Here is a 72,089-nt window from a genome sequence, read left to right as displayed (position 1 = left end):
AATTGAAGATGCCCAAAAGGGACACTAGGAGATGCCCAAAAGGGACACTAGGAGATGCCCAAAAGGGACACTATGAGATGCCCAAAAGGGATATGTGGAGATGCCCTGAAAGGACACCTGAAGATGCCCAAAAAATGATATGTGGAGACGCACAAAAAAAGACCCTTAGAGACGTCCAAAAAGACAAATTGGAGATGGCCCAAAGGGACACTTGGAGATGCCCAAAGGGACATATGAAGATACCCAAAATTAAGACTTAGAGATGCCCAAAATTAAGACTTGGAGATGCCCAAAAGTGAAAATTGAAGATGCCCATAAACAACATTGGGAGGTGCCCAAAAATGACAATTGGAGATGCCCACAGGGGAAACTAGGAAACACCCAAAAGGAAGACTTGGAGACGCTTTAAAGGACACAAGATGCCAAAAATGGACACTAAGAGATGCCCAAAGGGGACTCTTGGAAATGTCAATAAACTACATTTAGAGGTGCCCAAAAATGACACTTGGAGATGCCCAAAATAGACACTAGCAAATGCCCAAAAGGGACACTAGGAAATGCCTATAGGTGACACCTTGAGATGCCCAAAAGGGACACCTAAAAATGCCCAAAAGGACACTAGGAGATACCCCAAAAAGACACATGGAGATGTCCAAAATGGACACTAGGAAATGCCCAAAAGGGACACTACGAAATGCCTATATGGGACACTTGGAGATGCCCAATAGGGACACTAAGAGATGCCTAAAAGGGACACTAGAAGATGTACAGAAGGGAGACTTGAAGATGCCAAAAAATGAAGGTTTAGAGACACGCAAAAAAGGACACTTGGAGATGCCCAAAAGGACACTAGAAGTTGAGCAAAAGGGACAGTTGGAGATGCCCAATAGGGACACTAGGAGATGCCCAAAAGGGACACATGGAGATGCCCAAAAGGGACAGATGAAAATTCCCAAGAAAGGACACCTTGAGATGCCCAAAAAAGACAGTTGGAGATGTCCAAAATGACATTTGAAAAAACCTAAAGGACTCTTGGAGGAACCCAAAAGGAACACTAGGAGATGCCCAAAAACGACAGTTGGTGATGCCAAAAAATGACAATTGGAGATGCCCAATGGGGCGTATAAAGATGGCCAATAGGACACTTGAATATGCCCCAAAGAGATACTTGGAGATGCCCAAAAGAGACACATGAAAATACCCAAGAAATGACATCTTGAGATGACCAAAGTGACATTTGGGGTTGCCCAAAAACGACAACTGGAAAAGCTTAAAGGGACAATTGGAGATGTCCAAAAGCAACACTTGGAGATGCCCAAAAGGGGCAAATGGAAATGCCCAAAAAGGGACACGTGGAGATGCCCAAAATGGACCAATGGAGATGCCCAAAAGGACACTTGAAGATGCCCAAAGTGCCCAAATACGACAACTGGAAATGCTTAAAGGGACTCTAGGAGGTGCCCAAAAAGGGACGCTAGGGGATGCCCACACTCAAAAAAAGACATTTGGAGATGCCAAAAAAATGGATACTTGGAGATTGCCCATAAGTATCCCTAAGGGACACTTGTAGATGGACACCCGTTATAATTCAGAGAATTAGTACATGCCTTTTGTGTGTTTTGTGCAGCGCAAAGCCGGTGTACCTTTCCTGTAATTGTGATAGCAAAGATAAATCTATATAAACCTATATAAAAACCAAGTCAAGCAAAGATTAATCAAACAAGCAGCACTAATGTAATGACTCACATGTTCATGATCATTTTATTACACTTATTTCAGAATCAGTTGATTTTTTATGATAGAATTGGTGATTTTAAGGTGCATTAGTGATTCAGTAAACAGCTCAGGCCACACACATCCTGATAATCAGAAAGAGCAACAGGGCTGATTAAGCGTTTATCCAGTGTGAGCACGTTCGGACAGCAGGGAAAGCTCATTACCCCGAGCCGCTCAGGTCTGACTGGAACCCTGACCTTCTCACTAACTCTTATCAAAGACATTAAACATCAATTATTCACAGCCGTGACTTCACTTCTGCTCTAAATGTTACTCATTTGGACAACTTCATGAAAGTTGCAGGATTTGTACGCATGAAATATGAATGCTGAAGCCATCAGTCTCTCCATAATGAATAAGACACACCTACGAATCGACACATTTACTCTGCAGAGAAACGTGATTACAGATAGAGGACTTCTCTAACAGGACACCACACATCTCCTCACGTCCTCCACTGTATCTAACAAACACTCATACAGCACCAGTCTAACATCTGGACTACTTTTGTAACAAATACTCTATGAAAATACACATTAAATATACTTTCTCTGTATTTCCATAAAATGTATTTTTAAGCAATGTGCTTTAAATTTAAATACAGCTCTGGAAAAAATCGTGAGACAAAATTTCTCCCAAACTCCAAATTAAAATACTGTAATTTAGATCATTTATTCGCAGAAAATGAGAAAACAAGTTCATATTCATAAAGTTTTTATTTCAAGAGTTCAGAAATCAATATTTGGTGGAATAACCCTGGTTTGTTTTTAATCACAGTTTTTTTTTTCATGCATCTTGGCATCATGTTCTCCTCCTCCACCAGTCTTACACACTGCTTTTGGATAACTTTATGCTGCTTTACTCCTGGTGCAAAAATTCAAGCAGTTCAGTTTGGTGGTTTGATGGCTTGTGATCATCCATCTTCCTCTTGATTATATTATAGATGTTTATAATTTGGTAAAATTTTGGTAAAAGTAGTCAATTATTTTTTCCAGAGCTGTATTTGTTTGGTTATTTTACAATCATGATTAGTTCATATTAGCTTTTATAACAAATTAACTACGCCACCAAGTTTAAGCCAGTCTTAGTGAGCTTTGTGGCAGGAGAAACACTAAGCACATGGAGCAGATAGGACTCTCTGACTCGCTCTGGTGGTATTCCACTTTCTTATTTATTAGTTCATACATGAGCTAATGCAGAATCAAAGCACTATTTTAGTGTTACTCACAGAAATAAAATTAATAATAAAAAGTAGCTTGATCCAGTGATCTCGGTGGTACACTTTGTGGTTCTCTAGGCTCTGTTAGAGCACTTAGCTTAAGAGTCTCTTAAAGAAACAGTGTAGACATTCTTGAATACTGGCCGTTACATATTTTCCCCCCGGACATTTAAATGCTCATCCCCCCCATTGTGAGCATATGTGCAAAACATACCAAACACTTCAGAAATCCTTACAACCAAGCTGAGATGTTTACAGTAAAGTAAACAAAAAGTTTCCTCTATTCAAGTTATCATACATTCTATATTCTTTATACCACCGCCTCACGTTACGGCTGTGTATATTTTACTATATTAGAGTTTAGAGTGTGTGTGTGTATTTTACTATATTAGAGTTTAGAGTGTGTGTGTGTATTTTACTATATTAGAGTTTAGTGTGTGTGTGTATATTTTACTATATTAGAGTTTAGAGTGTGTGTGTGTGTATTTTACTATATTAGAGTTTAGAGTGTGTGTGGATATTTTACTATATTAGAGTTTAGAGTGTGTGTTTTTATTTTACTATATTAGAGTTTAGAGTGTGTGTGTATTTTACTATATTAGAGTTTAGAGTGTGTGTGTATATATTTTACTATATTAGAGTTTAGAGTGTGTGTGGATATTTTTCTATATTAGAGTTTAGAGTGTGTGTATTTTACTATATTAGAGTTTAGAGTGTGTGTATTTTACTATATTAGAGTTTAGAGTGTGTGTGGATATTTTACTATATTAGAGTTTAGAGTGTGTGTGTATATATTTTACTATATTAGAGTTTAGAGTGTGTGTGGATATTTTTCTATATTAGAGTTTAGAGTGTGTGTATTTTACTATATTAGAGTTTAGAGTGTGTGTATTTTACTATATTAGAGTTTAGAGTGTGTGTATTTTACTATATTAGAGTTTAGAGTGTGTGTATTTTACTATATTAGAGTTTAGAGTGTGTGTGTATATTTTACTATATTAGAGTTTAGAGTGTGTGTGTATATTTTACTATATTAGAGTTTAGAGTGTGTGTGTGTATTTTACTATATTAGAGTTTAGAGTGTGTGTATTTTACTATATTAGAGTTTAGAGTGTGTGTGTATTTTACTATATTAGAGTTTAGAGTGTGTGTGTATATTTTACTATATTAGAGTTTAGAGTGTGTGTGTATTTTACTATATTAGAGTTTAGAGTGTGTGTATTTTACTATATTAGAGTTTAGAGTGTGTGTGTGTATTTTACTATATTAGAGTTTAGTGTGTGTGTGTATATTTTACTATATTAGAGTTTAGAGTGTGTGTGTGTGTATTTTACTATATTAGAGTTTAGAGTGTGTGTGGATATTTTACTATATTAGAGTTTAGAGTGTGTGTTTTTATTTTACTATATTAGAGTTTAGAGTGTGTGTGGATATTTTACTATATTAGAGTTTAGAGTGTGTGTGTATATATTTTACTATATTAGAGTTTAGAGTGTGTGTGTATATTTTACTATATTAGAGTTTAGAGTGTGTGTATTTTACTATATTAGAGTTTAGAGTGTGTGTATTTTACTATATTAGAGTTTAGAGTGTGTGTATTTTACTATATTAGAGTTTAGAGTGTGTGTATTTTACTATATTAGAGTTTAGAGTGTGTGTGGATATTTTACTATATTAGAGTTTAGAGTGTGTGTGTATATATTTTACTATATTAGAGTTTAGAGTGTGTGTGGATATTTTTCTATATTAGAGTTTAGAGTGTGTGTATTTTACTATATTAGAGTTTAGAGTGTGTGTATTTTACTATATTAGAGTTTAGAGTGTGTGTATTTTACTATATTAGAGTTTAGAGTGTGTGTATTTTACTATATTAGAGTTTAGAGTGTGTGTGTATATTTTACTATATTAGAGTTTAGAGTGTGTGTGTATATTTTACTATATTAGAGTTTAGAGTGTGTGTGTGTATTTTACTATATTAGAGTTTAGAGTGTGTGTATTTTACTATATTAGAGTTTAGAGTGTGTGTGTATTTTACTATATTAGAGTTTAGAGTGTGTGTGTATATTTTACTATATTAGAGTTTAGAGTGTGTGTGTATTTTACTATATTAGAGTTTAGAGTGTGTGTGTATATTTTACTATATTAGAGTTTAGAGTGTGTGTGTATATTTTACTATATTAGAGTTTAGAGTGTGTGTGTATTTTACTATATTAGAGTTTAGAGTGTGTGTGGATATTTTACTATATTAGAGTTTAGAGTGTGTGTGTATATTTTACTATATTAGAGTTTAGAGTGTGTGTGTATATTTTACTATATTAGAGTTTAGAGTGTGTGTGGATATTTTACTATATTAGAGTTTAGAGTGTGTGTATATTTTACTATATTAGAGTTTAGAGTGTGTGTGTATATTTTACTATATTAGAGTTTAGAGTGTGTGTATTTTACTATATTAGAGTTTAGAGTGTGTGTAGATATTTTACTATATTAGAGTTTAGAGTGTGTGTGTGTATTTTACTATATTAGAGTTTAGAGTGTGTGTGTATATTTTACTATATTAGAGTTTAGAGTGTGTGTGTATATTTTACTATATTAGAGTTTAGAGTGTGTGTGTGTATTTTACTATATTAGAGTTTAGAGTGTGTGTGTGTATTTTACTATATTAGAGTTTAGAGTGTGTGTGTATATTTTACTATATTAGAGTTTAGAGTGTGTGTGTATTTTACTATATTAGAGTTTAGAGTGTGTGTGTATTTTACTATATTAGAGTTTAGAGTGTGTGTGTATATTTTACTATATTAGAGTTTAGAGTGTGTGTGTGTATTTTACTATATTAGAGTTTAGAGTGTGTGTGTATTTTACTATATTAGAGTTTAGAGTGTGTGTGTATTTTACTATATTAGAGTTTAGAGTGTGTGTGTATATTTTACTATATTAGAGTTTAGAGTGTGTGTGGATATTTTACTATATTAGAGTTTAGAGTGTGTGTGTATTTTACTATATTAGAGTTTAGAGTGTGTGTGTATTTTACTATATTAGAGTTTAGAGTGTGTGTGTATTTTACTATATTAGAGTTTAGAGTGTGTGTGTATATTTTACTATATTAGAGTTTAGAGTGTGTGTATATTTTACTATATTAGAGTTTAGAGTGTGTGTGTATTTTACTATATTAGAGTTTAGAGTGTGTGTGTATATTTTACTATATTAGAGTTTAGAGTGTGTGTGTATATTTTACTATATTAGAGTTTAGAGTGTGTGTGGATATTTTACTATATTAGAGTTTAGAGTGTGTGTGTATTTTACTATATTAGAGTTTAGAGTGTGTGTGTATATTTTACTATATTAGAGTTTAGAGTGTGTGTGTATTTTACTATATTAGAGTTTAGAGTGTGTGTGTATTTTACTATATTAGAGTTTAGAGTGTGTGTGTATATTTTACTATATTAGAGTTTAGAGTGTGTGTATATTTTACTATATTAGAGTTTAGAGTGTGTGTGTATATTTTACTATATTAGAGTTTAGAGTGTGTGTGGATATTTTACTATATTAGAGTTTAGAGTGTGTGTGTATTTTACTATATTAGAGTTTAGAGTGTGTGTGTATATTTTACTATATTAGAGTTTAGAGTGTGTGTGTATATTTTACTATATTAGAGTTTAGAGTGTGTGTGTGTATATTTTACTATATTAGAGTTTAGAGTGTGTGTATTTTACTATATTAGAGTTTAGAGTGTGTGTAGATATTTTACTATATTAGAGTTTAGAGTGTGTGTGTATATTTTACTATATTAGAGTTTAGAGTGTGTGTGTATATTTTACTATATTAGAGTTTAGAGTGTGTGTGTGTATTTTACTATATTAGAGTTTAGAGTGTGTGTGTGTATTTTACTATATTAGAGTTTAGAGTGTGTGTGTATATTTTACTATATTAGAGTTTAGAGTGTGTGTGTATTTTACTATATTAGAGTTTAGAGTGTGTGTGTATTTTACTATATTAGAGTTTAGAGTGTGTGTGTATATTTTACTATATTAGAGTTTAGAGTGTGTGTGTGTATTTTACTATATTAGAGTTTAGAGTGTGTGTGTATATTTTACTATATTAGAGTTTAGAGTGTGTGTGGATATTTTACTATATTAGAGTTTAGAGTGTGTGTGTGTGGATATTTTACTATATTAGAGTTTAGAGTGTGTGTGTGTATATTTTACTATATTAGAGTTTAGAGTGTGTGTGTGTATATTTTACTATATTAGAGTTTAGAGTGTGTGTGGATATTTTACTATATTAGAGTTTAGAGTGTGTGTTTTTATTTTACTATATTAGAGTTTAGAGTGTGTGTGGATATTTTACTATATTAGAGTTTAGAGTGTGTGTGTGTATATTTTACTATATTAGAGTTTAGAGTGTGTGTGTATATTTTACTATATTAGAGTTTAGAGTGTGTGTGTATATTTTACTATATTAGAGTTTAGAGTGTGTGTGTATTTTACTATATTAGAGTTTAGAGTGTGTGTGGATATTTTACTATATTAGAGTTTAGAGTGTGTGTGGATATTTTACTATATTAGAGTTTAGAGTGTGTGTATTTTACTATATTAGAGTTTAGAGTGTGTGTATTTTACTATATTAGAGTTTAGAGTGTGTGTGGATATTTTACTATATTAGAGTTTAGAGTGTGTGTGTGTATATTTTACTATATTAGAGTTTAGAGTGTGTGTGGATATTTTACTATATTAGAGTTTAGAGTGTGTGTGGATATTTTACTATATTAGAGTTTAGAGTGTGTGTGTGTATTTTACTATATTAGAGTTTAGAGTGTGTGTGTATTTTACTATATTAGAGTTTAGAGTGTGTGTGTGTATTTTACTATATTAGAGTTTAGAGTGTGTGTGGATATTTTACTATATTAGAGTTTAGAGTGTGTGTGTGTATTTTACTATATTAGAGTTTAGAGTGTGTGTGGATATTTTACTATATTAGAGTTTAGAGTGTGTGTGGATATTTTACTATATTAGAGTTTAGAGTGTGTGTGTGTATTTTACTATATTAGAGTTTAGAGTGTGTGTGGATATTTTACTATATTAGAGTTTAGAGTGTGTGTGGATATTTTACTATATTAGAGTTTAGAGTGTGTGTGGATATTTTACTATATTAGAGTTTAGAGTGTGTGTGTGTATTTTACTATATTAGAGTTTAGAGTGTGTGTGGATATTTTACTATATTAGAGTTTAGAGTGTGTGTGGATATTTTACTATATTAGAGTTTAGAGTGTGTGTATATTTTACTATATTAGAGTTTAGAGTGTGTGTGTATTTTACTATATTAGAGTTTAGAGTGTGTGTGTGTATTTTACTATATTAGAGTTTAGAGTGTGTGTGGATATTTTACTATATTAGAGTTTAGAGTGTGTGTGTGTATTTTACTATATTAGAGTTTAGAGTGTGTGTGGATATTTTACTATATTAGAGTTTAGAGTGTGTGTGGATATTTTACTATATTAGAGTTTAGAGTGTGTGTGGATATTTTACTATATTAGAGTTTAGAGTGTGTGTGGATATTTTACTATATTAGAGTTTAGAGTGTGTGTGTGTGTATTTTACTATATTAGAGTTTAGAGTGTGTGTGTGTATTTTACTATATTAGAGTTTAGAGTGTGTGTGTATATTTTACTATATTAGAGTTTAGAGTGTGTGTGTATATTTTACTATATTAGAGTTTAGAGTGTGTGTGGATATTTTACTATATTAGAGTTTAGAGTGTGTGTGTGTATTTTACTATATTAGAGTTTAGAGTGTGTGTGGATATTTTACTATATTAGAGTTTAGAGTGTGTGTGGATATTTTACTATATTAGAGTTTAGAGTGTGTGTGGATATTTTACTATATTAGAGTTTAGAGTGTGTGTGGATATTTTACTATATTAGAGTTTAGAGTGTGTGTGTGTGTATTTTACTATATTAGAGTTTAGAGTGTGTGTGTGTATTTTACTATATTAGAGTTTAGAGTGTGTGTATTTTACTATATTAGAGTTTAGAGTGTGTGTGTATTTTACTATATTAGAGTTTAGAGTGTGTGTATTTTACTATATTAGAGTTTAGAGTGTGTGTGTATTTTACTATATTAGAGTTTAGAGTGTGTGTGTATATTTTACTATATTAGAGTTTAGAGTGTGTGTGGATATTTTACTATATTAGAGTTTAGAGTGTGTGTGGATATTTTACTATATTAGAGTTTAGAGTGTGTGTGTATTTTACTATATTAGAGTTTAGAGTGTGTGTGTATATTTTACTATATTAGAGTTTAGAGTGTGTGTATATTTTACTATATTAGAGTTTAGAGTGTGTGTATTTTACTATATTAGAGTTTAGAGTGTGTGTGTATATTTTACTATATTAGAGTTTAGAGTGTGTGTGTGTATTTTACTATATTAGAGTTTAGAGTGTGTGTGTATTTTACTATATTAGAGTTTAGAGTGTGTGTGTATATTTTACTATATTAGAGTTTAGAGTGTGTGTGTATATTTTACTATATTAGAGTTTAGAGTGTGTGTGTATATTTTACTATATTAGAGTTTAGAGTGTGTGTGGATATTTTACTATATTAGAGTTTAGAGTGTGTGTATTTTACTATATTAGAGTTTAGAGTGTGTGTATTTTACTATATTAGAGTTTAGAGTGTGTGTGTATTTTACTATATTAGAGTTTAGAGTGTGTGTGTGTGTATTTTACTATATTAGAGTTTAGAGTGTGTGTGTATTTTACTATATTAGAGTTTAGAGTGTGTGTGTGTGTATTTTACTATATTAGAGTTTAGAGTGTGTGTGTGTGTATTTTACTATATTAGAGTTTAGAGTGTGTGTATTTTACTATATTAGAGTTTAGAGTGTGTGTGTATTTTACTATATTAGAGTTTAGAGTGTGTGTGTGGATATTTTACTATATTAGAGTTTAGAGTGTGTGTGTATTTTACTATATTAGAGTTTAGAGTGTGTGTGTATTTTACTATATTAGAGTTTAGAGTGTGTGTGTATTTTACTATATTAGAGTTTAGAGTGTGTGTGTATATTTTACTATATTAGAGTTTAGAGTGTGTGTGTATATTTTACTATATTAGAGTTTAGAGTGTGTGTGTATATTTTACTATATTAGAGTTTAGAGTGTGTGTGGATATTTTACTATATTAGAGTTTAGAGTGTGTGTATTTTACTATATTAGAGTTTAGAGTGTGTGTATTTTACTATATTAGAGTTTAGAGTGTGTGTGTATTTTACTATATTAGAGTTTAGAGTGTGTGTGTGTGTATTTTACTATATTAGAGTTTAGAGTGTGTGTGTATATTTTACTATATTAGAGTTTAGAGTGTGTGTGTATGGCGACGAGAGGATCCTGATCTGTGCTGCTGATGATGAAGTGAGCTCTTCCTCTGTTGTCCACAGTGATCTGCTTCCCAGTACACTTCCCATCTCTCTTCTGTCCAGATATGACATCACAGTACGTCCCAGCAGCCAGACCAGTGCTCAGACTGACATCTAAACAACTGAAGAGGTGATTTTATTATTCACTGATTCAGAGAAATGTAAAACTCATATATTATATAGATGTATTAAACACAGAGTGATATATTTTAAGAGTTTATTTATTTTATTGTTGATGATTATGAAGCTTACAGACAATGAAAACCCAAAAATCAGTGTCTCAGAAAATTAGAATATTATATAAGACCAATTGGTACTTTTGGGGCAGTGTGGGCAGTGTGCCAAATCCTGCTGGAAAATGAAGGGGAATCATGAAGTGCTGTAAGATTTTGTGGGAAAACAAAACTGCGCTGACTTTAGACTTGATAATAAAACACAGTGGACCAACACCAGCAGATGACAGACATGTCTCTCCAAACCATCACTGATTGGTGGAAACTTCACACTAGACCTCGAGCAGTTTGGACTGTGTGTCTCTCCACTCTTCCTCCAGACTCTGATCCCTTGATTTACTTTAAATTAAATGTAAAATTTACTGATGATCAGTGATGGTTTGGAGAGACATGTCATCTGCTGGTGTTGGTCAGACTCTGCCTCTTTTCGAACATTGGCGAGTAACATCACTTGGAGCGCAGCACACAGTTCTGATACATCAGCTCACAGACGCAGCCTTGTGCTGATCCACATCACCCTAGGAGTGATGAGGGGAAAGAGAGAGCGCCATCTACTGTACCCACCCAGAGAGAGCAAGGCCAATTGTGCTCTCTCAGGGCTCTGGCAGCTGATGGCAAAGCTACATGACCAGGATTCGGAGCAGCGATCTCCTGATCATAGTGGCAGCGCTTTCTAAAGAGTTTGGACTCCAAAGATTCACAGGATAACTTCTAAGCAACTGAAGTATCATGATTTGCACCTATTTTGCCGCATCTGGGCCAGTACAGAATTCTGCATCCTTACCAATCATCATTATTGATGACTATAAATCCACGATCTCCACGTCCAAACGCAATCTGGTTGCTTCTATTGTCCCACCAGTTACATAACGGCTGCCCGCTCACTATCCTGCGAAAAGTGACCATGTTCCTGTAAAATAAACAACACAGCACACACAAAAAACACACTTTCAGTCAAAAGTCTGGAATTAGTGTATTAATCTGCCTGCAGTTTAATACAGTCTTATACTGAAAATAAAATAAAATAATCCTAACATATACAGTACCAGTCAAAAAATTTGGACAGTTAAATTCTGTTAAAATCAGTGAGATTAAGGGCCCTATTTTACACCCTGTTGCTCGTTGCTATCTTACACCCCGTCAACAGTCTATTTTCACACCTTGGCTCGCACTGTTAAAATAGTGTGTAGAGTAGAGTAGAGTTTGGTCTGGAAGTGAGGTGTGTTCAGGTACATTTCTGCTGTGTTTCTATATATTTTGGTTGTGGAAAACACAGGAGCTCCACTGACTGATTAAAACCCTGACAACAGTCAACAATCAATCAGAGTCCATTTCTATAGGTTCTCCCAGCGTGTTAAACAAACCAGGATATGTTTTATATTTTAGATTCTTCTAAGTAGCTATTCTTGCTAAGATTACACGGTTTGCACTATTTGTCTACATTTTCTCATTCATTTTTATGAGGTAGAGTCTCCTGGAATTCAGGCTTTCAGTTAACAGCTGTGCTGAACTCATCAAGAGTTAATAACTTGAATTTCTTGTCTCTTAATAAAGTGTTTGAGAGCATCAGTTAAAGTAAAGTAGTGAAGAGGTAGAGTTACAGGTATACAGTGAATAGTGAATATTTGAGTAATGTTCTAATCCAGATTATGAGAGGCAACAACTACTCAACTAAATAAAGAAAAAATTAAAATGACTTTAAGATAAAAATGAAGGTCAGTCAATCCGAAAAGAAGAATTTCAAGAACTTTGAAAGTATCCTCAAGTGCAGTTGCAAAAAAGACAGTCAAAAACATTATAATGATGGAACCCCAGATAAGAGCATCTAAATGCTTCTTCACATGATGATTCCTTATGTGTTCCTTCATAGTCTCACACTTACGACAGTCAGTTTAGTTGAGGTATTTATTATAAAATAAATAAATCTCTGACCTGATCTGAGGCCAGCGGTGTTCGCAGACCCATCTATCTCCACAGCTCCCATCTGGATTAATGGGAACTGGTTTAGTGGAGCCATCAGGATAACTGGGAGGTCCGACCCAGTCGTTCTCATCCTGATAAATACAAACCCAGACATGCTTTTACTGATCTCATTCAATTACAAATTAATTTTTTTTTCATAGTCATAAATGTTGAGAGGTCTGAGTTTTACAGAGTGTAGTTTTTTGCCAAATAAGTGAACAGACTTATAGATAAGAGATACATTAAATATTCACCATCTGAAAACATTCAGCCAAAAAAGAATAGAGAAAAATACAGAATAATTTCTACTGAACAATTAATAATTTATTTTAAATCAAATGTACTCTTAACAACCCGTTTCCATCAAAATGACCCTTGTAAAAGAAAAGTGTATTTTAGTATATTTTTTAAAAGTATATTTAACATTAAAAAAGTACATACTTTTAGCATTATAATTAATATGCGCTTAAATACATACAAAATGTACTATTTTTAAACAACTTATGGCAACTTCAGCATATTTTAATTGTAATTACACTATATTTAAATACAACATAAAAGCATCAGGTTGTAATTTTGAGAGCTTTTTTCGTATATCTTCTGTGAACTTATGTAGATTTAAGAATTTGTTTTATTTTTAACATTATTTTTAATACACTTAAAGTATTAAATTGTAAATGTGCTACTTTGCGTATTGATGCACATATTGTGTACACCTTAATGACTGTGGCAAAAAAAAAAAAGCAATATTTAATGCCACTATATACACAATTTAAAGCATAATGCTTAAAAACACATTGTATTGAAAGAGAGAGAAGGTATATTTAATGTGTATTTTTATAAAGTATATTAAAAAAGAAAATGCACTCTTTTATTTGAACATACTTCAAACATACTTCACTTATTTCGTAGGTGTACATCCTTTTCACAAGCGGAGAAAGCTGACAAACGGCAGGTTTAAGTTCATTTTTAAATCTCCAAATCACCTGGCTGCTCTCCAAAAAAAAAACACATTTTATCACAAGAAAATGGCAGAACTAAACATGCACAAGAAATAGAGATGTCATGTCAGAGAATCTCTATAGAGGAGAATACGCACTTAAAGTGAGTCCGACAGGAACAGGTTCATATGAAGCAATTGAGAAAAATCTGATTTTATGAATGTCTGATCAATTTTATACTGAATTATTTCCTTTATTCTTAAAAAAAAGAACAACATCAATGTTTTAGCAATGCAGACATATATATTTTTTTGTTTTAAACTCCAATTATAAACCTTTTAAACTCTATAGTGCTCTGCCTGTATCTCTAGTATCAGCTTATCAACCAATTAGAAAAACAGAAAACTAAATATATGGGTACGCATTCTTATTCTTCTCATTGCTTTTTTTTTTAAGTAAAATGAATTATAATACATTCAGAAATTAAAGGAATACGAAATCTGACTCTGGAGCCCATTCTTTTAGATGGTAAGACTGGAAAAGACAGGTAAAACTGTCCCCTACAGACCCCTACCTGTCCATTCACAACATGCCGATCCCAGCGGTAGCTGGACATCACTCTGCTCATTCCGTAGGGATGGGCCAGCATGAACGCCACAGCCGCTCTGTACGGTCTGAAGAGCAGAGCGGTCATTATTCATTCAGTCGAGTGGATTTAGCCCGCGCTGGCTGTAGCTGTGCACGTGACGCGTTCACGGAGAGGACAGCTCCTACCTGGGCTCCCAGAAGGTGAGGATGGACGCCCCACCTGCTCCATGACCTCTCTGATTGTCATGGTTATCCACAAACACCAGGGCTCTGTCAGAAGGCATCAATCCCCAGCCCTCGCCCCAGGTTCTGAAAAAACACCGGAAATCAGATTCTACAAATAAAAGAAATTCTCAAAAAAACACAGATAAAGAGAGATAAAGATCAAGAGCTCAACAACAAAAATATACAGTAGAGTTCTAGGAGAGCAGCACATTTTATATAGAACCACACTGTGACCTAAAATTTCTCTCTGAATACAACTTTAAAAGACCAAATTGTGTCTAACTCTATTTCTAGCAGAAGAAATTCTGTCTAAATCTGACTCTAGCAGATATAATGTTGTCTAAATCTAACCCTAACAGAGCAAATTCTGTCTTAATATGATTTTAAATTCAATTCTAACAGACACAATTCTGTTTAAATGTGACTCTAGCAAATACAATTCTGTCTAAATCTGACTTTAACACATAAAATTCTGTCTAAATCTGACTTTAACAGATAAAATTCTGTCTAAATCTGACTCTAACAGATAAAATTCTGTCTAAATCTGACTTTAACAGATAAAATTTTGTCTAAATTCAATTCTAGCAGACCAAATTCTGTCTAAATCTAACTTGACCAAAGAAACTCTGACTAAATCTAGTTTTAGCAGATCAAACGTTGACTAAATCTCACTCTAGCAGATAAAATTAGTTCTAAATCCAGTACTAGTAGACCAATTTCTGTCTAAATCTGATTCTATCATACACAATTCTGTCTAAATCTGACTTGAGCAAAGAAAATCTGACTAAATCCTGTTCTAGCAGATCAAATGTTGTCTAAATACAACTTTAAAAGACAAAATTGTGTCTAAATCTGACTCTTAACAGACTAAATTCTGTATATTTCTGTCTAAATCGGACTCTAGCAGATACGATTCTGTCTAAATCTGACTCTTAGACTAAATTATGTCTAAATCCACTACAATTTTTCTAAATTTGACTCTAAGCTGATGAAATTATATCTAAATATGACTCTAATAGACCAAATTCTATCTGAAACCAACTTTAGCCTAATAACATGTTCTAAATTGTATTCAAATCTTACTATAGCCCACCTAAAATTCTGCCTAAATCCGGTTCTACTAGACACAATTCTCTTTAAATCTGACTCTTGCAGACAAAATTCGGTCTCAATATGACCCAAACATAGCCCAATCTAATTTTGTCTGAACCAGACTGAAACTCAACAAATTTCTGTCTAACTCTAGCAGAAATAATCCTGAGACTGACAAAGTTTAGACTGAACACAACTCTGATTTAACAAAGTTCGGTTAGATTCAGATCGTAGCTTCAGACTGAACATAAATTGCTGCCTGAGCCCGAGTCTAGCAGACAATATTGCGTCTTAGCCAGGCCAAGTTTTGTGTAAACCTGACTGTAGCTCAACAAAATTGTGACAAGCCCAAATGTAGTCCAACATAATTTGTCTAAACCCATTTTTATTTAACTAAATTCTTTCTAAAACCGACTGTAGCAGGTAAAATTCTGTCTGAGTCATTTTTTTCAATAATTATATCATACCTGAGGTCAGAAAGCTTGTATCCGTTCCATTTGCGGAAAACCGAACCCAACATGGCGCCATATTTGAATTCGGTGACGAGGCCGAGTGTGTAGTACTCACTGGCCTTAATGGGCTCATCTCCCAGATCAATGACCTTAGACAAGAATCCATATTTAAACATATATAAATATGTAGAGAAAGATCAGTGCACTCTGAATGAGAACTGAACCCTACCTCTTGGTAAACCAGTGGTCTAGATCCTTCAGGGAACCACTTTGGATTAAGGTTGTGAAGTCTTCCATAAATGACCTTCAGATCCTTCGGCCACATGTGTTTACAAGCGTCCACGTGAAATCCAGCCACGCCCATGTCCACCAGAGCGTTCAAGTAGTCTACAATTTTCCCACGGACATGCTCCTTCTCCTGCGCCAGGTCAAGGAGCCCGAGCAGGCGGCAGTTACGCACCTGCAGGAGACTTTTGGGTTAAAAATTATAGATTTATAAAGGTTAAAAGACATTTTATAGAGGTGACTTTTAACTCTGATGTTGGTATTGCCTTGTAAATCTACTGTTTCACTGGCTAAAATTTGAGGATTCCATGGATTAAGTGTAGGGGGTGCTCTATAATGCTCTACAATGTTTATATAATCCACACGCCCATTCTAACAGACTCTAATACACTACAGACAAGGAGAGGGCGCTCTATAATGCTTATATGAGTCTTAAGCATTCTTAGAGAGTGTTATACACTAAAGAATCATAGGGAGCGCTCCATAATATTTTATAACTGTTATAAGATTCAATAAGGCATTCTGATAGACTGTGATACACTACAGGAAACATAGGGGGCGCTCAATAATATTTTATAACTGTTATATTATTCAATAAGTCCCTCTGAAAGACTTTAATACACTACAGGAAACATAGGGGGCGCTCTATAATATTTTATAACTGTTATAAGATTCAATAAGTCATTTTGACAGACTGTAATACATTACAGAAAGCATTGAGGCCGCTCTATAATACATTATAACTGTTATATGATTCAATAAGTCATTTTGACAGACTCTAATACATTACAGAAAGCATAGAGGCCACTCTATAATACATTATAACTGTTATATTATTCAGTAAAGTCATTCTGACAGACTGTAATACATTACAGAAAGCATAGGGGGTGCTCTATAATACATTATAACTGTTATATGATTCAATAAGTCATTCTGACAGACTGTAATACACTACAGGAAGTGTAGGGGGCGCTTTATAATGCCCTATACTGTTCAAATGATCCACAACACGCTCATTTTGACAGACTGCAATACACTACAGGAAGTGTAGGGGGTGCTCTATAATGCCCTATAATGTTCATATTATCCACACGCTCATTCTGACAGACTGCAATACACTAACGGAAGCATAGGAGGCACTTTATAATGTTTACATAATCCAAATGCTCATTCTGACAGACTGTAATACACAACAGAATAATACAACGGAAGCGTAGGGGGTGCCCTATAAGGCTCTATAATGTTCATATGATCCACAACATGCTCATTCTGGTTCAACACTATGAATAAGAAAGAATGTGCAAATAAGCAGAATGGCAAAAGATGAACAAGCCAGTTTATTCTTAACTGCGATAGGAGCACAAAACTCATTATTTAAAAGTTCTTACATCTCCCTTATCTGCTGTTTTGTCATGGACAGTAGTTACAGATCCCTCCCTCAGACAAAGTCTGAAAAAAAAAAGACTATAATACATTTAAAGAAGCGTAGGGGGCACTCTATAATTCTCTTTGGTGTTAATAAGATCCACGTGCTCACTTTAACAGACTGTAATACATTAAAAGAAGAGTAGGGGGAGATCTATAATGCTCTACAATGTTGATATGATCCACAAGACTGTAATACACTAACTAACTCTATAGTGCTCTATAATGTTTATATAATCCTCACTCTCATTCTGACAGACTGTAATACACTACAGGAAGCAGAGGGGGGTGCTGAATGGCAAAACGCAAACAATGCTTAACTGCGATAGGAGCACAAAACTCATCATTTGAAAGTTCTTCGACTCCCTTACATCTTGCCACGGACAGTAGTTACAGATACCTCCCTCAGACAAAGTCTGAAAAAAAAGACTATAATGCATTAAAAAAGCGTATAGGAGGGCGCTCTATAATGCTCTATAATTCTCTATAATGTTTAATATGCCTTATACTTTGAGTTAGACTATAAATATACTGATATACTTTGAATGATGGTGGTGGTTTAAGTAGGCAAAGTGGAAAGAGGAAACTGTGCAATAATCACGTTAATCAAATATTAATCGATTATGATGAATTAACTACAAAAACAGAACAGGACCCTGGTTTCGAACTTCAGAGCCGCAGTTTTGCATAGGGAGGCAAACCTATTTATTCCTCTGTCCAGTGGCATTCCCAACCTAGCGATCTTTCATCGTTCCCAAAATTATACCTGATAAATGTCTTGGTAATTCTCAATATTTCCGCTGCCGCTGGTGCATTTGTCATCGTTGAAGTCGGCGGCGGAATAGGGCACAGATGGGAACTCCTCTCGGCTGGCATTGAAGTATGAGCCGCGGGTCGAGCGGCCGCCCTCCCCTGCGTCCGCCGCGCACATGTGATTGATGACGACGTCCGCGTAGATCTTCACCTGCAGGAAACGCGCAAAGGTTCATTTCCATAACGACACAAGTGCCTCGCCGTCCATCATCAGAGATCACCGGCTGCCTGCGCGGCCCCGTCAGACGCTCCCGAGACCCAAACGCCTGGTTCTGGAGCCGCCTGACGGAAACTCGCTCTTCTGAACGATTGTGTCAGAAACGCTGAAAGCTTCCTACCCCAACATCATTGCATCTGCTGATCATGTCCCGGAGCTCGCCTTCCGTCCCGGATCTGGAGCACAGATTGTAGCTGACAGGCTGGTACCGCTCCCACCACGGCCTGTGCGGTTTGGAAACCACAATATGCTCACTGGGAGGAGAAATCTGTTGGTGGGAACCAATGTATGTATGTATTTCAGAACCAGGCGCCGCAACTCAGGCGACAAACAGCTCGCTATCGGAGCAGGAGATCGGCTGTACTTAATTGTTCCAAATTGTTCTCACTAGTGTAGTAGTCAACACGAGTGTAGTCACTAGTAGTATAAATAATTTACTAAATAAATGGTACAGATGATTCTGTATCTAAATGATTCAGCTATTTCTACAATTATTCAGTAACTGCTATATATACATACAGGGGTTGGACAATAAAAAACAGAAACACCTGGTTTTAGAGCACAATAATTGATTGTGGTGACGGACAGTTCTGGTGGAAACAGGAGAGTTGAGGTGCACATTGAATTCTGCGTGATTTGATCAGCCGTGGTTTTATGTTTTTTGGATACAATCCGGGTTAGCACCCGAACATCCCTTTCAGACAGCTTCCTCTTACAGCGTCCACAGTTAATCCTGTTGGATGTGGTTGGTCCTTCTTGGTGGTATGCTGACATTACCCTGGATACTGTGGCTCTTGATGCATCACAAAGACTTGCTGTCTTGGTCACAGATGCTCCAGCAAGACGTGCACCAACAATTTGTCCTCTTTTGAACTCTGGTATGTCACCCATAATGTTGTGTGCATTGCAATATTTAGAGCAGAACTGTGCTCTTACCCTGCTAACTGAACCTTCACACTCTGCTCTTACTGGTGCAATGTGCAATTAATGAAGATTAGCCACCAGGCTGCTCCAATTTAGCCATGAAACCTAAAATCCCACACTAAAATGATGACAGGTGTTTCAGTTTCATTGTCCAACCCCTGTGGTAGATCTATCAGATTATGAAGGAACAAATATGGAATCATGTAGTAACTTAAAAGTGTTAAACTAACCAAAATACCCTGTGTAGAAACTTTTATGTGCTCTTATCTGGGGTGCTGTTAACTTATCCTGAGCAACAGAGAAAACTCTTGCTCTTCCTTTTCTGGGGCAAACCTGATGCGTGCCAGTTTCATCATCATCAATGTTTTTGATGGTCTTTTTTTTTGCAACTGCACTTGAGGATACTTTCAAAGTTATTAAAATGTTTCAGATTGACTGACCTTCATTTTTTCCTCAAAGCATTTTGTTTCTTTACTTAGTTGATTCAGTTCTTGTTTCTTAGCTTGTAAAAAAATCATTGTAAAAATTATATTTCATTTTATTTTAATATTTGAACTTATATACATGTAGTTCACATCTTTCTCCTCAGTTTCTTGCAAGTTATTGCACTTAAATTAACTTTACATGCATATGTATGTTTCAATGTAATTGTTGAAGACTATTTATCAAATAATTGCACTTGAGGATACTTTCAAAGTTCTTAAATGTTTCAGATTGACTGACCTTCATTTTTTCTTAAAGTATTTTGTTTCTTAACTTAGTTGATTCAGTTCTTGCTTCTCATAATAGGGATTACATAATGTGGAACAGCGATTCTCAACTGGTGGGTCAGGACACAACAGTGGGTTGTGGACAAAAAATAAATATATTTAAAAATAATTAAAAATAATAAATGAATAATAAATGGTCTTCTGATTATGTACTAATCTTTTATATTGGGAAAAAAATTACTTTGACTGTAGAGATCTGCAGAGAAGTGAAATATCTAATTTTGTGTTTTTATTTATTTTGTGCAGTTCTGATATTTCATTTTATTTTAATATTTAACTGCCTTCATATGTAAGTTTAAGTGGGTTTTTAAAGTTGTTTTTTAAAAACTTAAAATTTGTTTGGTTTGTATTCTATAAAAGTGGGTCACGATTAGAACATTACTCAAGTAGGGTAATATTATTCACTGTATTCCCATTCCCAATAGGTGCTACTTTGAATAATCTAAATCTATAATTTCTTCTTGCTTAGATTAGACAGTTTTGCTTATCTTGGCTTTATTTTCTTAGTCAGCTTTATGAACTAGAGGCTTTCAGTTAACAGCTGTGCTGAACACATCAAGAGTTAATTAATTAATTAATTAATTAATTAATTGAATTTCTTGTCTCTTAATTTTAGTTTGAGAGCATCAGTTAAAGTAAAGTAGTGAAGAGGTAGAGTTACAGGTATACAGTGAATAGTGAATATTTGAATAATGTTCTAATCCATATTAGACTATTAAAAATGTAATGATGGAACTGGCTCTCATCAGGATTGTACTGTATTATTAATTTTTCCTAATAAAAATGTAGATTATAGGCTCTGTTAGTCTCTGGTGCTTACCTGCACTCCTTGAAACCCATTGGGAGCCAGATATCTCTCACATTCATCAGCGATATCAGACCAGCGCCATTCAAACAGATGGACGATGGTGCCGTCGCCATGACGGGAGCGAGTGTGTGAGCGGTACTGGGACAGGCCCAGTCCGAAACCTAGAGCTAGCAAACACCATTTGGTTCTGGTCTGGTGAGAGAAAGAAGAGAGATAGAGAGAGAGAGAGAGAGAGAGATAGAGAGAGAGAGAGAGGGAGGTTATAAATGTGAGATTTCCTGCTTTAATATATTTTAAGGTCAGCTGATTCATTTGCACTACCGCCGGCCATCTGCTTTAAATTCTCAGTGTGGATTTGCATTATTGATATATGAAATATCCTTACTGGGAGACGGCCAGACAGCATGCTTCTATTTCCAGATCAGCGTCATGCAATATATAATATATAATATATACTATAGGATTCAGTCATTTAACGGCAGGAGAAAATATCCGACTGAACATTAAAAATCTATTAAAAATGTGATTAAAATATAGATTTAATATCACATTTATTTTGAGGAGTGTATAAAAACTGGGGGAAACAAAAGCAATATATCTCATTGCTACAAGTTTTTTTTTTTTTTATTCTTTTACCGACACTAAAGTAACTAAAGTAAACTTTTTAGGTATAAATTTAACACATAAAAGTTCATTATCACAGTTTTAATTTGTCAACACAAAATTATTGTTTTGTAGCAAATTCGACTGAAGTAGAGTTTTATTGCAGAAATATCAACTCCTTTAGACTCATTTAGTAAAAGTATAGTTTTATCATAAAAAGCACAGTTTCATAAAATAATACTAAGCATATATTTTTACTATTTAAATAAAGTTAAAATAAAGCATACTTTTTTAAAGTAGACTGAAATACAGATTAAGTAGATAAAAATGTAAGTATAAGTAGAAAAAGTATACTTGAATTATTGAATATATAGTTATATGTATACTATTATTATATTTAAATACACAACTTTTTTTTACAAGGGTTAAAGAGGAAATTGCAGGATAAACAGCAGCGTGTGGCATCAGGATTCAGCACTGCAGACTCACCTGCATGCTGGGCAGCAGTAATGAAGTGTAAGAAGATGGGTGGAGAAGGATGGAGATGGAGCTGTTGCACACCTGCCTCTGCTGCTCTGGGACTCCAGCACTGTAGGCCTCAAAGCAGGGGAGTAGAGTTACACACACTGCCCACAGCAGTGAGCCTTAGCTGGGACAACACACATAAACACACTCCCCCTCCACACACACACACACACACACACACACACACACTGCTGCAGTGCAGTGACACAGACTTTACACTGACTGCAGTGACCTGGAAGTGCTTAGTCTTTTTCAGGATCACTCATCCAATCATATGATATCTACCATAAATTATTCTAAATCTACTAGAAATGATTCATTAGCTCCAATAAATTACATTACATTACATTTGGCAGACGCTTTTGTCCAAAGCGACTTACAATAGTCAAGTACAATGTAAAATAAGTTTAAAGGTAAAAACAACTTTGGATAGGGATAAAAGGAGGACAAAGGGGAATAATAGGATAGAGGAGTGAAGGAGGGGAAGAAGGAAATGAGGTTAGAAGTAGTTAGTGTGTTAGAGGTGTTAAGAGAGTACGTGCTCTTAGAAGAGCTCTGTCTTCAGGAGTTTATTAAAGATAGTGAGAGATTCTCCTGATCTGGTAGTAGAAGGTAGTTAGTTAGAGGTGTTAGGAGAGTAAGAGCTCTTTGAAGAGCTCTGTCTTCAGGAGTTTATTAAAGATAGTGAGAGATTCTCCTGATCTGGTAGTGGAAGGTAGTTAGTTAGAGGTGTTAAGAGAGTACGTGCTCTTAGAAGAGCTCTGTCTTCAGGAGTTTATTAAAGATAGTGAGAGATTCTCCTGATCTGGTAGTAGAAGGTAGTTTGTTCCACCATTGGGGAACTCTGTATGAGAACAGTCTGGATTGCTTTGTGTGAATGTTTGGCAAAGCGAGGCGACGTTCATTGGAGGAGCGCAGCGGCCGGGAGGTAGCGTAAGCCTTCAGGAGTGAGTGCAGGTAGGAAGGAGCCTGTTCTGTATCACCTTGTAGGCGATTGTAAGAGCTTTGAATTTGATGCGAGCATCAACTGGTAGCCAATGGAGCTCAATGAGCAGCGGGGTGATATGTGCCCGTTTTGGCTGGTTGAAGACCAGACGTGCTGCTGCGTTCTGGATCATCTGGAGTGGTTTTACTACACAGAACGGGAGGCCAGTTAGCAGGGCATTGCAGTAGTCGAGGCGTGAGATGACGACCGCTTGCACCAGGAGTTGGGTGGCCTGTTGCGTCAAGAACGGTCTAATTTTTCGGATGTTATAGAGCGCAAAGCGGCAGGACCGAGCAACTGATTCCGCATCTACTATAAATGATTCTGCATCAATTATAAATGATTCTTTCTATACTATGAATTATTCTGTAGCTACAGCAAATGATTCATTTACTACAATAAATGATTCTGAATCTATTATAAATGATTCTGCATCAATTATAAATGATTATTTCTATACTATGAATTATTCTGTAGCTACAGCAAATGATTCATTGGCTACAATAAATGATTCTGCACCTATTATACATTATTCTTTCTATACTATAAATTATTCTATAGCTACAGCTAATGATTCATTAGCTACAATAAAAGATTCTCAATCCGTTATAAATGATTCTGCATCAATTATAAATGATTCTTTCCATACTATGAATTATTCTGTAGCTACATCAAATGATTCATTAGCTACAATAAAAGATTCTCAATCCGTTATAAATGATTCTGCATCAATTATAAATGATTCTTTCCATACTATGAATTATTCTGTAGCTACATCAAATGATTCATAAGCTGCAATAAATAATTCTGCGTCTATTATAAATGATTCTGCCTATACTATTAATATTCTGTAGCTACAGCAAATGATTCATTAGCTGCACTAAATGAGTCAGTAATTGCTATGTCAAAATTTGCATCTACTAAAAATGATTCAGTAGCTACAATAAATGATTCTACATCTATTATAAATGATTCTGTCTATACTATTAATATTATGTACCTACAGCAAATGCTTCATGAATGTCCCGCTGCTATAAATGATTAATAAGCTAAAATAAACGATTCTACATCTATTTTAAATTATTCTGTCTATACTATGAATATTCTGTGCAGCATTTTTTTTTTACTAACTGCTAGAAATGATTCATTAGCTACAATAAATGACTCTGTCTCTACTATGGATGATTTTGTAGCTACAGCAAATAATTCATTAGCTGCAATAAATGAGTCAATAATTGCTGTGAATGAATCAGCATCTACTATAAATGATTCATTAGCTAAAATAAATGATTCAACACCTATTAGAAATTATTCTGTCTACAATATGTATTATGCTATAGCTACAGCAAATGATTCAGTAACTGCTAGAAATGATTCATTAGCTACAATAAATGATTCTGAATCTATTAGAAATTATTCTGTAGCTACAGCAAATAATTCATTAGTTGCAATAAATGATTAAAAAGTAATTGCTGTGAATGAATCTGCATTTATTAAAAATATTCATCACCTGAAATACAGAATTCTACATCTATTATAAATTATTCTGTCTATACTACACATATTTTGTTGGTACAGCAAATGATTCATTAGCTGCAATAAATGATTCATTAGCTACAGTAAATGATTCAGTAACTGCTATAAATGACTCAGTAATTGCTATGAATGAATCTGCATCTACTATAACTCATTCATTAGCTACAGTAAATGATTCAGTAACTGTTATAAATGACTCAGTAATTGCTATGAATGAATCTGCATCTACTATAACTCATTCATTAGCTACAGTAAATGGTTCAGTAACTGCTACATATACAGTATTTACAATGTACTGTATATACAGTAAATGTTATTTTCTACATATACTATAAATGATTGTCTACATTATAAATGAATCATTAGCTGCAGTAAATAATTCAGTAACAGCGATAAATGATTTACTAATTTCTATGAATTAATCTGAATCAACTATACAGGATTCATTTGCTACAGAAAGTGACAGTAACTAGTACAAATGATTCTCTCTACTATGAATTATTCTACATCTATTAGAAATGATTCTGTTTCTACTATAAATAATTCTAAAGTATGCAATGGCTGCTACAAATGATTCATTAGCTACAATAAGTGATTCAGTAACTACTACAAATGATTCTAATCTACTATAAATTATTTGGTATTTATTAGCTCTAAATAGTGCTGTTTGGTACTATTTTGGCCAATATATAGTTAAATAACCTGAATTTAACCAGTCAAAAATCACTCATACACTGTATCTGAAGAATATTGAGGTTTTATTTATTTTGTTTTATTGAATATTGGCCAGCCTTAGATATAAGTCAGTATAAGTCATTCGGCTCCAGATAAAGACCAGTTGAAATAAATCACTAAAAGGCCAATAACTCCATGATATTCATCTCCATAATGAGTGAATATAAACCTCCCACCTCTGCTGTATATATGTATTTATCTGGAGGCTAGCAGTACATTCAGCCTGCAATCACAGGGTCAAATCACAGAGCAGGAATAAAAGCCAGCCTCCCACAGAGCCGAGTCAAGGCCAGCTCAGCTCAGCTGCAGCCGCTTGCTCTGCATTATTGGGTCTGTGTGAGTCTCTGTGTATTTGTTTGCCTGAGCCGGGTCTCTGGCCGGGTTCTGTATTGACACCACCATCTGTCGCGGTGCCGCCGAGAGCCGGACGGCTGCCTGATAGCTCACTTTCTAAATTTACCCCCATCAAATTTAGAAATCGAGCGATCTGACATCATCTCCATCACCAGCACAGCACACAATAACCCTCAGCCCCAGAATTAAACATTAAACAGCAGCTAATAGGCCGTATTAGTTCACTGTGTCCAGCTATTACAGTCCAGCTTTCAGACCTAAATTAGATCAATCAGTCAAAAGTAGCACCAAGAAACTCAGCCAAATACACAGAGGCCTTTAAAAAATCTTTTTTTTTTGTATTTTCTTAAAAAATATATAAAACATTTAAAACAAGGTTAATTGAAATTAATTTTATATAAAACAATCAATCAATCAACCTTTATTTTGACTAAGAAGAAGATTGAGGGCAACCCTCATTTTCAAGTGTAGCCGAGCATTTACACACACACACACAAAAAAAAAAAAGATTAAAAGAACTAAATTTATTCATTTTCAAATAAGAGTGAATGAAAGATATAAAAATAGAATTAGAATAAAAATAATAATTATTGTAATAAAACTCAAAAGATCAAAAGAAGATAAGATTAATACAACAAAAAAAAAACAGTTAAAGTAAAGCTAAAACTAACTTTTACATAATACAAAAAAATACAAATAAAAAAGCTAAAAAAATGAACAATAAAAATAATACTAGTAATAATAATTAAAAAAGAAAATCAAAATAAGTTAAAAAGCAATAGTACAAAACTAAATTAAATTTAATAGATAAAGTCCCAGTTTGGATATATGTTTTTATTCATTGTTTTTCTTTTTTTTTTACTTTTTTTCCTACATTATAAATGAATAGTGAAATGATCCAAACTATGAAGGAACACATAATGAATCATGTAGTAACTATTAAAAAAGTGTTAAACAAACCAAAAAATATTCTGTGAAGATTTTTTATTCATTTTAAAATAAGAGTGAATAAAACATATAAAAATAGAATTAGAATAAAAATAATAATCATTGTAATAAAACTCAAAAGATCAAAAGAAGATAAGATAAATACAACAAAAAACAGTTAAAATTAAGCTAAAACTAACTTTTCCATAATACAGTAACAATACAAAAATATAAATAAAGAGCTAAAAACAATAATAAAAAAAAATAAAATAAAATAAATAATAATAATAATAATAAAAGAAAATCAAAATAAGTTAAAAAGCATTTACATTTAATAGATATAGTCCCAGGTTGGATATGTCTTTTTATTCATTGTTTTTTTATTTTTTTTTATTTTTCCCAACATTATAAATGAATAGTGAAGTGATCTATTAGACTATGAAGGAACACATAAAGAATCATGTAGTAATAATAAAAAAAAGTGCTAAATAAACCAAAATATTGTGTGAAGAAGCATTTAGATGCTTTTATGGAACTCTTGCTCTTCCTTTCCTGGGGTGGGCCTGATGAGTGCCAGTTCCATCCGCCAAAATAGAAAACACGCCAAAAATGTACCTAAAAAACACACACTCACTGCCAGACGACCACGCCCAACAGTGTAGATTTATTCCTAAATTCTGATGCTATTTTAACAGCGCAGGAGCAATGCATGAGAAAATAGACTGTTGATAGGGTGTAAGATATCAATGAGCATCGCAATGTGCCTTGCGATTAATTAAATTAAAAAAATAATGGAACACGGGGGCTGTATAAAAGTCTGGCAATTTCAACATAGTGAAACAAAAATGTATTAAAATAACCTTAATTTACAGCCTGGAATGTCTATTGTAATTATGTCTGATTATATGACTTTCATAACCGCAAGAACACTGTACCAACTTTTAAGCATGGTGAAGGTAGCATCATACTCAATAGCTGTTTTGCATGTCCAATGAACAGTATTCAAACAAATATTATATATGGTGTATTCATCAGACTGATTTCAGAGCTCTTCATTACCTCAAACCATCTGCTACACGGTTGAAATCTGGACACAATTTTACAGCTCTGGAAAAAAAAGACACCACTTAAAAATGATGAGTTTCTTTGATTTTACCAAATTAAAAACCTCTGGAATATAATCAAGAGGAAGATGGATGATCACAAACCATCAAACCACCAAACTGAACTGCTTGAATTTTTGCACCAGGAATAAAGCAGCATAAAGTTATCCAAAAGCAGTGTGTAAGACTGGTGGAGGAGAACGGAGATGCATGTTTAAAACTGTGATTAAAAACAAACCAGCAGGGTTATTCCACCAAATATTGATTTCTGAACTCTTAAAAACTTTATGAATATGAATTATTTGAGGTCTGAAAGCTCTTTTTTGTTATTTCAGCCATTTCTCAATTTTCCCATTTTCTGTAAATAAATGCTCTAAATGACAATATTTATATTTGGAATTTAGGATAAATGTTCTCTGTAGTTTATAGAATAAAACAACAATGTTCATTTTACTCAAACATAAACCTATAAATTTTCCCAGAGCTGTATATTCCACCTGAAAACACTAGACAAACACAAAATTGACTTTGATATTAAATGTACTTTTATTATTTATTGACAATACACCTTAATATACAATAAAAATAAAGTTGCATCACATCAACTGAATGACGTAGTTTGCTTGAAGACAGACGATTCATCACCTGAGGGCTGAAAACACAAGCAATAGAGCATGTAGCAGCTAGAAATGATATAAAGCAGACATTAAATAAAGTGATGAAATAAAAGAGTTTCTGAAAGGATATGCAGAGTTAAGGATACACACTGTCCTGCAGGATCATGACTGAGGCGTCTAATGCAACAAGGACAAACACTGAGGTAAGATTATCAACAGAATCCAGTGCATCAGTGCTTTAATCATCTCAGCTTGTTTTTGGATGATATTTTGTTCCAGATTAATTATTTGATTGTAATAATTTATGTAAAGTGATTTAGACTATGAAGGAACACATAAGGAATCATGTAGAAACTTAAAAATAGTGTTAAACAAACCAAAATACTCTGTGAAGAAGCATTTAAATACTCTTATCTGAGGAGCTGCTAACTTGCGGTTTGAACTCTTGCTCTTCCTTTTCTAGTGCCGCCCTGATGAGTGCCAGTTCCATCATTATAACATTTTAATGCTCTTTGTGGTGACTGCTCTTGAGGATGCTTTCAATGTTCTTAAAATTCTTCTTTTATTGATTTCTTTATTTAGCTGAGTAGTTTTTGCTTCTCATAATCTGGATTAGAACATTACTCAAATATTCACTATTCACTGTATACCTGTAACTCTACCTCTTCACTACTTTACTTTAACTGATGCTCTCAAACACTTTATTAAGAGACAGGAAATTCAATTAATTAACTCTTGATGAGATCAGCACAGCTGTTAACTGAAAGCCTGAATTCCAGGTGACTCATAAACCTCATAAAACTGAGAGGTGCTCAAGAGGTGCTACTTAGAAGGATCTAAAATATAATAAAATAAATCAAATAATTCCGTTAATTTATAGTTTAGATGACTTTAATCTACGTTTTAAACTACTACAAATGCAGAACATTTTTCAAACATTAGACAAGTATAATTCATTATTATAGAACCACTGATAATGATAATATTGTGTAACAGAATGATAATGCAATTACAGTGTTTCACTAGGCAATTAAATACTACTTAAAATATTCAAATGTTGAACTGGAATATAAAAGAATAAGTAAAATTGCTGTATTTTTATTTAGAACTCACCCCACTTTCTCCATAATTTGCAAGACACGACTAATTCCCTCAAGGAAATTAAAGACTAGCTTCTCCAGCTCTGATATATCAGCTAAACACCCACCCACCCAGAGAGAGCATGGCCGGGAGCATTCTGCCCTCTCTCAGACTCTGGCTACTGATGCTGCAGCAGTATGACCAGGGATTCAAACCAGTGACCCCTAGATCATAGTGGTAGCGCAGTCATTATTACCAAAAGCCTTCTATATGTTAGAATTGGGAGAGAATGGGGAGAAATACTGGAAACTATAGGTTGGATTACCATTTCAGAAACATATTTTAAACCACTGATAAAATCTGACAATATCCTTATGAACAGTTTGTGGCATTTTGGTTAAATAATGCACAAAAACATGAATTTTTGGGGGTTGTTCTGGCTGCTGCACTTGCGCAGATCTCCACACCTAAGGGGGCTTCCTCTCTAGCAAACAGACTAGGGCTGCAACTAATGATTATTTTGGTATTTGACTAATCTGGCGACTCATTTTCTGATTAGTCGATTAGTCAGCGATTAATTTGCCATGCCCTCCAAATCTGTTGGCTGTGGTTATGGCTCTTGTTTCTAGCTTTCTCTATCGCTTAAAAAAGATAGAAACTGCTGAATATGGGATTTTAATACCTTGCAAATGTCCAAAATATTAGCTCTTGGATAATGCATGGAGAGTGCCGATATTTAGTGAGGAAATATGTAAACTGTTGTGTTTTGTCACTTTCTGAGATCTAAGAAAAGCTGAGTGTAAACTGTGTGAGTGTCCCCAGTACTTTGTGTAGTGCTACAAATGGTACCACTTTAAAATAAGACTACCTTTATAAAGGGTTTATGAATGGTTTATTAATTAGTTTATTAATGGTTTCAATTAGGTTGCAAATACTTAAAAAAAACATTAATAAGCAGTTAATAAATATATAATAACAACAACACATAAATAGAAATGTCAACAGTGAGCTATGCATTTGTAAATTCAGATCTTCCAAAATACTGATCTAACTTTGCGTTTTTTTCCATAAACATGTCATATTAATATATTTGTAAGTATGTTTAACTATTTACTATGAATTAAATGACTAAGCAAACACTGGATCACTGTAGCCTTTTCAATTAATGTGTTGTAACTATTTATCAGTAGTTTTTAAAGCATTTACAACCTAATTATTAATCATTAAAAACTCTTTATAAGGGTAGTCTTATTTTAAAGAAGTACACTACAAATTAATGATTAGTCGACAATTAACTTTATTTATTTATTTTTTTATAATCGGACATATAATCGGATTATATCGACTAATCGTTGCAGCCCTAAAACTGCCCCTTCTCTGCTCTCGGCTGTATTTGTTGAATCCCTATTGCTAATTTCTCTGTAATTGCACTTTATGATTATGTATATATTATACAGTATATTATCACTCACCTATTTAGCGTTTCTTCGCTCCCGTCTTCGAATCGCCCGCGTCCTGCTTTGGTCTCGCTGAACGGGCAAATTGCTGGATGATGAGTTAAGGCTAAAACACAAGAGTGCCAACTCCCCCTACACCGTTTGATTAAAGCTGGTAAAGGGCAAAGCCAGGCAATTAAAATTCATGGTGCATCTTACGAGACACAATTGGCATTCAAACCCCACACTCACTCCTTTTAAAACACACAAACCAGCACTGCCAGGCTGAAATGGGCTTTCGGAAATCATGAGCGGGTGATCCGCTGACATTTTCATTCAGGAGAAAGCTGGAAAAGTGAGTGAAGGATACCACGACGAGGGGCTTGTCGTGCAGGACGTATCCGTTGGTGTCCCTCAAGGCTCTCTCTGCACTTTTCTCGGTGGGGAGCCCGACGAAGGCCTGACCTTTCATTCTCCCCTCCTTCATTAAAACGATATCAAACCTGGACAGGGCAAACACAGGCAAACGCTGCGTTATTGCATAGAACATATTTCCTATTGTCTGCTGTTATTCACAACACAGCGCACCCGCCTGACATTCCTCACCTCGCCAAACTTTCCCCCCGTGAGAGACAAGTTTCCCCTCTGAGCACAGAATAAAGGGTAGAACAGCAGCAGCTTTATTAAAAACACCTACAATACAACTTTTACTCACTGGCCACTTTATTAGAAACACCTACTGTAACCTTGTGCTTTTACTTACTGATGGCCATTTTATTAGAAACACAGACTACTACCTTGTGCTTCCACTGACTGGACACTTTATTAGAAACACCTAAAATTTACATTTAAAATTTGGCCACTTTATTAGAAACACCTATTTACCACCTTGTGATACCACTCCCTGGCCACTTTATTAGAAACACCTACAATTTACATTCAAACGTTGGCCACTTTATTGAAAACACCTACCTACCACCTTGTCCTACCACTCCCTGGCCACTTTATTAGAAACACCTACAATTTACATTCAAACGTTGGCCACTTTATTGGAAACACCTACCTGCCGCCTTGTCCTACCACTCCCTGGTTAAATTACTAAAAACACCTACTGTGACCTTGTGCTTCCTCTCACTGATGGCCATTTTATTAGAAACAGCAACTCACTACCTTGTGGTTCCACTGACTGGCCACTTTATAGAGGTGTGCCAAAAAATCGATTCACATAAGAATCTTGATTCTCATTTACTACGATTCAGAATCGATTTAAAATGTCCCAAAATCGATTCTGAGGGGCGGGTTTTAGACTGATTTTGGGCTGGGTATTTTTGTTGGACCTGGCAACCCTGGGGATAGGGCTTGTCCCTTCAAACGGAGATCTTCCAGACACACACAGAGCGTAGGTGTTTGAGAATCACCGGTAAGATGGCAGAACAAGCACTATATTACATTAGATTAACGTGTAGTTTCAATGTTTTATGGCAGAATGCTTCATAACAAGCATAAAAAAGATCGCTAGTAGTTAGTTTCAGTAACTGTTAGCTAGCTAACTAGCTAACTTTCCAGTTCCACCTTAAATAACGCTACAGGTGGCAGCGGGCTGCAGCATTTAAGGCGGAACGGAAAAATAACAATAAGCTAATCAGAGCTAATTTCAGCTCCTCATCACAGAGGAATTAAGGAATGGACAATATGAATTAATTTCTCCACCTCCTGCCCCCTTTCTGAAGAAATACAACGACCTTAAATTAACTAGTTAATCAGCAGCTGCTCCTGAACTTTAGCGCTCCACTGCTATCATCACATCAGCCCAGCAGCGTCACCTACACACCACCGCTAGTAGCCTGGTAATAAAGCAGTGTTATTTATTATGTATTTATTGTTCATTAACGTCATTGTGATATCCCAGTGATTCCTCTGTCACTGAGGACCCACATTCCTGCACATTTTATTGTTTTTGTAACACATTACCTGCTCCAGGACCAGTGTATATTATGGAGGGTTTTTTTTCAATAAGATTCATAAGCCAGAAGCAGAAATTTTTATAATTCAAATCGTTTTGAATCAAAAATCGATTTTGAATCGAATCGTGGCCCCCAAAATCGGAATCGAATCGTGAGATAGTAAACGATTCCCACCCCTACCACTTTATTAGAAACACTTACAAATTAAACTTCAAAAGTTGGCAACTTTTTACCTTGTGATGCCACTCCCTGGCCAGTTTATTAGAAACATCGACATACTACCATATCCATACATTCACTGGCCAAATTATTGGAAACACCTATTGTAACCCTGTACTTCCACTCACTGTGGCCACTTTATTAGAAACACCTACTGTAACCTTATACTTCCACTCACTGATGGCCACTTTATTAGAAACACCTACTACTACCTTGTGCTTGCACTCACACCTACAATTTACATTCAAAAGTTGTCCATTTTATTAGAAACACCTACTTACTACCTTGTACTTCTATTAATTGGCCATTTTATTGGAAACATCAATATACTGCCATGTTCCTACACTTACTGACCAAATTATTGGAAACTCCTATTGTAAACTTGTGCTTCCACTTTCTGGCCACTTTATTAGAAACACCTACCTACTACCACCTTGTGCTTGCACTCACACCTACAATTTGCATAAAAAGTTGGCCACTTTATTAGAAACACCTACTTGCTACCTTGCACTTCTACTCATTGGCCACTTTATTGGAAACACCTACTGTACTACCTTGTGCTTCCATTCACTGATGGCCACTTCATTAGAAACACCTTCTAGCAGAACCTTGTACTGGCCAAAAAACCTGCTGTAACCTTGTGCTACCACCTACCGGCCACTTTATTGGAAACACCTACTGTAACTTTTTACTTTCAATCACTGGCCACTTTATTAGAAACACCTGCTTAATACCTTGTGCTTCCAAACACTGGCCACTTTATTAGAAACACTTACTTAATACCTCGTGCTTCTACTCACTGATGGCCACTTTATTAGAAACACCTACTCCCTACCTTGTACTTTCAATCGCTGGCCACTTTATTAGAACCACACCTCTTCCATTCACTGGTCACATTATCGGAAACTCTTACTAATACTTTGTGCTTTTATTCACTGGATCTTCATAGAAGAAAGAAAGTGTTTCTGATAAAGTGGCCATCACTGAGTGGAAGCATAAGGAAGTAGGTGTTTCTGATAAAGTGGCAGGTGTGTATTCTATGTGATGGATGGTGTTGCTGCTCTGATAAGAGCTGTGTTTTTACAGGCTGAGTGAAACGCCGCAGCGCTCCTTCACTTTGATAATGGCATGAGCTGAGCTGAGGAGGTGGAGGAAGGCCTGAGGAACAGAGTGATGGAGCTTACATGTTTCTTTCTTGCTCGGAGGAGGGGTCGATGTACCTGCCGTAGATGTACTTCAGGTCCTGCGGTGGAGAGAAAGAGAGAAAGAGGGGGAAGGAGCTGTAAACGAGTTCGGCTGCTGTTTAATTTTAAATCTAAGAGAAACATTTGGCAGAACTCTGGTTCCCACAGTAAAACACTACAGGTTTGTGAAGGTAAAGGATTCACGGTAGTGAGTTCTGCCTTCAGGATATACTCACTTTTTCTTCCACTTGTTTTGCGATGTTCTTCACGTAAAGCCTGCAGGTTGGTTCTCCAGGTTCATAATTCTTAAAGACTGACATCCTCTTTATCTCTGATACACAGAAAAACACATACAGTCAGCTCAAACTGCAGCAACCCAAACTCTCAGCCTCATAAAATATAAACCGTATCAGCAGAACTGATTTTTTGTCTGTTTTTGCAAGACGTGCATCTGTCCCGGTCAGATACACACTGTTATACTTTTATACATACAGCTGAAAACCTCTGGAATATAATCAAGAGGAAGATGGATGATCACAAGCCATCAAACCACCAAACTGAACTGCTTGAATTTTTGCACCAGGAGTAAAGCAGCATAAAGTTATCCAAAAGCAGTGTGTAAGACTGGTGGAGGAGAACATGATGCCAAGATGCATGAAAACTTTGATTCAGAAACTGAAGTGGTCTTTTTTTTCAGCTCTTTTACTTCTATAGCTGCTAAACCACTTGATCTTATATCTTAACTGTTTTAACAAAACTGTTTAATCAAAAACATGCAACACCCCTATTCCTTACTAGTGTCGCTTAAAATGCGCTTAAAATACTTTTTTCCCTTTAATCTGTCCATTTTTTATAACTTTCTTTTAAACTTTTAAAGAACTTTTAAGCACTTTCCTCTTTGTATAAAAGGTGCTCTATAAAATAAACTAATAATAAAATAACGAAAAAACACTGTAATTAGGGTGTCTCCAAACTATTTACTGGTACTTTGTGATATAAATTTAGCCAAGTACTATATTTAACTAGTGTAACCCATAAAAAAAATTAACTTAATTTCCTTATTTCCCTCCTTTTCTTCTCTATCCTACTGTTCCCCTTTGGTCTCCTTTAGGCCCTGCCTAAAAACAGTTTCTTCTATGTCCTCTATAGCTAAATGTACTTCATTATTTGTTGGATAAAAGCATGTAAAGTAATCCCTCCCCAGTCCACCAATCCAGACTGTGTGTGTATGTATGAGTGTGAGCAGGTTTAAAGTGTGTGTACCGTCTCTGGAGAGCCTGCCCTTCTCCAGCTCTCTCCTGGAGATGAATTCGGAGGGCATGTCCTCTTCCCCTCCGCTGCTCTCCTCCTGTCTGCTGGCCTGTGTGCTGGGGAAGATCTTCCCGAAGCCTGTTCCTGCCTCCTGCTGCTCCGCTGCGTCTGGCCGAGAGGACAGGGAGCGTAATTAGGACTCAAGAAGCCACAACAGTGTCTGTTCCAAACACCGGCCAGCCGTGCTCACCGCCAGCCCTCCCGCTGTTACCCTCCTCATCACCATCCTGTTCATTTACAGCTCCTCAGCAAACCCTCACACTCCAATCTGACCAGGATTTGGTACCATAAAATACTAGTTTTTAAAATACGCTTAAAGAAAAAGGAACAGTTTTAAAAAAAGAACAATTTGGTTAAATGTAAGGGCTGAGTAACCAAGTACCTCTCTCTGTCCATTAGTGTTTTGATACTCACTGAAGAGGGCTGAGTAATGGACTCTTGAGAGGGGTATCTGATTAGTATTCTGATACTGTACTGGGCTGAGAGATGGACTCTCGAGAGGGAGTTCCGGTTAGTGTTCCAATTCTCACTATACTGGGCTGAGAGATGGACTCTGGTTATTGTTTTAATATTTACTGTACTGGGATAAGAGATAGACTATTGAGAGGGGGATCTGATTAGTATTCTGATACTGTACTGGGCTAAGAGATGTACTCTTGAGAGGTTTAACCGGTTAGTGTTCTAATATTCACTCTACTGGGCTGAGAGATGGACTCTTGACAGGTTTATCTGGTTGGTGTTTTGATACTCACTGTACTGGGCTGAGTGATCAACTCTCGAGAGGGGTATCCAGTTAGTGTTAAGATACTCATTGTACTGGGCTGAGAGATGTACTCTTAAGAGGGGGATTTCAGTTAGTGTCATGGTACTCACTGTACTGGAAAGAGAAATATGCTCTTGAGAGGGGTATCTGGTTAGTGCTCTAATATTCACTGTACTGGGCTGAGAGATGTACTCTTGAGAGGAGTATCCACTTAGTGTTTTGACACCCAGTTAGCTATCAAAAAAAAATTCCAGACACTTATTATGATCTTACTTTAAATAAAGAATAAATCTAAGTCACAATATTTCTAATAAATCTAAGCACAATATTTTGTTACATTGTTATATTTTTAGTTTCACGCTGGATCTTCTATTAGTACATTCATATCTGACATTTTAGGTGTTTGCCGTGGTATTGTTTTTTAGTATCGGTATTGACATATTTAGGCTATTATTGTATCGAAAGTGATAATTTTAGAAGTGAGACAAGAATAGGGATATTCGGTTAATGTTTAATATTCACTGTACTGTGCTGAGAGATGCACTCTCAGGAGGGAAATCTGGTTACTGTTGTAATACTCACTGTTTTGGGCTGAGTGATCAACTCTCGAGTAGGGTATCCGGTTAGTGTTACAATACTCATTGTACTAGGCTGAGAGATGTACCCTTGAGAGGGGTATCTGGTTAGTGCTCTAATATTCACTGTACTGGGCTGAGAGATGCACTCTCGGGAGGGAAATCTGGTTACTGTTATAATACTCACTGTTTTGAGTTGAGGGATCAATTCTTGAGAAGGGTATCCAGTTAGTGTTACAATACTCATTGTACTAGGCTGAGAGATAAACTCTCAAGAGGGGTATCTGGTTAGTGTTCTGAAACTCACATAATTTTAGTATTGTGACAACACCAACACAAGGCCAACAGGGTTTAATTCAGTCAGCAGCAACAGCCCACCATACGTTCTGAATTCTGATCTACATTCTGATCTATAGCCTGGAGATGGGGAACCGGAAAAAGAGTCAGGAGAATAAGTAACAGCAGCAGCAGGAAAAGGCAGGCAGGATAATATGAGCAAGAGCATGTGCTTGTTGCCGCTGCAGAGGAATGATTCTGCTGTTGGTTCTGATCCGCTAAGGTGAGAAAGCCGTGTTAGTGTGAGGTCGCGCTACACAGCGTCTGCTGTCAGACGCGACGGGGAGGGTAAGCTGTAAGCAAAAGCATAAGAGAAATTATGAAGAGCAGCGGCCCACGACAAATCCTCCAGAAACTTGTCACACAGATCTAGTGTTGTGTGTGTGCTGGAGCAGAAAGCCCAGGTCTGCGCCGATAAATTCCCCCTCAGAGATCCAGCGCTCGCCATTTATTCCTCTCCTTCTCTCTCTCTCTCTCTGTTTATCCAAATCATCACGCGCTCATCCTCTCCTCCTCACAACACACTGTTTATCTCTACATAACTGAGAAACGGAAGGACTCCCTCACTGCGCTCGTTCTGTTTTATAACACGAATAGAACAAATTCTTATCATTCTTCATTCTGTGCTGAAGACGGACGCTGATAAACAGCCCTGAGTAAAAAACACGGAGAGCAGGACGAGATTAGAAATCACACGTCTTCCCAAAGAATTCCCTGAATTACATCCATATTATTTCACTCAATTCCGTATCAGCTCATCCAATCAGCTGATATAACTGCATTCATTTTGAGTTAAAAACTGACAACTAAAGCTATTTACAATAAAGTCTAAACAATGCTTTCAGCTACCATATTTTTCACAACATAATTTTCCCAAAAATCGTTAGCACACCTTATAATCTGGTGGATCTAGGGCCGTCACAATAATCACATTAGCAATTTATCGTACAATGAATGAACATGACCTCAACAATAGTCGATAATCGTAATATCGTCTATTATGTTTATTTAAATAACAGTAAACAGTAATTTAGACAATCCTGCTTCAATAACTGTGACTCCTCCACACACACAGCATGAACTGCAGTAAGTGAAGATATAAGTATAAGTATATCAATACGAAATTATGATTAATTCAAATTTTTGAATTAATTAAAAGGCTAGGAATGCTTTTTTTTTGTTATTCTATAGTTATGTGACAAATATCGTGACAAAAATGACAAATATCGTGTATCACAATAAATTTTGGGACATATCTCGATATCTCGATATATCGGCTGTCCAGAGGCAAATATTATCGACCTGTAGCTTGCTGTTAACCCTGTCTAGCACTGCTGTAGCAGCATTAGCATTACCCGCTAGTGGTTAGCCACTAATGCTAATGTTCCAGCTTCAGTGGAAATCTGGAATTCTAAACGGAAGTGCTTTACTCACTTAAATAAACAGTTTTCAAGAATGAAATCTGTGTAAATTAACAACCAGCACATCCAACAACATCCAGAATTACAGTTTTGTTTAGTAAGCTTAGCTTTAAAGGTCTCGCCTGAAAGGAAAACATGGCGACACCCCTGTTCCTAAATCCAGCTGCATGCTATGCACAATTGAGCAGTGCACTATATATCGCTTAAATAGGGCCCAACAACAACATTTATGAATGTTAATAAACAATTTATTTAGCTCAATTGTAAATCATATGGAAAAAATCGTAGATATTGATTCATTCATAATAGACACTGAATAATTCATAAAAGACAATAGGTAGTTAATGGTGGATATAAGATGGGTCATAATGGATACTGAGATGTACATACTTCTAAATAATGAGTTTTTTGCGTCTATCACAGTTAAGCATGAATTAGCTTATAGCAAAAGTTAACACTAACAATCGGTATGGGGCTTATTTGCATAAAAGTGACAGAGCCCTTAAATGGTTAATTCTTAAAGGGACTGGAACATGTTTTGTATAGACTATAGACCTACAGTATTCTAACTTGTGTAAAAAGAGGGATCAAAGTAGATGCAGAAACCGCAACATCCAGTCTACAGTGTGTCGTGTGTGTGTGTGCGTGTGTGTTTCAGTGTTGTGTGTGTGTGTGTTGCTCATTGGTATCGGGGGAATTCCGTTGGGCAGGTGAACAACAGTGGCCCACCAGAAACAGCCGAGTGGAGGAGATTCCCCCAGCCGGAGCGGTGTGCTGCCGGATCCTGCGCTCCCGCCGTGCTGCGCTCCCACAGCTAATCGCTATGTTAATTAAACAGCTCGTCTTGGAGGAAGCAGCTCGCCGAGCTCAGGCTCAGAGCGGGGGCTTCAGGACCGGTGACGTCAGAGACGACAGAGAGGGGGCGGCGGTCCCCACAGGAAGGGCAGACACCTCATACACAAAGCAGTGGACCAGTATATACACACTATACTGCTATTGAGTATGTACAGTAATACTTTCCAAAGATACAGTATGCTGAGTAGGAGGAGTGTGCCATATCATATCACAACCAATATTATCATTAGCATTTTTTAAATGATTAAAAAAAAATCCATATTGTGATAAGTGATCTTTCTTTAAAAACAGCTGATTTAGTATTTGTTTTGCTACTTGAACTGTGAAGATATAACATTTATTTTTGCCTAATTATTATTTAATTTTGCAATGTATATTTGTGCACTAAATATTCTGCACTTTAGTATTGTGGTATTTTTTTTAAGTTACGGAGTTTAAGTTTAAAAGACGGAGCAAGTGAGAGAGAGACAGCGCGAGTAAGAGTGAGACAGTGCGAGTTAGAGGGACAGTGTGGGTGACTGAGAGAGGGAGAGAGACCGAGTTGGCGAGAGACAGTGAGACGGAGCAAGTTAGAGAGAGACAGCATAAGTGAGAGTGAGACAGTGCGAGTGAGACAGCGTGAGTTATAGGGACAGGGAAAATGACAGAGTGAGAGAGAGAGAGAGAGAGAGAGAGACCGAGTTGGCGAGAGACAGTGTGAGTTGGTGACAGACAGGTCAAGTTTGGCGAGAGACAGCAGGAGTTAGCGAAAGACGGAGCAAGCGAGAGAGAGACAGCACGAGTGAGAGGGAGACAGCGAGTTAGAGGCACAGGGCGAGTGACCGAAAGAGAGGAATGAAAGTTGATGAGAATTTGTGAGTGACAGAGAAAGGGGGAGCAAGTGAGAGAGAGACAGCCTGATTGAGAGTAAGACAGCGCAAGTTAGAGGGACAGGGAAAATGACAGAGAGAGGGAGAGCGAGTTGGCGAGACACTGTAAGTTAGTAAGAGACAGGTCAAGTTTGGCGAGAGACAGCAGGAGTTAGCGAGAGACGGAGCAAGCGAGAGAGAGACAGCGCGAGTTAGAGGCACAGTGCGAGTGACCGAGAGAGAGAGAGAGCAAGTTGACGAGAGAGAGTGAGTGAGAGAGAAAGGGGGAGCGAGTTGGCGAGAGACAGAGCGCGAGTTAGCGAGAGACAGCAGGAGTCAGCGAGAGACGGAGCAAGCAAGAGAGAGACAGCACGAATGAGAGGGAGACAGCAAGTTAGAGGCACAGTGCGAGTGACAGAAAGAAAGAGAGCAAGTTGATGAGAATGCGTGAGTGACAGAGAAAGGGGGAGCAAGCGAGAGAGAGACAGTGCGAGTTAGAGGGACAGGGCAAATGACAGAGAGAGAGACCGAGTTGGCGAGAGACAGTGTGAGTTAGTGAGAGACAGGTCGAGTTTGGAGAGAGACAGCAGGAGTTAGCGAGAGACGGAGCAAGAGAGAGAGAGACAGCGCGAGTTAGAGGGACAGTGCAAGTGACTGAGAGAGAGCAAGTTGACGAGAGAGCGTGAGTGACAGAGAAAGGGGGAGCAAGCGAGAGAGAGACAGCGCGAGTTAGAGGGACAGGGCAAATGACAGAGAGAGAGACCGAGTTGGCGAGAGACAGTGTGAGTTAGTGAGAGACGGAGCAAGCGAGAGAGAGACAGCGCGAGTTAGAGGCACAGTGCGAGTGACCGAGAGAGAGAGAGAGAGAGAGCAAGTTGACGAGAATGCCTGAGTGACAGAGAAAGAGGGAGCGAGTTGGCGAGAGACAGCGTAAGTTAGCGAGAGTGAGAGAGAGGGAGAGACAGAGTGAGTGAAAGACAGCGCGAAAGCAAGCAAGTGCCTACATTGTGTCTACAATTTGAACCATCACCAATCTGAATGATGAACATGCTCACCGTGTCTCTGCGTGTGCTCTCTGCGTGTGTGCAGTAGGGGGTCGTTGTGGTTATTTTTACCGCGCTATGCACGCTCTGTGCATTTACTGCGTTTATGCTCATTTCATGCAAAGTATCAAAAACAGAAATTGATTTTTTTTATTTTTTTAGACCCTTTGGTTCTCTGTAGTACCAGACTCTTTGTGCTGGACTTTTCAGCAGGACAGTGGGGTCAGATTCTGATGCTGGATGATTAGTTCTGCCACTCTAACTCATCCAAAACGATAGATAGAGCTCCATTATTACAGACAAGCTCAATACTGGAGTTTTTATACCCCTCTATAGCCCACAGTCAGCACTGGGGGCGTGGTGAGCTTAGGGTCATCTGCTCAGAGCTGCTCACACTGTCCCCATACTACTAGTGGTCAGAGCTTTACTCTGATGACTCCACTGAACTCCTGTGTAAGAGTTAGGATTCATCCATCGTATAATCCAGTGTATTAAATTTTTCATGGTCAGTTTTCAGGGACAGAACCTGACTCACCTGCTTCCTCCTCCACTGTACTCTGCTCTGTGGGCTGGACAGGTGTCTCCAGCATGTCTCCGACTTCAGCCGAAATGTGGAACTCGATCTTCTTCTGTCCCAGAGAGGCCGGCTGCTCGAACACGTCAGCGGGCTGCAGCGCCGGGGCCGGGGCGCTTACAGAGAATACAGAATATAATGATAAATAAAGAGACGGTTCAAGAGTACGTTCAGCTGTGTATGAGGATTTCTGACACTGTGACTAACTCTTCTATAAACACATCTATAAATACAGACCTAAATATATGACGATAACTCAGGCATTAAGACAGTTTAAAGTACTATTTGCGTTATATAAACAGTTTAGTACTTTATTTTATTTTTAATATAGTTTAATAGATTTCTACAGTGTCTAAAACCACATAAATCACACCTAATCAGGATTAAAAAAATCCTACATCATAAATGAATAATGAACTGATACAGACTATGAACAAACACATAATAAGGAATTATACAGTAACTTAAAAGTGTTAAACCAAAAAATACTTTGTGAAGCAGCATTTAGGTGCTCTTATCTGGGGTGCAGTCCTGATGAGTGCCAGTTTCATCATTGTACTGTTTTGTTATGGTCTTTTTTGCAGTAACTGCACTTGAGGATACTTTCAATTTTCTTGGAATTCTTCTTTTGGATTGACTGACCTTCACTTCTGTGAACTGTGTGATTATTTTAGGTTAGAGCTTTTAGGTGCTCTTATCTGGGGAGTTGTTACCTTGACCATTAGTGTGCTGTATTACAGATCACTTGTATCACTTTGCATCACTTATATCAAGCCCACCTTTTGAAATAAGATATTGTAAATTTGATGAATGAAACCAATGACTGACCATAGACTAATCTAAAACTGGTATAGGCCTCTTTGCTGTAAAAATAAAAAAAAAGAAAAAAGAAAATTGAGAATCGAATCGAAATGTGACCCTAAAATCGGAAATAAAATCGAATCGAGGATTTAGAGAATCGTGACACCCCTAGTGTTAACGGTCTATAACAATGTGTTTTTGTCCCGAGAAATTTGTTTAGTGCTACTAATTGACTATTAGTCGACAACGAACATTTGGAGTTAAAAATTTTTATATTCAACATTCTCGATTATATTGAATAATTGTTGCAGCCCTACAATTATCAGGACTGCTCCAAGATAGGAAGAGCAAGAGTTTCCTCTGTTGTACAGGATTCCTCAGTGTTACCAGTAGGGGTGGGCGATATGGCTCTAAAATTATATCACGATATTTCAGGGTATTTTTGCAATAACGATATACTTGGCGATATAGGAAAACTAAAATAATTAATTAATTTCAGGAATATAGTATAATAGTATAACAAAATAATCATAATGTGGCAAAATAAATAATATAGCATAAAATAATATAATGCAGCAAATAATATTGCAGAATATTTAGTGCATGCGTATAAACTGCAAACTAAAACAATTATACAATAAATACACCTAAAGCTTCACAGTAAATAAAGAACAGCCCTATTATCACGATATGGATTTTTAATATCACGATATTTCTGTCACGATATATTGTATACGATATAATATTGCCCACCCCTAGTTACCAGCCTCAGAAACCGCAAGTTAACAGCACTTAAATGCTTCACATTTAAATTTTTAGTCTTCAGAAGACGGTAAAAGCATTATATGGTTCATTTCCATTATTCTGCAGACAGTAAACACTAGTCTAAACGTAGACTTGCCCAACCTGCTCCCTGTTTATGCCTAGAGGTTTATTTATTTTCTGAAAAACGAGCGTTTCTGCATGCCGGTGTTTGCCGATTCACGGCTTTGTTCCAGAGGGAGACGCGGTACCTGTGGGATTCTGGTTTAGGAGCGAACAGAAGATCCTTCAGCTTGGGTTTCTTCCTCTTGGAGGCAGCCTTTGATCTCAGGGGTCTCTTACACGGCTGGTTAACAAGCCCCATCAGCCTGATCATCCTGTGGGGAGTGCAGTCGGAAGACGAGAGGACCTTATTAAACATTTATGCCGTTTGAACACGGGGTGAAAACAAGACAGACAAAAAGAAAACAAAATGTATTCTTTAAGCACAGCGGAGAGCCGCGCTACAGCGTCCTCAGACAGGCCATCACTCATGCAGCCGAGCGCTGGCTGGGACTTCACACAGAAAAATACAGGTTGTTTCTGTGATTTACACGCAGACCATTCATACAGAAATACTTCACAGCCAGCTGTGGTCCATTTACTGGCATTAACACACACACATAACACACATACAAACGTTCTAATGATCTCGTTAACCACAGATCCCGATCTTTATCATCTTTATCGTTCTTCTTTATCGTACATTTACCCGAGCTAGACATGATTACAAAGCTCATAACAGCAGAGACACATTAACTCCACAGTGGTTCATTAGTAGGAATATAGGTAGTTAAACTGTGTGAAACTGACTCCAATAAATCAGCAACAAAACCGTTTTCCTTTATTAATAGTCTAATAATTACATTATTAGCTTATTGTACAATAAATGGACATGACCTCAATAATATGAGATAATGGTGATATGGTCTATTGTGGTCTATTGTGTTTATTGTGTTTATTTGTATGTTTTATGTTTGAGTAAAATGAAATTTGTTGTTTTATTCTATAAACTACAAACAACATTTCTCCCAAATTCCAAATAAAAATATTGTCATTTAGAGCATTTATTTACAGAAAATGAGAAATAGCTGAAAATACAAAAATGATGCAGAGCTTAAATTTCAGACCTCAAATAATACAAAGAAAACAAGTTCATATTCATAAAGTTTTAAGTGTTTAGAAATCTTCTAGGCATGTTCTCCTCCACCAGTCTTACACACTGCTTTTGGATAACTTTATGCTGCTTTACTCCTGGTGCCAAAATTCAAGCAGTTCAGTTTGGTGGTTTGATGGCTTGTGATCATCCATCTTCCTCTTGATTATATTCCAGAGGATTTCAATTTGGTAAAATCAAAGAAACTCATGATTTTTAAATGGTTTCTTTTTTTTCCAGAGCTGTGTATAACAGTGAACAGTATTTTAGTAAATCACGCTTATTGACCAATCACTGCTTCAATAACTGTGACTACAGACTGCAGTAGGTTTTTAAAAAGGGATTGCTTTGTTATCCGATTCTGTTATTATCTGACAATAATATAATTCATCATAATTATTTTTGAGACAGTATACCGTCCACAAAATACTGTTATCATGACTAATTATTATTTTGGTATTTAAGTAATCTGTCCACTCATTTATCGATTATTTCTGTCATTCTCTCCATTACTGCCTCCTATGAGCATCTTAATTTTAAATAGCAGAATTTGCTGTCAAATATTTAGTCACATTAGTACCTTGGAATCTGGATTTCTTGTAATGCACCTGGTATTTACTCTCATGTATGTAGATCTTAAGTGACAGTCATGCTTCTGGGTTTGCTGTGAGTCTTTATTGATTTGGTGACACATTTCTGCATCTGCCGGATCTTTTGATTTGTATTTTGTCTTCTGGATTTGCAGTCAAAAGTCAGATTTTGCTGTTGAGCTTATATAGGGGTAGGACAATGAAACTGAAACACCTGTCATCATTTTAGTGTGGGATTTTAGGTTTCATGGCTAAATTGGAGCAGTCTGGTGTTCAATCTTCATTAATTGCACATTGCACCAGTAAGAGCAGAGTGTGAAGGTTCAATTAGCAGGGTAAGAGCACAGTTCTGCTCTAAATATTGCAATGCACACAACATTATGGGAGACATACCAGAGTTCAAAAGAGGACAAATTGTTGGTGCACGTCTTGCTGGCGCATCTGTGACCAAGACAGCAAGTCTTTGTGATGCATCAAGAGCCACGGTATCCAGGGTAATGTCAGCACACCACCAAGAAGGACCAACCACATCCAACAGGATTAACTGTGGACGCTGTAAGAGGAAGCTGTCTGAAAGGGATGTTCGGGTGCTAACCCGGATTGTATTCAACAAACATAAAACCACGGCTGATCAAATCACGGCAGAATTCAATGTGCACCTCAACTCTCCTGTTTCCACCAGAACTGTCCGTCACCACAATCAATTATTGTGCTCTAAAACCAGGTGTTTCAGTTTCATTGTCCACAACTGGTATTTCATTTCACATTCTACAACTTTTCTGCTGCCTTTCTGGATTTTGGATCTGATGTAAATGTTTGAGAGTCTGTTTTGTACTCTGGGGTTTTTAAAACAGCAGGAAGTGAAGGGGTCTAACCTTTCTTTGTCCTCGTCGTCTCCACTCTCATACTCCGACTCCTCGCTGTCAGACCCTCCGGTGCCCTGTGGCAGTGGGGGATTCTCCGGGGGGAACGGAGGTGGCAGCGGCACCAACAGGGGCAGTGGGCCGTGAGCCATCTCAAACTGAAACAGTGAACAGAAGGGGGTGAGGCACCTTAAAAACGGGAACTTATTTATTGATAACTAAAGTATACTCGAAATTCAGAAATGAATTTAACATTAATACAGCAATCTCATATAAAATAGGAGAAACATGAGCGCTGTTTTCAGTTACTTGCATGGTCACAGGTGTACATATGGGGTCACATCAATGTCAAAAGTCAGGGGCGCAAAAATACCAGGTAAAAAAAATTAACCAACGTGTTTTAAAGCTCCACTAGGTAGGATTAAGATTTTGTGCTCGTGGGCTCCCCCTACAGTTGTAGAGTGTAATAAATGTTTTAGGCCGATTTTAGTTTCTCTTTCTCGTTTTCTGGCTTTCACAGACATATTCGGTCTCTTTCCAGCTTCTGCCAGAGTGTCTGTATGTTAGTTTGTAAAGAATGAACCAGTAGTCCTTGTAGAACTGTTAGAACTAAAGGTCGGAAAGCAGGTCGCAGTTCTCGCGAGCGTTGGTCGCGGCTGCCTCGGAAAACTTGCAGAGTCTGGTTTGAGCTCAGAGGAGCTCCGGCACAGACACGAGAGCACCGCTATTCCTCCTATTACACCTCAATGCAGCGCTGCAGTGAGTTTCCAGCTGTAATTTTACTTCTTTAAAAAGATCAAAAATCAAGGAAATGCTACCTAGTGCTGCTTTAACATTTTGCGTGCGTAAATGAACTTTTCATGAGCACAAATGTGAAACAAGGGAAAAAAAGGGAATCGTGTGTGCACTAAAGGCAATGTTGGTCTCAAGCTTTATTTTTCCTCGCGCGCTGTGTGAATTACCTGCTGCAGCAGTTTGTGCTCGAATAAGTGTTTTGCGCTCGAGTTTTGAAAGGGGTGGTTTTGACAGTTTGGGGGCGGGGCCATTGTCACCTTCCTTAGCGAATGCTATTTGCTGATATCTCCAGGGTTCGTGACGGAACCTCGACTAACATCCAAACAAGTTCAAGCTGCCCTGCAGTCCGAGGGTACAAAAGTGTCAACCCGTACTATCCGTCGGCGTCTGAATGAAAAGGGACTCTATGGTAGGATACCCAGTGTAGTGGATTAACCAGAGGATTTCTTCATTGCTTACACACAGACACACACACTACCCCCACTTTACGGCCTATAAGGAAACTTCAACCCCCAGAACACTCTAAAAGCCTTGGAGTTATCTTTTTCAAACAGCCTTAAATTTCAAAATGACATTTCCTGACTATTTCTTCACTCAGCCTCGCTCGAGAACCCTAAATGCAAGTCAGGGTAAACATTTTTAAATTCTTTTTTGACATTCCTTCAGACGCTGTCAGTCGTAAATCTGGATTTAGGACCGTTAATGTTTAAACATCTGGAACTGTGCACAATTGTGGTTTTGCCAACAGCACAATCACCAGGACAAGGACGGGACTACGGGACTTAAGAGAGTGTCAAAACTTAATTAATTCCTTGGAAATTGTTAATTCACCAAATATTATACCAATTTAGGGGTTTGTGCCTAGTTATTTCTACAATCACTTAGAAATAAGATTAATGAAATTAAGAGAAATGTTCTAAGCTTGGAAATTCCATTGACCGTTTGTAAGTGTGTCTCTCTCTCTGTTCACCAACCTCCCCCACCGTCGTAAATTCAGACAGGCAAGGACCAGCCGCTTATCTAAACACTCAGCAGAGAAGAGGAATTTCTCACTGAGAAGATTTTGCTTAAAATACATATATATTGACTATATAAAAAAGGTGTTTTATAGAATGTTTACTAGATAATGGTATATGTGTCTGGTATATGGTATATGTGTTTGGATGTGTCCTGATTAAATTCTCCTACACATTCAAGTCTGAATCAACAAGGTTTAACTAGCATTTGATAATTTAGCTTTATTTGGTTATCAGTGGTTTAACCATGTATTATCTTTTAAGTGATTTAATTGGGTTTAAATAATATCATGACTCTTGATCTCTTTCTGACAGAGTACCATCCATCGTTGTATTTCTAAGATTATCTTGAATATTACATGTTTGTGGGCAATATATATATATATTACATTTATTGTGATTCAATTGTAAGATTGTTTGTTTCCTGAATTTATCCTCACAAACTGATATGCTGAAAAAGGTATTTTGATCCACTGTTTAATTGAGTTTTCTTTTGGTTTGATCTATTAGAAAAATGCTGAAGCATGCTGACCATGTGAGCGAGGGGGGGGGGTTTATGGCCCTTTGTGAATCCCCACCAAAGTTTGAAATTGCTCCTAGACCAATCAAAACACAGACATTTGGGCCACAGGGCCAATCATAGCTCAGGGGCCAAACAGGCCACAGAGACTAATAGTAAACTGGGCAGACACAGTTCAGTTGCCAGTTTAGAGTTGCCAGTTGGAGGAGTTTGCAGTTCAGTTCAGTTTGGAGTTGAGGAGAGGAGAAGAAGATGTAGTTGAGATGGAAAAAGGATAGACTGTTAGTGTAGTCATCTTAAGTTAGTTTTCTTAGACTAGTGCATTTAATCTTCAAGTATATTAATATTAGCTATCCTAGGTTAAATAACTAGGCTATTTTATGATCTACGGAGTTCTCCTGCTTGCCAAGATAGTTAATATAGTTCAGTAAACCAACTAGACCAACCGACGGATCACCGAGAGAGTACGCCAGCCGATCCAGCTCCAGGGAAGGCCTTCCCTGTGCAGAGACTAGAAGCGGGTGTCGTCCAGGTGCGCCGCTGGCCCACAAGAGCACCATCTTTACCCTGCGGATGGGTCCACACCGGACCTTCTAGGGGTGCAGGATGTCAGCCGAACAAGAGGTTTAAACAGCGGACCGAACCGATGGGGACCCCCCTTTGTAGACGTCTCAGAGTAAGGCAGTTTGGGTATTTCTCTCAGTAATTGGTGTTTTGGTTGGTCAAGTCTAGTTTGGTTATTGTTCTTAACTCTCTTCTTAGTATAGATTAATTTTTAGTTATTTGGCGAAAGGGATGATCTTTGTAGGCCGTAAAATATCTTACTTATCTACTTATTTTAGTGTTCTCATTTGATTAGTTTGACCTCATTACATTTAGACCCTTATTTAGAAATATTCACTTAATAGTTCTATTAATCTCTATTCCTTTCATGTCAGCATTATAACGTGTTTGTTCTTTTATTTCTCATTTATTATTCTACACTATGATTTGATATATAATGGCTACATTATGACTTTTTAATGAATTATTTACTCATATCTGTGTGATTTAATAAATACTTTTATTTTACAAAACCTGTCATTTCAGTGTGTTTTTCTGGATAACTTGGTTATGAAAATTTCTGTCACCTGTAGAAACCACACCCTGAGATGTCTTGTGTTATTAATTAATTTGATTAATTAATTAATTAATTAATTAATCTAATTAAATTAATTTAATAACTGGCGCCCAATTAAAAAAATATTTCAACATCTCAATTAGCACCAGGTATTAAACCACTGAGCCGCTACACCAGGAAGACCCCACTTCTGACCCAGAGACATAAAAGAGCCAGGCTGGAGTTTGCCAAAACTTACCTGAGAAAGCCAAAAACGTTTTGGAAGAATGTTCTCTGGTCAGATGAGTCAAAAGTAGAGCTTTTCGGGAAAAGGCATCAACATAGAGTTTACAGGGAAAAAACGAGGCCTTCAAAGAAAAGAACACGGTCCCTACAGTCAAACATGGCGGAGGTTCCCTGATGTTTTGGGGTTGCTTTGCTGCCTCTGGCACTGAACTGTTTGACCGTGTGCACAGCATTATGAAGTCTGAAGACTACCAACAAATTTTGCAGCATAATGTAGGGCCCAGTGTGAGAAAGCTGAATCTCCCTTAGAGGTCATGGGTCTTCCAGCAGGACAATGACCCAAAACACACTTCAAAAAGCACCAGAAGCGGTTGTTCGCAGTTATTTTGTCTAAAGGTTGTGCTACCAAGTATTTTTGTCCGGCTCATTTTTGGAGTTTTGTGTAAAATGATAATTGATTTGACTTTTTTTTTCATTCTCTTTTGTGTTTTTTCATTGCAAGCAAAATAAATGAAGATATTAATACCAAAGCATTTGTTATTGCAATCATTTTCTGGAAGAAATTGAGTATTATCTGACAGAAATGCAGGAGTGCCAATACTTTTGGCCAGCACTGTACCTTCACGAGCCAGAGGAGCTAACTAGGAGTTAGCTAACTGGCTATGCTAACATGTGCTGGTTTGTGTTCGTCTATTGCTTAAAATCTCATAAAAATACATATAAGTTAGTGATTTTCTAATGTATTTAGATTAGATTAAAAACAGTAGAGTGTAGCGAGACTCTGAATGGAATGGAGAATTAACATTACCAAGCAGCTAACATCACCAATTGTATTTGTAAGCCGTCTGGGTGTGTGTGTGTGTGTGTGTGGTGTGTACAGGCTGTTATAAAGCATTAAACACATTGAGAATCTGGTGCAGCAGAGGTTCTAACAGTCTAACAGTGGGTTCCTCCCAGCTTACCACTGGTGGGGGGTTGGTGACGGGTCCGAACGGGCACGGGAGGTTCATCTTATTCATCAAGTGAAGAACCTGTGGAGGAGAAAGTTCAAACACTCAGCTGGTTCAGAGCAGCAGAAGACGTTTCTCGCTGAGCGTCCGTGTTTTTATTGTGCCTCTACACACCTGCTGTTCCCCGTCTCTCACACACAAACAGTAATTGTGACCCTGCCTCCATATGCAGCCAAGATTGCTGCGTGGGAATAGATTTCCTCCAGCCTCAGAGCTAAACGCCGCTCTCAAACCCTCACTTACTGACAGCCGGCGCTCCCACTGCAGCGCAACAGCACCACCAACACGCCCGAGGAGATACTGCAGCCCCTTCCCCAGCACTCACTCCACCAACAGGAACAAACAGCTCGGCTGGAAGGATAACGTTAAATCTGGGAGTTACGCCGCCCACACCAGCGCGTTTTCATCATTTCCTCAAAATATCCAATCCAGAAATGTGTCATTTCATCCTCAGACTGTGGATCTGAGTCATAAAACCAAAATAAATACCTCAAACCCAGCCTTATTGTAAAGATATTCCTGCTAATAAATAGGATTTCAACATGTCTTTCAACATTAGATCATGAAGCCTGAGCCGTTCCTGAAGAGAAATAAAAATACTACACGAATATTAAAGAGCTTATAGCATGGAAAAACAACATGAAAAACACATTTAGTCACTCTTAGAGTAGTATCTGGATCTGTTTTCTGTTTAAACTTTGACAATTTAAAACATGCTGCATTAAAAAAGGGACACTACAACTTTATTTCCTGTAAAACAACAGCTTTTCATGATTTCTGAACACTTTAAAACACTTATTGGGACATTTTATTGATCTATAGGTGAACCATCAATTGTGCACCATGTAGTTTAATTTAGGGTGTGTCGTTGTGTCTTTGCTATCATAACGATGGGAAAAGTACACCTTCTCCACCATCTCAAAATTAGCTAAAGTCATGTACTTATTCTCTTAATTAATAATGGGTGTGGTTAATTTTGGGCGTAGCGTGAAATAAACCAATCAGTGTGTCACTTGCCACTCCCTTTAAGAGTCAGGTGCGCTCTGACTTAATAGTTTTTAAGTTGAAATCGCAATTTGAATAAGCCATTAGCCTGAAAGTGTGTGTGTGTGTGTGCGAAGATGCAGCCTGCTCAATTGGCGTCACGTCACAATGTTGCGGCACGTGTGCAGTGACGTCACTGTGTTTGTAGTCCGTAGAGTGCTGGGAATTGTAGTTTTTGGGCTCATAGTCAGTCCCATGCTCAGCAAGAATGACAGGAGGTGCAGTATGAGCCGTGGCTGGTGAGACAATGTCTTAATATTTATGTTTATCATTTAGTTCTGTCCAATAGTAAATAAAAGCTGTGTATATATGTACACACACACACACACACACACATTTAATGCATTTAATCTGAGAACCCTGGAATATTTTATGTGGAGAGATGTTCATAATTATATTTGATAATATGTTGGTTTAAAATTATGCATACTTGCCAACTGGCATGCACTATGGGTTTGTGAAATGCCAAGATAGCAATGAACATCTGAGTGTTCACGTCTGTCTAGATTGTATTCAGTCAGTGGAGCTCCTGTGTTTTCTGTTGCCAAGATAAAGATAGCAATACATCAGAAATTTACCTGAACACACCTCATTTCCAGACCACCACGCCCATCAGTGTAGATATATTCAGAAGCTCTGCTGCTGTTTAAACAATGTAGTTGAAAGGCGTGAAAATAGACTGTTGACGGGGTGTAAGATAGCAATGAGCACTTCAACATGCTTTGCACAAGGAGTAAGACAGGGCCCGAGGAGTCTGGTTTGGACTTTTAGATAAATTATAGGAAGTTGAGTCAGGCTATCATCGCCCATTAAACAACAGAAGAAGAAAAAGAACAGCAGATTATGGTGCTGGTGATTCTGTATCTACTGTAACTGTAGATTAACCCTTATTTCAATACAAAAATAAATGGAATCGGAGGATAATCTGTTCTACACTGTTTCTGCTGCGAGATACTCGGATTCTGGCAAGGAGAGAGAATTTGGTACAACACCTGGAAAGGCAACTCACCGAATGGACAGCACTCTACAAACCAATCAGTGCCAAGTATAGGGAGACTCCACCCACAAAACTGCAGTGATACAGTACAGAATACTAAAATACAGTACAGAATACTATGTAACACACATACACAAAGCCTGGCCCAGACTCTAGTCCAGATTTTTAAAGGAGAAAACTAAGAAAAGTCATAAAATTATGTATAAATAAACTGTTAGTGTTGCATAAAACCACACAAATGTCAAACACAGGCCCTTTAAAGAAACAGCTGACAGCTAAAATGCATGAACGTGTATCTGAATAACTCTTACACAAGCAGGAACAAAATGAAAATGGAAGAACAGAAGGAAAGATCAGCTTGTACTCACCTGAACGTAGAACTTGGGCACGCTGAGCAGAGTGTGTGTGATGTTTGTCACAATCGCACTTGAAGGAGGAGGGTATAAATATTTCAGTGTGGGATTTGTTTGAAATTTCAACCTGTGAAGGAAGAAAAGCACTGTGAACTGCAGACACCGCCAGACGCTTAGCCTCGGAGAGGGGAGGCAGGTGGGGTGAGGAACTTTCCTCAAAATAGCAGCAAAGCTTAAGTGTAGACATGGACCCATCGGTGCTTACAGGGAGATACAGACTGAGGGCGGGGCTGGATACCGCATTTATCTTCCCATGTTAATTTAGGCTACATTCATTCACACAGCACGTAAATGTTGCAGCAGGTAAATTCTATTTTTTTTACGTCAGGTGTGTCGTTTTTGTTAAAGTGTGAACAGCAAAAAAATAGTGCTGTCAGGCAATTAAAACAGATAAACAAATTTATTACATGCATGTGAAGAATTGATCTAAATTAATCGTATTAATTGCTGTTCCTTTCGCCCCCAGTGATCTGCACTGTTTTGCAATCTGTTATTTGTTCCGTTATTAACTATTATTATAATTATTTATTAATGTGTTAAAGAACCAGCCCTGAAAAATCACATTAAATTTGGCATTTTCAAATTCCGATTTTGGAGTGAGAGACAGAGAGGGAGAGATGGAGAGAGAGAGAGAGACAGAACGAGTGAGAGAGAGACAGAACAAGTGAGAGAGAGACAGCCTGATTTAGTGAGAGACAGCGAGTGAGAGAAAGACAGTGCAGGTTAGTGAGAGACAGTGTGAGTTAGTGAAAGGCAGAGCAAGTGAGAGACAGAACGAGTGAGAGAGAGACAGCGCAGTTAGTGAGAGACAGTGTGAGTTAGCGAGAGACAGCGAGTGAGAGAGAGACAGTGCAAGTTAGTGAGAGACAGTGTGAGTTAGCGAGAGACAGCGAGTGAGAGAGAGACAGTGCAAGTTAGTGAGAGACAGTGTGAGTTAGTGAAAGACAGAGCAAGTGAGAGACAGAACGAGTGAGAGAGAGACAGCGCAGTTAGTGAGAGACAGTGTGTTAGCGAGAGACAGCGAGTGAGAGAGAGACAGTGCAAGTTAGTGAGAGACAGTGTGAGTTAGTGAAAGACAGAGCAAGTGAGAGACAGAACGAGTGAGAGAGAACCAGCACAGTTAGTGAGAGACTGTGTAAGTTAGCGAGAGACATAGCCAGCGAGAGAGAGACAGAACAAGTGAGAAAGAGAGACTGCAAAGGAGGGAAAGACAAAGCGAGTGAGAGAGACAGAATGAGTGAGAGAGAGAGAAGAACTGAGAGAGACAGCGTGAGTTAGTGAGAGACAGAGAATGAGTAAGAGAGAGAGAGAGAGAGCAAGTGAAAGTGACAAAACAATAGAGAGAAACACAGCGCGAGTTAGCAAGAGCTAGCGTGAGTAAAAAAAAGACAGAGCAATTGAGAGAGAGACAGAAGGAGTGAGAAAAAGACAGTTCGATTTAGCAAGAGAGTGCAAATGAGAGAGACAGCACGAGTTGGTGAGAGACAGTGCGAGTGAGAGAAGTTAAGCTAAGCTAAGCTAAGCGAACAAAACTGCATTTAAAAAACATTCTTTTCAAGTCAAACGAGTGCTTGGCGTGAATCTACACATATATCTCTAAGGCTGGAGAATTAGCATTAGCGGCTAACTGCCCCAGCAGTGCTAGCCAGGGTTAGGAGAAGGCTACAGGCCGATAATACTCACCTCTGAACGGGAAAATAGCTGTTAGCGGCTAATGCTAATCCAGCCCCGGTGCTGGAGAACTAAACTGAAACTCCTGTATAACTCTGGGAATTGTGGGAAGCGAATTTTGGGAAAATCATAGGATTTTTGTAGTTGGAATATATAAAGATTCATACATCTTGTCCACATTAATGGATAGATGTTACTAATAAAACACATACTGGCATATTGAAAACATAAATAGCATCACAATCTTCACCTCTTCTGTGTGCGTAACTATTTTTTTTTTTAATAATGAGTGTATTACAGCTCACCTGTGTGGCTCATTTTAGTGAAAATATCTGAAAAATATCCAAATAAATAAACAGTAAGCAAAATTCAGACTGTGAGTGATATTTCTGACTCCTCTCATCACATGACCATGACCTCTCAGTGCAGGAGAATCAGGTTTATTCTGTATTAATTAAACACAGCGCTTCCTTTGAGCTATTACAGTCTGAGCGTAAGTACAGAGCACTGTAATCCTTTAAACTCAGTGAAATAATAGTGAATCAGTGCTACACAGCTCTATCGGCCTACACACTCAAAACATGGGGTCAACAGTAATACACCTCTATTCACAGGCAGGAAGCAGCTCTGTAAACGCCTATTCAAACACCATACAGTCACTAAACTAATCATGACACTCACATACTATGTGAGCCATGCCACCGAATGGGTGCCATTTCTGTCCCTAGGAAATTACATGTATTAATGTGCACACAAAATTACTTTAAAATACATTTTACTATTAATCATAGTATCTTGTACATTGAACTAATTGCAAAACTAAGATACAGTGCATCCGGAAAGTATTCCCAGCGCTTCACTTTTTCCACATTTTGTTACGTTACAGCCTTATTCCAAATTGCATTTTATTAATCTACACAAAATACCCCATTAGGACCATGTGAAAAAAGTTTTCTTGAGAGTTTATAAGTTATTTTATTATTTATTCTGTTTATTGTTAAGTTAAAAGTCGGGTTTGCACATTTACTATAGGTGCACCTATAGGAATGGACTCTGAGCATTGACTGTGAGGTGTAAAAATAGACTTTTGACGGGGTGTAAGATAGGAAAGAGCATCGTGACGCATCTTACACAGAATGTATAATAGGGCCCCATATGTTTTACCAGAGACTGTAAAAAAAGATGGACGCCGTGTCTCCGTTCCCATTCATTCAATGAAAATGAAGCCAAAATCTTCCGCCATGTTGGCGATCCTGAAACCCGAGTCTGCGCAGTAGAGCCCAGAGGAGGGAGAAAGACTGTGGATAGCAACCTACTCATTTGAATAACCCCGCCCCTGAGGGCTGCCTCGAGGTCACAGGCTGCAGAGCGGGGCGGAGCTGACGGTCTGTTATCGGTCCCGCCCATAAGCAGCCCTTTTACCATAACCACACCTTTTTTGAATAGAGCTGAATAACGTTTTTAGAACGAATTATGTGGGGATATAAAAATTTGACAATATAAGCAGAGGTTACACTAGCTGCTGCATTTAAATAATGGAGGTAGAATTACAGTATATTAGAAAAAAACGTGATTGAAAGTTGTTCTGTTTTGCCATTGAAACCTATGGGGATGGGTGGGGTTACACAGCTTTCTGCAACCGAACAGCAGGGGGCGCCCGACCTGTGGTGGCTTCACTTTTGAAAGACGATGCTCTGTCCAGCTATATACAGTCTGTGTTTTACAAAGAGGTCCACACATTCATTACAACAAGACAATGCAAACCCACATGCTGCACACGCTACAGAGGCCTGGCTGTGGAAAAACAGGGTCGATCTGATTTGGGAAAACTGTTGTGAAACTGTTTTACTGTGCAGCAGGTACAGAACAGGTGAATCTGATCACTGCTATAAAACACACACGGCCTGATCAGTCCGGGCCTGATAAAGTGGTTCAGAGCGACAGTGCAGCTCTGACGGGTCTGAAAGGAGAAGATGAGCTCTCTCTGTCTGAGGTGGCGTGTCAGTGTCGGTGTGACAGGCTGATCATTCTGGGTTACGCCGGGCCTAAACTGAGGCTTTCTCCAGCAGCGATAACTCTCTCTCTCTCTCTCTCTCTCTCTCTCTCTCTCTCACACACACACACACTGGCGTTCACGCTCCCGCGCTCGGAGCGGCGGCAGGCCCGCGCTGAAACAATAAATAAATAAATAAAGGTGTCGGAGCACGGCGTGATTGAAGGTGAGGTGACTCTACTACTCCTGCTGAAATTGTATCTTAGCCCCGAGCCTCTTTATCAAATGCCACCTGCTGCCACCAAATGGCATGAGCAGAAGGGCTGTCAGCGCCGAGCAGCCACCGCAAAACACTCGCTCGTAATTGGACATGAGGCTGCTGCTGACAGTCAGCTGCTCGCACACACACACACGCACACACAACACACACACACACAAAATCGCTCTACTTCTCCATAAGCAGTGGTGCTACACGGACCACAGGTGTACCAAAGACCAAAATGCTGACGCTACTGTAGGTGTAAGAAAACACTGAGATCATATTGTATCACGATAGTTTGTGTGCAGTATGAATGAAGTTCAACTTATATAGCGCCTTTCTAGAAACCCAAGGATGCTTTACAATTTACACATTTTTACACACAAGCATTACAAGCACACATCGACACTCCTCCACACACCGGTGAGAAGCGGCAGCCAATAGCGCACAGCATACTCTCAACCGGAAACAACCGCACACCTGAAGGACTGCATCCAGCACTACAGCATTTACACAGGACAGAGTGCCAATCCATATCTGAGCACACAGTCATACATACATTTACGCACTTACACACACACACAAACTTACATACATACCACACACTTTTACACATATACGCACACACCAGATCAATTTTTAGAGTATTCAATTGTCTGGGAAATTTAGTGTATTCAATTTACCAGATAAATTTAGATTATTCAATTTTTCTGGGCTGTCATGTATCGTATCAAAGCAATGATAACACCAAAAATTCTGGCACATCATGATATTAGCGATATTCTTGGAAGTATTCTATTTTGCATTTGTTTTTGAGCTGCAAACAACAATTTTTTTAGATTTTTTGTGTCAATTAATCGATTAATCTGTTGATTTTTTTTAGTAAATGAATCGGTTAATCTGTCATTTTTTTCGGTCAATTAAACAATTACTAATCGGTCAAAAAAAGTGGAAAAAGCGAAATTTTATTTTCAGCATTTTATTTAATGAACCAATCTGTCTTTGTGCGATTGTTGTAATTGTATAAGGAACATAGAAGGTCTAAAGCTTTATAAGAATACAGCACTGAGCTGTGGGATATGTGGGTGGGGTCTCCTGCACTAAATTGTCTCATTCGCAATAATATTGCCAAAAAGTTTGATACGATTAAAAAATAAATAAATAAATAAATAAAATAAAATAAAATAATAATATTATTGTGATAATAGCGATATTCTTGAAAATAGTCTGTTTTGCTAGGCTAGGCTATTTTGCCTATTCTGGTTTAGGGCTGCCCCTAATGATTATTTCCTGCATTTTATTTAATAAACCGAACTGTCTTTGTATTGATGTTATAATTGTATAAGGAACATCATTTAAGTCTAAAGCAAAACAAAAGTCTTACATTACTATAACAGTTGTAATGTATTTCAATGATCTGTAATTGTAATTGGAAAATAGAAATATACGTATATTATAGGATACAGTGTTAAAGAAGACATTTAAATAACAAATAGAAAATTTAAAGTAAATTTGTAACATGCTAAAAATTGTATTAGAGTATATTAAAATATATATTTTTATACCCAATGAAGTATACTAGAAGTGTGCTACTCACAAAAGACAGGAACAAGAAGCATATTTGTACTCTAATGTAAATATATTTAACCTTAATTCTAAGTACATTTCTAATATACCTGGTGTATAATAGTGATACAGTTGTAATTATAATTTTACTGTAAGTATATTTAAAATATGGGGTTACATAGATTAAGTAGTTTAAATGTTACTTAAGTATATTTAAAATAGCTCCATTTTAGTACAGTTAAGAACACTTAGAATAATTTTAAAAAGTAAGACTTTTGTACTATTTTTATACAATTAAAGTATAATAAGTACAAAATTTGTTTCATTTTATCACTCTTTAAATATACTGATTAATAATAATGTGGCTAAAAGAAAACACTTTAGTGCACTATAGTATAATAATGCTTAGTATACTTAGTATCTACTTTTTTTTCCAATATGGTTATCGCGAAAATACCATGAAATATCGTGATATTATTTTAGCAGCATATCGCCCACCCCTATTGGCTATTCTGCCAAGAAGTAGGTGCTCAGTCAAAATGACCCCAAGAACACAAGTTCAATTTACATATTTACTAAGATAAACACATTTCAGTTTTACATTTCAGTACATCTTTCATATAAATTAAGACGTGGCTTGTCAGTTTCAGTACTGTGTGTGTATATAGAGAGTTTTACTCACCCGAGTGCTGGAGCGATGCTGTTATCGATGAGAGGAACGCTCGGATGCTGCTGATTTTCCTTTTTCTCTTTTCCAGCTTTCTGATCAGCTCCCCTAAAATGGGAAATTATAAATTGCACAGGCTTCTCTCTCTCATGAAAAAAGAAACGATCCGGAGCATTCAAGCTCAAGAAGATTTCTTCAGAGATCGATGGCCTAAAGAACTTCAGACGAGTCTGAGTTTCTGCCCCGAGGCATAAAAAAAGGCTGGCAGTATTGATTCGGTTCTGCCTACCTGTCCGGAACTGCTGAACTGTTCGGCACAGTGACGTTATCTTGATCCTTTGCAAACTCGACGACGAGCGTATGACCCAGAATCCTCAGCTGATGAAGCCTCTTCAGTGCCTGCAGGGGGAAAGATGACATCAAGTCATGTTTAAGCAGAGTGAAATCGCTGAAATCTGCAGGAAGATCCAGCAGAGGAACTGGAGGACGTCTGAGTTTTACCTTCGAGGCTGAAATCTCGCTGGAGAAAGTGGCGAAAGCTGTGTGTTTCTGAGGAAAAGAAAACACAAAGGTCAGGAGATCAGGAGATCAAACCACAAGTCAACTACAGTCATCGAACTAAAGACACACACTGGGGGTATTTTTTCAGCATTTATTATTAACAGGGTTTATACACTTTTTAACCGATAGATTTTTATGACTTTTTCAGGACTGTTCCATGTTTTCAAGGCAAAATTTCATGACAAAAATAAACATTTCTTTAAGCACTATTGACTAGGCCTGTCACAATAACAATTTTTTGCAAACAAATTTTTTTTTTGTCCCAGAAATTATTGCGATAAACCATATTGTTGCCATTTTTAGACCATTAACTTAGCACTAATAAAATGATAACATAATATCATAACAAAGGAATTAACTCTTTTAAAGACAATAAACGTTCTATTCCTGTTCACGCACCTAATTTTGGCACTGCACCTAATTTTGCGAAGTGACATTCATCCCCGGTCTGTCCAGGCTGGGCCTCGTTGAACCTGCAGACTCATATTGGACTAAAATCACTTTATCACTGTAGAAACTACAGCTCTGGAAAAAAAAATAAGGGACCATGATTGATTTTACCAAATTGAAAACCTCTGGAATACAATCAAGAGGAAGACGGACAGGAGTGGCATAAAGTTATCCAAAAGCAGTGTGTAAGACTGGTGGAGGAGAACATGATGCCAAGATGCATGATGAAACCTGTGATTAAAAACCAGGGTTGTTCCACCAAATATTAATTTCTGAACTCTTAAAACTCTATTAACTTGTTTTCTTTGCATTATTTGAGGTCTGAAAGCTCTGCATCTTTTATTGTTGGGCCGCATTGAACCAGCATAAAGACCCTGCCTTAGCCTTCACTCGAGAGATACGCTGACGCAACTAGAGCCACACTGGGCCGTTAATATATGTCTTTAAGTTTGTTTTGGGTGTTGATGTAGGACATCTTTCCTAATAAAGGTGCCTAATAAAGGTGGACGATATCACGATTATTAAAATGATTGAAGTCATGTCAATTTATTGAACGATAAGTCAATAATGTAGTTAATGTGACAGGCCTAATCTGCAATAATAATAAAATGTGTGTTAGATTCTGAGAGCTCCAATGTGTATAGGGCTATATTACTAAATTAACTCTGATAAATAGCTGATAAATAGTATTTCTCAGTCAATAAATGGAAACACATGTTTGTAGACTGCAACTTTCCATGATTTTACCGAAGCTTTCTGTGTATTTTTATTTTTACAAAATGTATCCAGGCCTGGAAGCTGTTATTTTCAAATTACATGACTTTTCCAGGTTTTTCATGGACGTATGAACCCTGTATTTATCAGACAGAAACAAGTATTACTGGAAAAAATGAATACTGGAATTACTGCACAAATCCTGTGAGAATAAAAGAAAAAGTCCTAAATATGGCCCTATTTTAGAGATACATAGGCTGTCAGTGTTATCAGTGTGTCTTTGCTATCATAATGACGGGAAAAGTACAACTTTTGCAGCTAATTCTCTTAATTAATGAAATAATAAACCAATCAGTGTCTCACATGCTCATCATTTCCTTTAAGAGTCGGGTGAGCTCTGACTTGTGCTCTGGCGGATTGCTATTTTAACGGCGCAGCTACCTACACATGTCGAAAGCTTCTCAGCAGAGGAAGCTGACCTGCTGGTTCACACTGTGAAGGAGGTGCAATGTTATTTTATTAATTTTATTTACTATTCTTTTTATTTCTGATGTAAAAGTTGGGTTTGTGCTGCTGTGTTTAAGAAAGCAATGAGCATCACACTGTTACAATTTGCCAATGATGCAACAATTCAATAAGAAAAGGACAAGAGGGACAAGATTAAAGCTCTTGGGTTGCTTTTAAAAAGGTGAAACTGGTTACAATGCAAGGTTTTATATACAGTACCAGTCAAAAGTTTGGACACACCTTGTCATTTAGTCACCTACTTATCTTCACAGTGAAATAAGAACAGGGTCCGTTTCCCAGACATGGTTTAAGGAAAATCTTAATCACCACTGATCACTCTTTTAAGACTAAGCCAGGGTCTGGGAAACTGTCCTTAACTCTGCTGTAATGCAGACTTACTAAAGGGCCTTTAACTGAGAGGACTCGAACACCAGAAGCTCCAAAATACTTCAGCAGATCCTCCTTCTCCTCCCGGCTCAGATCTGCAGGCAGATGCCTCACAATCAGCGTCCTGCTCCTCTTACACTTCACCACGTCCTCGTCCTGCTCCGCCATCACTCTGTAACACACACACACACACACACACACAACACAGTATGAGTTTTAGATTCTTCATATTCATACTGCATTAAAACTACACACCATAAATGTATAATGCGCTACAATCACTGTTAGGCTGTAGAAACTACACACGCAAACTACACACTACACATTAAAAACATCATGCAACAATTACTACAGTCAAACTATAAATCTACACAAACTGAGGATTTATACTGGATCATGCTACAGTTATTCATACACGACAAACACTACAGATTCATACTGGGCTAAAATCACTCCCCAATAATTACTGTTAGGCTGTAAAACCACACACACACTTATACACACTGTAAATTCATACTGCACTGAAACTACACACAGGAGATTAATACCTCAGCTGATATACCAAACACACACACAAACAGCAGACTTATATTGGACTAAAACCACGGTAGAAACTACAGCTATGGAAAAAAAAATAAGAGACCACTTAATAATTATGATTTTTTTTTTTATTTTACCAAAATAAAATTACAATCTGGAATATAATCAAGAGGAAGATGGATGATCACAAGCCATCAAACCACCAAACTGAACTACTTGAATTTTTGCACCAGGAGTAAAGCAGCATAAAGTTATCCAAAAGCAGTGTGTAAGACTGGTGGAGGAGAACATGATGCCAAGATGCATGAAAACTGTGATTAAAAAAACAGGGTTATTCCACCAAATATTGATTTCTGAGCTCTTAACACTTTATGAATATGAACTTGTTTTCTTTGTATTATTTGAGGTCTGAAAGCTCTGCATCTTTTTGTTATTTCAGCCATTTCTCATTTTCTGTAAATAAATGCTCTAAATGACAATATTTGTATTTGGAATTCGGGAGAACTGTTGTCCGTAGTTTAGAGAATAAAACAAAAATATTTATTTTACTTAAACATAAACTTGTACATAGTAAAGTCAGAGAAACTGATTTAGAAACTGAAGTGGTCTCTTTATTTTTTCCAGAGTTGTATATACAGTTTCTTAACCCTGGTTCTGGTAGCCCACAGTCCTGCACATTTTAACACACCTACATCTCCAGGTTAATTGACTGTAAATCAGCTCATTAGGATCAGGTGTGCTGCTGGGAGCAAGAACACACTAGTTAAACAGTGCAGAACAGTGGGGCTACAAAGCCAGGTTTGAGAAACACACTGCTCTAGATCTGCTTAAAACAATAAAACTGGTGATATTCTGCTTTTAGTTTAGTTTTCAAGATGGTAAAAGTTAGTTTTAGGTGTTTGGCTTATGCTAACTTGAGGGAGTAGAGCAACAGAATTGACAGAAAAAGTGTTAATCAATGTTATTATTGTTTAGGCTGTTATAAAGCTGATTAAATACAGTAATATGTTTATTTATCATCATTCTGATGGACTAGTTTAGCTAAAACTTACCAAACCTAGCTAGCTAAGCTAATGCTACAATACAAACCAATGGAAAACGGAGCTAATGCTAAGCTAACAAACAGTACAGTACAAACCAATGAGAAATGGAGCTAATGCTAACGCTAATAGTGTTTTTTTCACTGAACCTCACTAATAAATGCATAAAACATAATAAAATTAAGCTCACTTATCCGTTTACGTGCCTTTTAAAACAATATCCGCTTTAAAATGTAATGAAAACTGAAGTTTATCCAGCGCCGGAGTCTCCAACAGCTAAATCTACATCTAAGCTAACCGGCTAAGCTACTGAAGCACGGCGGGCTCGATCCCAATAAGCCGCCATCCACACTACATACACCCTGTGCACTAAACTCTACGCAGTCCAACTTTCACTGAGTCCCTTAGTGCACTATAAAGTACATATAAGTCAACGATTTGGGACTAAGCCTACATCCTAAAAACCCTACACAGCACGAAGCGGGGCGAAAGAAACACAGTCGCAGCTGATTGGTTGACTTCCAAATACTGACACCTGATTGGCTAAGCAGGGGGCGTTTCTTTATAACGTCACAACATTTCTGATGATGTGATTAGATGTCTGCAGGCGGTTTTCTTAGAGGCTTTAAAATATTAAGAGACGATTGGATAAAAAGAGAGAGGGTCCTTTTTAGACATCAGCGATTGGCTCACATCGAGTGTCTTTCATTTTAGCTCCGCCCACAAACGTCTACTAAAGAAGAAGCGGTTATGTGGATGGTCCAGTAGATGTCAGTGTTTGATCAGTCACCCAATAAAAGATATAAAAGGCACTAAAATTACTTTAAAAATGGCAATGGTAGAGTGAGCATTACATGTTATACAAACCAAACCTGGGGCAGTCCTGATGAGTGCCAGTTCCATCATTATAATGTTTATGATAGTCTTTGCGTTGACTACACTTGAGAATACTTTCAAAGGTCTTGAAATGCTTCTTTTCAGATTGACCTTCATTTTTTCTTACATTATTTTTTCTTTTTTTAGTTGAGTAGTTCTTGCTTCTCATAATCTGGATTAGAACATTACTCAAATACTCACTATTCACTGTATACCTGTAACTCTACCTCTTCACTACTTTACTTTAACTGATGCTCTCAAACTAACATTAATAAGAGGCAAGCAATTCAAGTAATTAACTCTTTACGAGTTCAGCACAGCTGTTAACTGAAAGCCTGAATTCCAGCTGATTCTACCTCATAAATCTGAATCAGAAAATCCAGCAGAGATTTGAGGAGCTACTTTGAAGAATGTTAAATATAAAACATATATTTTGTTTAAAAAATATGTAATGTGTTTTTCTACAATGCAGCATATTTTACAATAATGAGTAAAAAATAGTAATTAATTGTAGAAACTAAATAATTCATAGTAGATACTGGATAATTCACAGATGTTAATTAATAAGTAGATTTTGAATAGTTCATACTAGATACTGTAAAATCCATTGTCGATACTAAATAATTCATAGTAGATACTGAATAGTTCATACTGGAAAGAGGGTAATTCACAATAGTTATGGAATGATTCCAAATTGATACTGAATAGTTCATATTGAATACTGAATAAGTAGTTACTGAATGATTTATAGTATATTAAATAGTTAATACTAGATACTAAATATTTCAGACAAGATACTGAATAATTCATAGTGGATACTGATTAATTCACAGTAGTTACTAAATAATTCATAGTAGATACTGAATAATTCACATTAGATATTGAATAATTCACAGTATTTACTAAATAGTCCATAATAGACACTGGATTATCCATATACTGAATAATTCATAGCAGATACTGAAGAGTTCATAGTGGATACTGAATAATTTAAAGTAGTTACTGAATTATTAATAGTAGATACTGAATAGTTTATAGTGGATAATGAATAATTTACAGTCATTACTGAATAGCTCATAGTAGATACTGAATAAATTATAGTAGATACTAAATAGTTCATTTTAGATACTGAATAATAGTTGTTACCTACAAAATTCTTACTGGATAAATGTATCCAGGAGTTTTTTTGGTGACATAAACCTCAGTCTCATTACCCTCAGATTAATATTACCTGTATATGTGAAGCTGTTCAGTCTTCTCTTTTCTCTCTCTCTCTATTTTCTGCAGTTTTCCCACATTAGCTACGTGCAGGCCGGACAGTACTGTGTATAAACTTGGCTTTACCCAAACCATATCCTGCCCCTCTCTGCCAGTCTGCCAGTCTAACTGGCCCTCTGTTTCCTCACCCACTCCTCTGTTTATTTGCTTTTATAGAGGAATGTATGCTGATGAATAACATGCAGGAGTCTGAGTTAGTGTTAGTTCATTAATATTCATTAATAAGTGAATTTTAATCACTGTATTGTTAATTGAACAAAGTTTATTCTTAATTTTTCTCAGGATTTCCTGCTTACAGTCGTCCCCAGCATCGCTCCATCAGCAGGCCTGAAGTCCCGAGCGCTGTGGGAGAGTAGAGCTGCAGTGCATTGTGGGTAAGCTCTCTTTAATGACACTGGCACAGCTCAGCAGTGGCGGATAATTTGTTGGGAATTGTGTGTAAAGGAGTGGCAGATTTACTTCGTTTGCTAAATTATCCCTTACCCAGTCTCTGCAGTGGGTGCGGCTGACTGGATAAGCACATGGAGGCGTTCTGGCCTCCAAATCTAACATTTAGACTGAGTTTAGAATTCCACATTATACACCTGTTAAATGTTTTCACTGAAAATCAGCGAAATCAGCACATTTAAAAGTAGAAAGTCTTAAGTTTAACAAAGTATCATTCATAATAAATATTTGTATTATTCATAATAATTATTTATATGTGTTAATTCATTTATTATGCATATTGAATAATTCATAGTACATAAAAAAATATGTATTATAGGTAATTATTCATTTATTGTAGATTTTGAAACACTAGTAGTAGATATTGAATCATTTATTGTATTTATTGATTTTGAATTATTCATAGTAGATTCTGAATTATCTATAGTAGATACCAAACCATCTCAGTAGATACTGGATCATTTATAGTATATTCTGAACAACTTCTAGTAGATATTGGATTTTTCATAATAAAAACTGAATCAGTTGTAGTCAATTCTAAACCGTTCATAGTAGATACTGGATCATTTATAGTAGATTCTGCATCATTTATAGTAGATTCTGAATCATTTATAGTAGATTCTGAATCATTTATAGTGGATTCTGAATCATTTATAGTAGATTCTGAATCATTTATAGTAGATTCTAAATAGTTTATAGTGGATTCTGAATCATTTATAGTGGATTCTGAATCATTTATAGTAGATTCTAAATAATTTATAGTGGATTCTGAATCATTTATAGTGGATTCTGAATCATTTATAGTAGATTCTGAATCATTTATAGTGGATTCTGAATAATTTATAGTTGATTCTGAATCATTTGCAGTAGATACTGGATCATTTATAGCAGATTCTGAATCATTTATAGTAGATTCTGAATCATTTATAGTTGATTCTGAATCATTTGCAGTAGATACTGGATCATTTATAGTAGATTCTGAATCATTTATAGTAGATTCTAAATAATTTATAGTGGATTCTGAATCATTTATAGTAGATTCTGAATCATTTATAGTAGATTCTGAATCATTTATAGTAGATTCTAAATAATTTATAGTGGATTCTGAATCATTTATAGTGGATTCTGAATCATTTATAGTAGATTCTGAATCATTTATAGTAGATTCTAAATAATTTATAGTGGATTCTGAATCATTTATAGTGGATTCTGAATCATTTATAGTAGATTCTGAATCATTTGCAGTAGATACTGGATCATTTATAGCAGATTCTGAATCATTTATAGCAGATTCTGAATCATTTATAGTAGATTCCTAGCCATTCCCAATAGATCCAGAATATTTTTTTGTAGATTTTGAACCATTCACAGTAGATACTGGATCATTTATAGTAGATACTGAATCATTTATAAGTAGATTCTAAATTCTTTTTTTGAAGATTCTGAATCATTTATAGTCTATTCTGAACCATTAGATAGGTACTGGATATCCAGTATATACTGGATAACTGGATAATTTATTATTTAAGACAGTGAATCATTTATTGTGGATAGTGAATTATTCATAAAAGATACTGAAACATTCCCTCTGGATTATGAATCATTTATTGGTAATGGACACTGAACAATTCATAGATGGTAACGAATCATTTAAAGTAGCTACTGAATCATAGTAGGTATTAAGTCATTAAGAGAAAATACTTAATCTTTTAGAGTTGATACTAAATCATTTATAGAATAACATGCATTGTGGATACTAAATCCGCTCTAGTAGATAATAAATAATTAAATAATTCCATGGTAAACTGCAAGCAATTTAGACCCGATACTGAATCATTTATTACAGATACCGAATCATTCATAGAAGACATGATGGTTGCTGCATCATTCATTATAGTTAATGGACGTTTCATAGACTGTTATAGACGATACAGAACTATTTACAGAAGACACAGATGAATTCATAGTTGATACTGAAGCATTAATAGAAGATACTGAATAATTCGTAGTTGATACTAAATAATTCATGTTCGATACTAAATAATTCATGTTCGATACTAAATCATTCATAGTGGATACTGAATAATTCATAGTAAATTCTATATTTAAGCAATAGAACACGAGAGGGAGTGTGTTATCGTGATAACACACGACCTCCAGTGTTCTATTGCTTTTATACAACAGTTTCTTTTTTTACTAAATAAATAAAGAAAATAAATCAAAGAACTTTAAGAAATTAAGAATGAATATGCTTTAATATGGACTGAGCCTTCCGCCAAAAAGTAGTTCCACAACAACTGTAACAGAACTGAAACTACATACAGTGTATGGTTCAGGCAGACTAACACCACGAAAGTTAGCTTGAAATCTAAATTGTGAATAAGTGAAGATGGTAACGTTAGGAGCGTGAAATAACGCTAATACTCTCCTCTCCTGCTCCGTGGAGTCGTCTTCAGGTGAAAGCCGCGAATTTGAGCATTTCTGCTTATTTTCCTGGGTGGTGTTGGTGGTTTTAGCTAGCTGGCTGGACTGTGGTTAGGTTAGCGTAGCTTGCTTTAGCTCAGCGTTAGCTTAGCTTAGCCTAGCCTGGCTGGTTAGCGTTCTGGCTGTAAGACGGCAGTAACCGAGCGATTTTCTTTCCCTTTTTTCCACAAAAGACGAGCCAGCGCTGCGGGCGAGCGTGCCGCGGCTGAGCGCTAGTCTGTGCTAAGCTAACGCTGCTGCGGGTGTCCTGTGTATACACGCCGTTACTCGGCAACACTTCGGCGGAGAGAGATACAAGTTTAGTGTGAGAAGGCCGTGATGTTATCACGAAATATCATCAAGGCTAGATCACTTCTCAACCAATCAGATTGTGAGGTCGGAACTAACTGTTGTATAATGGATACTGAATAATTCATAGTGGATACTGAATATTCCACGTTAGTTACTGAATGATTCATAGTAGATTGTGAATAGTTCATACTAGATACTGAATAATTAATATCATATGCTGAATAATTCATAGTAGGTTCTGCATTAGATACTGAATAATTCATATTAGATACGAAATAAGTCATATTTGATATTGAATAATTCATATTAGATACTGAATCATTCATATTAGATATTGATTAATTCATAATAGACACTGAATTATTCATATACTGAATCATTAATTGTGAATACTGAATCGTTCTAAGTGGATACTGATTCATTTATAGAAGTTGCTAAAAAGTGGATAGTAAAATATTCATAGATTACACTGAACAATCGATTATTCATATTCACACATACATATTAAAATCCCTAATGTTTAAGATTTCACCTAACAGTAAGAGAACTGCGTTAAAGCTTTGGGTAATCCAGTTCAGGTTCCTCAACACAAAGCTCAGGTCTCTTTTCAGCTTCTCCGCTGGGAACAATCGTTTGTGGAGGTTTGTGGAGACGCCGTCCGCTTATACAGGAGTCCGACTTGGAGCTCTTCCCCCAAATGTTGTCAGGGAGCCTCCAAATTCCTGTGCAAATGAAGTCTTTTCTTTGCCTACAAGACGGGCATTCCTTACCGGGGCAGACAATGCCCCCTTTCAGCCCGGCCGGCTCTCAGACTCTCCAGGTGAAGGAGCTGCAGACACCCGATCCACGCGAGGCCTGAGCGGTACCGGCCCGGTCCAGATACTGACAGAAACGTGTCAGAAAGGAAAGGCCTCCTTCAGCTAGGCCTCATCCACACTGACCCGCAAAGCATAAATCAGATCACATTAACCCCCCACACCCCCAGATTACCCCATAAAGATCACCCATTACGATTACCTGTGATACAATTAGTTATCCAAACATAACACTTAGAAAAAACGTAAGCATAGTGAACAGTTTTAATCCAGTATGAATTTGCAGTGTGTTCTACAGTCATACAGTAATATGGCATACAAAAATATTTTATTGTAGTCATTTTCGCTACAGTATGAATTTGAAGTGCAGTTTTTACAGTCTGTCAGTAATAACTGGAGTGATTTGAATGCAGTGTGAATCTGCATTAATATGACAATAATAAACGTAGTCCGATTTTTAAGCTAGTATGAATGTATAGGATATATACAGGGGTTGGACAATGAAACTGGAACACCTGGTGTTAGAGCCCAATAATTTACTGTGGTGACAGACAGTTCTGGTGGAAACGGGAGAGTTGAACAGGAGCACCCGAACATCCCTTTCAGACAGCTTCCTCTTACAGCATCCACAGTTAATCCTGTTGGATGTGGTTGGTCCTTCTTGGTGGTATGCTGACATTACCCTGGATACCGTGGCTCTTGATGCATCACAATGACTTGCTGTCTTGGTCACAGATGCTCCAGCAAGACATGCACCAACAATTTGTCCTCTTTTAAACTCTGGTATGTCACCCATAATGTTGTGTGCATTGCAATTTTTGAGCAGAACTGTGTTGAGTGCTCTTTCCCTGCTAATTGAACCTTCACACTCTGCTCTTACTGGTGCAATGTGCAATTAATGAAGATTGAACACCAGGCTGCTCCAATTTAGCCATGAAACCTGTCACACTATCATGACAGGTGTTTCAGTTTCATTGTCCTACCCCTGTATATAATGTGTAGTTTTACAGTCAGTAATAACTGTGGATTGATTTTAATCCAGTATAAATCTCCAATTTGTGTGTTTTTCGATTGGATATAATAATTATGGGGTGTTTTTAATCCAGTATGAATCTGCAGTGTGTGTCTAGATTCTACAGTCATGCAGTAATATAACTGTTATATTAATCCAGTATGAATCTGCAGGGTGTGTAATTGTTACAGTCTTTAAGATACATGCTTGTCATTGTCATTGACCATATCCTGTGGTCTAAAGCTGATGAGCTTTCGGATCTTTGTTTTGGGAATTGGAGAAAATTCTCAGGTATTTTATTCAGAATCAGTCAGCCAATCAGATCCCACGCATTGTGCAGTGTGTTATCTGGTGTGTGAGGGATTGTTTAGCTGGGGTTACTCATGCAGTCTCTGGTTCTGCCCCAGTCTTGGCAGCACGTCTGGGCTCAATTTCGCAGCAGCAAGTGTGCTCAGTGTGCTCAGAGCGATACTGCCTGTGCTCTGTGTTTTTATTCTGTTTTGTATCAAGAATAGTCTGAGAGTGTAGCTGGAGTCATTGCTTGCAGATTTAACATAGATTTTCTTTAACTAGGAGAAAACATCTATTAAATAGAGTGTAATTGAGAATCAACAGCTAAGGCTAAGTCAGGATGGTTGCTGTGTTGTTCCTAGGTGGTTGCTAAGGTGTTGCTAGGTGGTTGCTATGGTATAGCTCTGAGTTGCTAAGATGTTGCTCAGTGGTGGTTGCTAAGATGTTGCCAGGGGGTCTCTTGGATTCAGGTATGTCTCTCTCTCTCTCCGTCAGATTCAGATATCTGTCTTTCTCTCAGATTCAGATATCTGTCTTTCTCTCTCAGATTCAGAAATCTGTCTTTCTCTCAGATTTAGATAAATTTCTTTCTCTCAAATTCAGATATCTGTCTTTCTCTCAGATTCAGATATCTGTCTTTCTCTCAGATTCAGATATCTGTCGTTCTCTCAGATTCAGATATCTGTCTTTCTCTCAGATTCAGATATCTGTCTTTCTCTCAGATTCAGATATCTGTCGTTCTCTCAGATTCAGATATC

The 72,089-nt window shown here is 36.9% G+C and overlaps 2 protein-coding genes across 4 annotated transcripts; both read right to left on the bottom strand.

Moving 5' to 3' along the window:
* Positions 1-7,331: 7,331 nt before the first annotated feature.
* Positions 7,332-22,515, bottom strand: LOC103039660 (alpha-amylase). The gene is made up of 11 exons (XM_022666624.2): positions 22,230-22,515; positions 21,150-21,329; positions 18,757-18,903; positions 18,372-18,569; positions 16,125-16,355; positions 15,911-16,044; positions 14,313-14,435; positions 14,113-14,212; positions 12,568-12,689; positions 11,420-11,545; positions 7,332-10,524 (listed from the first exon to the last, which is right to left on the bottom strand). The coding sequence occupies exons 1-11, from the start codon at positions 22,233-22,235 to the stop codon at positions 10,335-10,337; spliced, it is 1,557 nt and encodes a 518-aa protein (XP_022522345.2). The 5' UTR covers positions 22,236-22,515; the 3' UTR covers positions 7,332-10,334.
* Positions 22,516-28,427: 5,912 nt separating this feature from the next.
* On the bottom strand, positions 28,428-64,289 carry rnpc3 (RNA-binding region (RNP1, RRM) containing 3). Of its 3 annotated transcripts, none has more exons than XM_022666622.2 (16): positions 64,028-64,289; positions 62,270-62,429; positions 60,140-60,187; positions 59,928-60,037; positions 59,654-59,746; positions 53,438-53,549; positions 50,981-51,049; positions 46,355-46,500; positions 43,946-44,071; positions 42,093-42,247; positions 35,669-35,824; positions 34,642-34,736; positions 34,406-34,464; positions 31,409-31,541; positions 31,075-31,147; positions 28,428-28,557 (listed from the first exon to the last, which is right to left on the bottom strand). In XM_022666622.2, exons 2-15 carry the CDS (start codon positions 62,423-62,425, stop codon positions 31,079-31,081), a joined length of 1,527 nt encoding a protein of 508 aa, XP_022522343.2. In that variant the 5' UTR covers positions 62,426-62,429; positions 64,028-64,289; the 3' UTR covers positions 28,428-28,557; positions 31,075-31,078. The 3 variants fall into 3 exon arrangements, with proteins under 3 accessions (XP_022522343.2, XP_022522341.2, XP_022522342.2); XM_022666620.2 differs by having other exon boundaries at positions 64,044-64,289; XM_022666621.2 differs by lacking the exon at positions 28,428-28,557 and adding an exon at positions 28,564-28,699 and having other exon boundaries at positions 64,044-64,289.
* Positions 64,290-72,089: the final 7,800 nt, after the last annotated feature.

Source organism: Astyanax mexicanus, chromosome 6 (genome assembly GCF_023375975.1).
Source record: "Astyanax mexicanus isolate ESR-SI-001 chromosome 6, AstMex3_surface, whole genome shotgun sequence".
In the NCBI taxonomy this organism is placed as follows: domain Eukaryota; kingdom Metazoa; phylum Chordata; class Actinopteri; order Characiformes; family Acestrorhamphidae; genus Astyanax; species Astyanax mexicanus.
This window is presented reverse-complemented; position numbering and strand designations above follow the sequence as displayed.

What these genes read in the sequence shown, in the direction of transcription:
- LOC103039660 (XM_022666624.2), bottom strand. An exon ending in GGCATGTTGTGAATGGACAG is followed by an intron (nt 12,690 to 14,112) that starts GTAGGGGTCTGT and finishes TGTATTTATCAG; the next exon opens with GATGAGAACGACTGGGTCGG. An exon ending in GTCATCAATAATGATGATTG is followed by an intron (nt 10,525 to 11,419) that starts GTAAGGATGCAG and finishes TCACCTCTTCAG; the next exon opens with TTGTTTAGATGTCAGTCTGA.
- rnpc3 (XM_022666622.2), bottom strand. Translation starts at nt 62,425, where the DNA reads ATGGCGGAGCAGGACGAGGACGTGGTGAAGTGTAAGAGGAGCAGGACG. An exon ending in AGTTCAGCAGTTCCGGACAG is followed by an intron (nt 59,747 to 59,927) that starts GTAGGCAGAACC and finishes TTCCCATTTTAG; the next exon opens with GGGAGCTGATCAGAAAGCTG. An exon ending in AGCATCGCTCCAGCACTCGG is followed by an intron (nt 53,550 to 59,653) that starts GTGAGTAAAACT and finishes CTTCCTTCACAG; the next exon opens with GTTGAAATTTCAAACAAATC.